Here is a 68,488-nt window from a genome sequence, read left to right as displayed (position 1 = left end):
CAGGGCCTTCCTCCTCGTCTTTACTTGGAAACTTCGTGGGGAGGCACCTGCCGCCTCAGGGCCTTTGCGCTTCTTCCCTTGTACGTCAGCCACTCTTCCCCTCAGCACAGTCCGGCTGCCCCCCTCTCCTGGATCAGGTCTCAGCATGGATGACACCTGCCACCAAAGGCCGTCTCCATCCTGGGCCACCTGGGAGCAGGAGCGGGGAGGGTCCTGCGTGGGGAGTGGGACGGCACGGGGGTCAGCGGGTGTGCCCGGGAGCCTTCCGGGGCGTGCAGTGCACCTCTGCTCACAGCCAGGTTAGAAACCGATGACGTCTCTGAGCCCTGCTTCCCCCCCACCCCGTCTGAAAGGTGGGTACTCACCCAGCGGGGCTGAGCCAGAGAATGTGGGCGGGGGGCTGGGCACAAGGCCAAGTCCATGCTGGCTGCGGAACGGAACGTGGAGGCTGGGGGGGGATTCACGGCCCAGGGTCCTGCGGCCGGGTGCACAGTACTCAGTCTGCAGGGGCCAGGAAGCCAGGGGTCGAGGAAAGGGCTCAGGCTTCTTCCCTGGAGGGGAAGATCAACAGTGCCAAAAAAATAAGGGGCGGCCTGACACCCAGAAGCCCCGGATGGATGGATCCCAAGGGCATATGCGTGAACAAAGCCACTCCCGGATTACAAACCGGATGTATATACCGTTTGTATATACATCAAAAAAATCCAACAAAAAAATCCATGGAGAGCTCATCATGGGGGCTCTCAACAAAAAAATCCATGGAGAGCTCATCAGTGGTTTCCAGGGATTGGAGTGGGGGGTGGGGGGTGACCCCCAAGGGGGTAGCACAAGGGAGTTTTTTGGAGTGGCAGAACAGTTCTGCACCTGGGGTGCTGGTTCCACAGAACTGGGTACGAAGAGAAAAAGTGAGTGCGTGGAAAGGCAGCAGAAATCCGAGTGAGGGCTGTAGCTCGGTTAGCGGGAGCGTGCCAATGTCCGTTTCCCGGGTTGGTCAGAGCAAGGTGGTTATGCAAGACGCTGTCGTTGCCGGGCGCTGGCTGAAGGGCACCCGTGAGCGGGCTGAACTATTTTTGCAACTTCTGTGCAAGTCTGAAACTACTCCAAAATAAAAAAGTTTTAAAAACAAAAAACACCGAGACGGCTTCGTCTAACGGAAGCAGAGCACACATCCTTCTCGAGCCCCCGTGGGACGTTTGCCGATAGTCCACATGTAAGACAGACCCTAAGATATACCGCATGTTTAAAAGAGTGGAAATCATACAATGTATACTCTCAGACCTCAATGGATTTCAGTTAAAATTCACGACGGCGAGACTTCTAAATTCTTGGAGCTCAAACAACGGGCTTCTGAAAAATTTTAAAACTGTTTATGTATTTATTTTTGAGAGAGACAGAGAGAGAGAGAGAGAGAGAGCGCACAAGCAGGGGAGGGGCAGAGAGAGAGGGAAACAGAGCTGTCAGCGGAGAGCCCAATGTGGGACTCGAACTAACGAACTGTGAGATCATGACCTGAGCCGAAATCAGACACTTAAACTCTGAGCCACCCAGGTGCCCCCAAACAACAGCCTTCTAAATAACATGTAGGTATGGGGCACCTGGGTGGCTCAGTCGGTTGAGCGTCTGACTTCGGCTCAGGTCACGATCTCATGGTTCGTAGGTTCAAGCCCAGCGTTGGGCTGTGTGCTAACAGCCTGGAGCCTGCTTCGGATTCTGTGTCTCCTTCTCTCTCTGCCCCTCCCTCACTCACACTCTGTCTCTGTCGTTCTCTCTTTCAAAAATAAATAAACATTAAAAAATTTTTTTTTTAAACAACACGAGTCAAAGTAGAAATCGCGACAGAAATTTTAAAACAGTTTGAACTCCATGAAACTGAAAACGCAGCTTATGTAAATTGTAGCAAAAGCAGTGTTTAGGGGAAGGTTGGTAACTGTGAACTCGTAGATTAGAAAAAGCAGAAAGAGGGGCGCCTAGGTGGCTCTGTTGGGCAAGCGTCCGACTTCAGCTCAGGTCACGATCTCGCAGTCCGTGAGTTCAAGCCCCGTGTCGGGCTCTGTGCTAACAGCTCAGAGCCTGGAGCCTGCTTCCGATTCTGTGTCTCCCTCTCTCTCTGCCCCTCCCCCGTTCATGCTCTGTCTCTCTCTCTCTCTCTCTCAAAAATAAATAAAAGTTAAAAAAAAATAAAAAAAAAAAAAGAAAAGAAAAAGCAGAAAGATCCACAATCGATCATCTAAACTTCTGCCTTAGAAACTAGGAAAAGAAAAGCAAATTCAATCCAAGGTCGGTAGAAGAAAACCCCACCAAAGCTAAGAAAGTCCTGCCCCAAGTCTCACTGGTCTCGCGAGAGGTGTTAAGAATTCCCGGTGGCGTGTCCCCCACGTGGCTGCATGTCTGGGCTCCTCAGGTGTGATGCCACACCTGCCTGCAGCCCCAGAGTGTTCCAGCAGCTGCCGGGCTTCTCTAGGGTCTCCCAAATCGCTGGTGTCTCTGAAGTCAGAGTCTGTGTGGGCGTTTGCCTCTCCCCGGCAGGATGGGTCTGCAGGCTGTGCCTCAACGGGCTCACCTGTGCACACTCTGGGGCAAGGGGCCGGCTGCCGCCCAGCAACAAGCAGTCCCCAAGGTCAGGGGTGGCCGGAGGGGGCAACATGTAGCTCGCCTTCCTGGGCTCTGAGCTTCAGGACTTGTGTCCTGGAATGGACGTGGGGCTGCCCCTGTGGGCAAGAGCTTCTCCTGGGGCCCTCCGCCCCCCATCAGGAGGGCCAGGGGTCCTGAGGACCCCAGAGCAGCCAACTGCAGGGACCACTGCCCACAGCCCACCGGGCTAAAGCCAACAGACAGACGAAAGCCGCCCAGGGGCAGCGGCTGTAATTCAGGAACTCCAGCACCGAGAGACGGGACCGGGGCGTCCGAGCTCGCACCCGGCACCCGCGTAGCTCGCTCCTCCTCCTGGGGGAACGAGGGGTGGACAGGAGGCCTGGTGGCGACACAAGAACACAGCGGGATGGGGCACGTGCTACGGCTGTCATCGCCGTTGGCTTGTCTCCGTCACCTCAGGTACCCTGAGAACCTCTCCCCTCACCGCCCGGCGCCCGTTAGGATGGCCAGTGTGAAATAACAATAATAACAAGCGTTGGCGACGATGTGGAGACATCGGAACCCTTGTCCAATGTTGGTGGGAACGTAAAACGGTACAGCCACTGTGGAAGGAGTAGGGACGCTCCTCAAAACATCGAAATTAGGGGCGCCTGGGTGGCTCAGTGGGATGGGTGTCCGACTTGATTTCCGCTCAGGTTGTGATCCCAGGGTCATGGGATTGAGCCCCGAGTCAGGCTCCACAATGAGTGTGGAGCCTGCTTGAAATTCTCTCTCTCTCCCTCTGCCCCACTGCCCCGCTCCTGCTAGCTCTCTCTCTCTCTCTCTCTAAAATAAAAAACAAGAACAAACAAACAAACAAAAAACGTAGGTTGGGGCACCTGGGTGGCACAGTCGGTGAAGTATCAGACTTTGGCTCAGGTCATGATCTCACGGTTCATGAGTTCAAGCCCCACATCGGGATCTGTGCTGACAGCTTGGAGCCTGGAGTCTGCTTCAGATTCTGGGTCTCCCTCTCTCTTTCGCTGCTCCTCCCCTGCAAGCTGTCTGTCCCTCTCTCAAAAATAAACATTAAAAAGATTTTTTTAAATCAACATGAAAAAACATTTTCGAATAAAAAAAAGTAATTAAGAAAATTGAGATTAGAACTACCCCATGATCCAACAATTCCACTCCTTGGTATTTACCCAGAAACACTGAAAGCAGGGTTTCAGAGAGATATTTATACCCCCAAGTTCATAGCAGCCCAAAGGCAGAAGCAACCCAACAGAGGAGGGCACAAACACAGTGTGGTCCATGCACACGGCGGAACAGTATTCAACTTTTTTTTTTTTTTTTTAATTTTTTTAATGTTTATTTATTTTCGAGACAGAGAGAGACAGAGTGTGAACAGGGGAGGGGCAGAGAGAGAGGGAGACACAGAATCTGAAACAGGCTCCAGGCTCTGAGCTGTCAGCACAGAGCCCGACGCGGGGCTCGAACTCATGGACCGTGAGATCATGACCTGAGCCGAAGTCGGACGCTTAACCGACGAAGCCACCCAGGCGCCCCCAGTATTCAACTTTTAAAAGGAAGGACACCCTGACCCCTGCTACCACGTGGTTGAACCTGGAGGACCTTGTGCTCAGTGGAAGAAGCCCATCACAAGGGACAGACGCTGTATGACTGCAGCCACAGGAGGTCCTGAGAGTCAGATTCACAGAGACAGAAGGCGGAGGGTGGGCGCCAGGGGCAGGGGAGGCCGGGTGGGGGTTAGTGTTTCATGGGGACAGAGGGTGAGTTCTGCCAGGAGAGAGTTCTGGGACGGATGGTGGCTGCACGACACGGTGCACGTGCTTAGTAGCACTGACCTGGACACTGAAAAATGGTTAAGCTGGTAAATTTGTGCTGAATGTATTTTACCACAAATTCTTTTAAAAAGAATAGAAACAAGGAACTAAAAAAAATCAGTTGAGAAAGAACACTGAAACAACTTGCAAAGTAGTGATGGGCAGCTGGCACTTGAACTCAGCTTGTCCCAATGACTCATAATGCCCACCTCCCCATGATGCCTACCTCCCGTGATGCCCACCTCCCATGATGCCCACCTCCCCATGATGGCCACCTTCCTGTGATGTCCACCTCCCATGATGCCCACCTCCCCATGATGCCCACTTCCCCATGATGGCCACCTTCCTGTGATGTCCACCTCCCATGATGCCCACCTCCCCATGATGCCCACCTCCCATGATGCCCACCTCCCCATGATGCCCACCTCCCATGATGCCCATCTCCCTGTGATGCCTACCTCTCGTTATGCCCACCTCCCCATGATGCCCACCTCCCATGATGCCCATCTCCCTGTGATGCCTACCTCTCGTTATGCCCACCTCCCCATGACGCCCACCTCCCCATGATGCCCACTTCCCGTGATGCCCACCTCCCATGATGCCCACCTCCCCATGATGGCCACCTTCCTGTGATGTCCACCTCCCATGATGCCCACCTCCCCATGATGCCCACCTCCCCATGATGGCCACCTCCCTGTGATGTCCACCTCCCATGATGCCCACCTCCCCATGATGGCCACCTTCCTGTGATGTCCACCTTCCATGATGCCCACCTCCCCATGATGCCCACCTCCCATGATGCCCACCTCCCCATGATGCCCACCTCCCATGATGCCCATCTCCCTGTGATGCCTACCTCTCGTTATGCCCACCTCCCCATGATGCCCACCTCCCCATGATGCCCACCTCCCCATGATGCCCACTTCCCGTGATGCCCACCTCCCCATGATGTCCACCTTCCTGTGATGTCCACCTGCCATGATGCCCACCTCCCCATGATGCCCACCTCCCATGATGCCCACCTCCCATGATGCCCACCTCCCATGATGCCCACCTCCCCATGATGCCCACCTGCCTGTGATGCCTAACTTCCATAATGCTCACCTCCCCTGATGTCCACCTCCCATAATGCCCACCTCTCCGTGACGCCCACCTCCCATGATGCCCCTCCCATGATGCCCACCTCCCTGTGATGCCCACTTCCCCGTGATGCCCACGTCCAGGCCCCAACCTCCAGCCCGACCCCCTGCAGAAAGTCTACCGGTAAGCATTTCCAGTCTAGAAAGTGACAGGTATTTTGTGTGTGTTGGGGGGAGGAGCCTGCCTCCACTCGCCCCTCCCCCCCCCCCCCCCCCCCCCCCCCCGAACACACCGAAACAGGTTTCCTGGATTTGCCAGAACGAGGAGCTGAATTACCACAAGGCAGCCCGTCAGACTCAGCCCTGCTCGGTCCTTCTTGTCCACACCTGCTCATCCTCGCGTTTCCTCCATTCATCCGTCAGATTTGGAGGCCCTGCCCTGGGCCAGACACAGGGCCAGGCACCCCGGGACTCAGGGGCGCACAAAATGGACCAAGGCCAAGTTCCGCGCCCTAGTGGGGGAGACAGACAGACAGGTGAATCAATAAACGAGCATGCTCGTTCTGGGTGCAGAGAAGACTGAGGACAACAAACAGAGTGAGGGACAGGATGTGGCCACTGTCTACTGTCCCGCCAGACCGGCTGCTACCATCCCACCTTCCTCCCCTCCCCCACCCCGAGCAAGAAGAGGGGCTTTGGGGGACAGCCGTGGGCCCCCCACTGCAAGCCCCTCGGGAGTGGACAGGACCTGCTGGCTCTGAATCTGCAGGAGCCAAGGCTGCCACTGCGGACGCCGGTGTGTTTTAGTTTCCGGAGCCCGGGGCCCGAGTGGCAGTTCGCAGACGGCCTTTCCTGCTGCGGCAGCGCCCCCTGCTGGGGCAGGAGCTGTTCCTGCAGCTTCGCGGCCCGCCCGGCCCCGCAGTCGCACACCCACTGGAGGGGGCCTGGGGCCGCTTTATTCTCATCCTCTGTCCCAGGCAGACCCCCTCCGGACAGGCAGGCCTCCCTTTGGTGATGAAGGTCATGAAGAAGAATCTCTCATTCTAAAAGAAATGGGTTCCCTTCTCTATGATTGGGGCTAACAGCGTAGGTCACTTTGGAAAATGATTTTTTTAATGTCTATTTATTTTGAAAGAGAGAGAGGAGATAATGAGGGGGGAGGGGCAGAAAGAGAGGAAGAGAGGGAATCGCAAGCAGGCTCCACACTGGCAGCACAGAGCCCGATGTGGGGCTCGAACCCATGAACCGTGAGATCATGACCTGAGCCTTTAAGAGTTAGACATTCAAGAGCCACTCAACCGACAGAGCCACCCAGGCGCCCCGGAAGATGATCTTTTAACCTTTTGGCAGGGAAAGGAGTCTCTTCAGAAAGGTAGCTCTGAAAATTCTAGATCAACATGTCCGGGGCACAATTAAGAGCGCTCGTACCAGATTTAACAAGTTCGATCCCTAACCTTGGGTTGGACTGAGCTGGCACCCGACCCGTGCAGCTCTTGAAGAAGAATCCAGTCTTACTTTCCTTGGTGTCCTCAGGCCTCCCATGGTGCTTGACTTCCTAGCAAACATGTGATCGGATCACTGTATTTGCCTTTCTGTCTCCCATTCCTGGCCCAGCGTCCACTGTATGTCTGGCCGTTCCTTTGCTCTGCCAGCCTGACAGTCATTCGCTCAACAGCTGAGTGTGACAGGTCACCTGCCGACAGCACAGCGGAGGCCCAGCGGGACTGACAGAGCCCATGCCTGCCCGGAGGTGGGGGAGGCAGACCCCAGAGTGACACAGACACAACTGTGATAAGCGCCTTGAAGGGCACACGGTGGGTATCTTTCAGGGTCAAGGTGAAGCTGGAGGGGGGTGAGCAAGGGAAGAGAGGCCCAAGACAAGGTCACTGATGGGGTGGGAGCCAGACCCTGTAGGGTAGGACAGGCCAGAGAACAGAATTCAGATTTTATTCCAAGGTCATGAGACGCTAATGACGGTTTTAGGCAAAGCCCAATATATCTGGCCCGTGGTTTTTAGAGACAGTTTTGGCTGCTGCGTACTCTGTGGAGAGGGGCTTGGAGAGGGGACGGGGGAAGCAGGAAACCACTTAAGAGACCACCGAGTGGCTGAGTTGGGGTAGCCTTGGGATGGACGGAGAGGGTGCATTTGGGACGTGTCGCGGGTGCTGCCTGCAGTCATACTGATGAATTAGATGTCAGCCCTCACTTCTGACAGCAGATCATCTTAAGCCAAATTCATTAGAAGACAGTGCCGTGAGTCTGCGAAGCTTCGTTCCTGGTAAAGAAAGTGGGTCTTGCAGCAGAGAAGACCCAAGCTGGGTTCCAGCCGTTTGGGACTGGGTCTCACATCCAAGGCCAGCTGGTGACCTGGCTTCCCTGTCTGTTGTCCTGAGCCCATTTTTCTTATTTGCTTTCACTGGCAGGGGAAACAAAAACCCTTATGAACTAATGCTTTTCATCTACCCATGCTGCCCCTTCTGAGGGCAGTTTAACCGAGATAGGTTTAAAATCTTAAAATCCCAGACCATTAGTAGTTTGCCCCTCTTAGGTCTTTTGTTTCAAGAAATACTTGTGTTTATATATATATAAAGTTTTATTTGCAGACCGCCTGCCCATGTGTCTACAATGTGGTCCGTGGTGTGCTCGCTTCAGCAGCACATATACAATGTGGTCCATGGCTGCTTCTGCTCAAGGGGAGAGCGAGTAGGTGAGGCCATGAGGCCTTGCGGTTCTTACTGTCTGGCCCTTTGGGGGCCTGTCCTAGATCATACAGTGAGCAGGTTCACACGGGGCTGCACTTTTATTTTTTAATTTTTTTTAATGTTTATTTATTTTTGAGAGGGACAAGAGCGCGAGTGGGGCAGATGCAGAGAGAGAGGGAGACACAGAATCCGAAGCGGGCTCCAGGCTCCTAGCTGTCAGCACAGAGCCCGACGTGGGGCCCAAACTCAACTGCGAGATCACGACCTGAGCCAAAGTCGGCTGTTTGACTGAGCCACCGGGGTGCCCTGGGGCTACGCTTTTATACCCATGACGGATCCCCCTCCTCGGTCCAAGGCTCGTATTCCTCAAGTTCTGGCTAGAGGAAAAGAAGCCACAAGCTGCTTACCAGCTCATTAGTACCCAATTTTATGTGTGTTCGTAAGCTGACTTCTGGACGCCTGAGGCTGCCCTTGGAACTAAGCGGATGTCATTTGGACTCCGGGACACTGAGCGCTCATTGTGTTCTGTAAGCAGGTGTGGAAGTGAAGAACATCTCGACTCCGGTGTGGTTGGCGGGGTGCCCCTCTCAAGCGTTCTTAAACCCCATCCCTGTTTATTCTGGAAAGCAGGAGAGCTCCAGACCCAGCAGCAGAGATGGGTCTGCAGAGGTCACCCACATGACAACTGGCCCCCTCCCCCAACTTTTATGGACTTCTGAGAGGGGGAAGGACCAGTTTTCCAAGATCCAGAAGGGTCCCCCTTAAATCTCCAGCTGGTTGGGGTGGGAGAGGAGGGGGCTGGAAGGTCTGAAGGCGGCAGTGCCTGGGCAGAGGTGGGCCTGCCTCCCGCAACCCCCATTCTTGAGACCAGGGACTTTCACCTAGTATCTGTCTTAAGCTATGCAAACCGGCTTCAAGTCCCCATTCCAAACAAGGCCACGCACTAATCTCTATTTAGGACCTCAGGGACAGCACCAAGTGACTAAGAGAATTTCAGAACCCAAGGTCACTTAGAGATAAGCTGTACATGTGATCATGTAAGTTATCATCTAAACCAGCGGGGTTTTTTTTGTTTTTTTTTTTTAAGTTTATCTATATTTGGGGTGCCCAGCTGGCTCAGTCGTAGAGCATGCAACTCTTTGATCTCAGGGTTGTGGGTTCAAGCCCCATGTTGGGTGTAAAGATTACTTAAAAATAAAATCTTAGGGGCACCTGGGTGGCTCAGTCGGTTAAGCGTCTGACTTCAGCTCAGATCATGATCTCCTAGTTCCTAGGTTCAAGCCCCATGTCGGGCTCTGTGCTGACAGCTCAGGGCCTGGAGCCTGCTTCAGATTCTGTGTCCCCCTCTATGCCCCTCCCCGACTTGTGCTCTAAGATAAATAAATACTAAAAAAAATTTTTTTAATCTTAAATAAAATATTTAAAGTTTATTTTGTTTTTTAAAGTAATTGTGTCCAGTATTTTTTTTTTTTTTTTAAGTAACGTAAAGTAAGTGATCTTTTACTGGTTATTCTTTTAATTTTCTCAACCCAATTTACTTTTTTGTAGGTAATGAAAGTAAATATCTAAGCATTATATATTCCTAATAAAGTTTTACTTTATAGCGCACTTGTTAACGTATGCTTTCCAGAGTTTGGGGATATTAAATCTCAGCCTAAAAATTATTCTAAGTTTTTTCATAATTTGCCCTAATCACTACCTACCTTTTAATATTAACAAGTTTAAAAAGCATTTTAGCAACACGGACGTTATGTAAGAAACATTTTCGGATTCAGTGACTATGTCATCGGAATATACTAACTACAGCAGTCCCCAGTAATTGCCCAATATTAAATGGAGCTCACGGGTGCTTTCGGCTTCTAAATTCAGGAGTTCCTTAATTTGTAATCAATGAACTACCTAAATAAAAAACTGTATTATGTGCGACATAGAAGAAAGCCAAGGTGGAGACTATGTTAGCGCCTTTTCATGATATCTGGCTAAGTGACAATATGCCTACTTTACCAGCCTCTGAGATCTATGAAAAATGACACAAAAGCTGCCTAAGCTGTATGTGTATCTGGGGTCCAGCGCCCTCTAGGACCATTAATAAAATAGATTCAAGTCAAGATCAAAGCCCTTAGGCCGGCAAAACATTTTTCAGATTCCATGCTGTCAGGGGGAAAGAACAAAATCCTAATACCACTCATTCACACAAGTGATTTAAGTGTTTACTTTGAGAGGAAAGAAACATACAATTCTGTGAAATACCAGGTAAGGTTTTTCACTTCAGCCTTTTTTTTTTTTCTTTGAAGTTTATTTATTTTGAGAGAGCGAGAGTGTGCTAGTGTGGGAGGGGCAGAGAGAGAGAGGGGGAGAGAGAATCCCAAGCAGGCTCTGCACTGACCGCACAGAGCCTGACTTGGGGCTGGAACTTCCCAACTGTGAGATCATGACCTGAGCCAAAATCAGGAACTGGTCGCTTAACCGACTGAGCCAGCCAGGCACTCCTCACATTAGCCTTCTAAAGGAGGTGCTCCCAAGCCACTTTTCCTTATCCCTAAAATCATGAGCAACAGGTCTATTTTCAATCACACAAAAAAGGAAATATGTGAAGTCCTTTTCAGAAGAAAAGCCTTTCCAATAAAATGTAAACTTTTTATTAATATTTAAATTATAAACCAAATGTTGGCAACCACATATAGACTTGTTTGCTGTGGACAAACCAAGACTGTGGGGGCATACTTTCAAACACAACTTCAGAATTAGATGCGATAAATCAATCCATCTCAGAAATTCTACCGTTTCCTTCGGCGTATAACCCATGATATGAAAAGTTTAATGTAACGTGAAACAACTTACCATCTACCCTCAAAGTAAGCTACAGAAAATGGAATCGCTACTAGGATCGAACAATGACAAGACCTGAACAGCTCAGCAGTTTTTCCTAAGAGTATAAAATATATACACTTTGAAAAAATAATACTGTGAGTTGAGCTGTAAAACCCAGAAACATAGCAGTCCTGCCACAGTGCACAGAAAAGCTCCTTCCTTTTCTTCTCCGAACCCGGTCCCATCCCGGACCAAGCAGCTCTCAGCTTAGCATTGGAAGACACACAAAACCAAACATCCTTACGTGAAATCACTAAGACGGGGAAATAAGAGTGTGCAAAATATAAACATGTCAGACTCCAACATCGTGTATGTCTATCAGCAGAATTTCCAACTGATTTAACACTCGAGATAATCTCAGGCAGGGTGCCCTTGCAGTGCTGCCCGGGGGACTCAGATCTGAGGTCTCTCGCTGCAACAGGGAAAGTGGTCCTCGGTCCGAAACAGGACGGGGGGTTCGTAGCCGCTCTGCTGGGGCCGGCCGGAGGGCGCCTTGCTGAAGAAGGAGGGCACGGTAATCGTGTGCAGCAGTTTCCTGAACGCGCTGGGGAAAGCGCCCAGCTCGGCCTCCGCCCTGGCGACCTGCTCCTCCATCCTGGCCACGCTGGCGCCGATCATCGCCACGAAGGCCTCGAGGCGGTCGATCTTGCTGTAGACCTGCCGCATCTCGGTGGCCTTCGCGTAGATGCGAGGCACGCCCTCGCTGACGACGTGGGAGGAGTCCCCGCGCAGCATGTCCAGCATACCCACGAACTCGTCCACTCTGGTGAGCAGGTCCTCCAGGCTGGCGTCCAGGGCCTCGACCTCGGGCCGCGCGCCGGCTCCGGGCAGCAGGCAGGCGGCGTAGCCCGCGGCGGCGCGGCGCAGCAGCGGCAGGTCGCGGCCCGGCGCGCCCGACTCTGGGCCCTCATCCTCCCACGGCCCCGAGGCGCTGCTGTGGCTCTGGGACACGTTGCCGCTGTCCCCGCTCCAGACAGCTCCCTGCAGCTCGGCCTCCTCTGCCGCCGGCCCCTCGGGCGGCAGCCCACGGTCGGCTGGAAGCCCCTCCATTGCCGGCTACGGCCGGGCTGCCGCCCAACTTCCGGCCTCCCAGCCTTGCTCCGCCCCCTCCGCGCGCGCGCGCGCGCACGCCCTTGCTTCCGGCTTCCGCGCGCACACGGGCGGTCACGCACGCGCACCAATCGGTTTCCAGCCCCTGAACGCTCGTGCTCGCGCACGTGCTCACACACTGAACCCTTTTTAACACGCGAAGGTGTAAGGGAACTATTTTGAGATGCGTGCATCCTCAGTCCACTTTTACACAATCGTGTAACCTCCATCCAGATCAGACATAGAACATGTCAAGGGCCCGTGAAGAGCTTCCTACCTTCCCTAGTTTCTTCTTGCTGCTTACAGTGAACCGAAAGAGAAGAGAAACTAAAGGAAGGTTCCTGAAAGCTTGATATTCTTGATGACTTTGAAAGTTCTCAGTTTCTTTACACATAGTCCCCAACACTTGGTATTGTCAATATTTTACTTTTCAGCCACGCTAGTGGATGTGTAGTGATTGCTAACTCTTTGTGGTTTTGACTTGCATTTCCCTGATGAATCATGAACTTTTGCACCTTTTTATATACTTTCTGGCCATGTGGATATTCCCTTTTGTGAAGTACCTGCTCAAGTCTTTTGCCGATTTTTAAATTGCGTTGTCTTTTCCTTATTGATCTATAGAAGTTCTCAGTACAATTTTAATAGGAGTCGTTTGTCATATAGCTACTGAAAAGATCTCTTCCCACTCTTTGGCTTGCATTTTTACTCTCTTAGTGGTGCTTTTGATGAACACTTCATAATTTTAATAAATTCCAGTTCATCAAACAAGGAAAGTTTTGAGAGTGAAAGGGGGCACTCAGGACACAAGATATAAAATCTTGGGTAAACCATATAATTATTATGTACTATAAGGATCATATGATCATTAGAGATCATATGTCCAATGCCCACCCTAGAGCAACAGGTGGAAATTGACACCCAGAAAGATGTGTTCAAGGTTAACCAACTTGTCCAAGGCCACAGAGCAAGTAATTGGAGGGACTGGGACCTAATGAAGGATGACTCCAAAACCTTTGGAATCAAACAACCTCCATTCACTATCATAATCGTTATAATATTATCACCACTAGTATCTGCTGGTGCTTTGGTATTTGCAAAACACTTTCATGCACATCATCTCACTTATGCATCTTCCCACTGACAGATACTCAGGCTGGGATCACTGGTCTTTATTTATGAGACCGAAATAGAAAGGAAATATGAGACCGAAAGGAAAACGAAAGCTCTGATCTGTGCCACTGTGCAAGCAGGATCCCTCCAAATTACTGCTAGGGTGGCACAGGTTGAACATGCCTGGAAATAGACTCCATCCATTCCACAATGGCCTTCTGTCAGTGCTCAAAAACTTTTTGTTAAATGACTATTAAAGCAGCATTTACGGGGCCCTGCTGTTTTGTAGGTCCTGTAGGTGGTGAGGACTGAGACCAGAACCTGCCCTCAAGGAACCTCCAGTATGGCAGAGACACTTATATTTTAGGGAAGGAGGCCTTCTCTCTAAGACATTCGCTAAGGTCCTTGAGTCCAGGTGGTGAGGAGGGGCTAAGCACAGAGCAGAATCAGAAGTGGCCCTTTGTCTTGGGTTGCTTACAGTCCGGTGAAGATGATGCAGGCAGCCTGGGTCCAAGGACCCAGAGATGGGCCCTGCAGGACCAGCTCTGTGAGCCAGAAAAAGTAAAAACAGAGTTTACTGAATAGCATGAGTGGGCATTTAGCAGATAGAATGTCTGGGAGACTCAGAAAGGAAAGGAGAATGAGTCTGTTCCTCACTTGGGGTTAGGGGTTTATATTGGAAAGGGGTGTAGCGTATGTGTTCCTTCAGGAATCCAGGGTAGGGTCTGACCGAAGGCGAGCGGCAGGTGAATAAAGGTGTTATTTATAGATCATCGAAGGTAGGGGAGTACTGATCCGCTGAGGTTTGTTCAAAGCTAATGTCGTGGAACATGTTTGGGATCCAGCTCTTTTTAAATGTTATCAGGTGTTTGGGGGGGTCTAAGACAAATCTATCTCCTTTTCCCCTGGAAGTGGGAACACAGCTTTTTTGGCTTATTCGGATGCAAAATATAGAACTTGAGTAAATGGAACTTAGCAGAAAAACAGCAGAGATAGAGCCTTTCCAAAATGGAGTCCCTTCAGCTCCCCTACCTCAAAGAGAGGCCAAAACACTCTGACCAGAACAACCCAACCCAGCGAGAGAGAAATCCCCCCAGGACAAAAAATTCTGGGAGCCAGTGGTGGAGAGTACAGAATTGAGATCCCCAGTTTTTGACTTAAGGGCCCTGTCCCAGAAGAGAGAGCAGGTACTGTAGTTAAGAGTAGCGACTGTAGTAGACCCAAAATGGCTCAGGTTCAAATTCTGACCAAAAGCACTGTTTTTAACCAGTTTTTCATCTGACAGGTTTATTGAATTAGGTTAAATGAATTAATCTGAGCACTTACAGCAGTGCGTCCCTGGATGGTAAGCGCTCTGAACGCCAGCCTGTCTTATTCAAATACGAGGGAGGGAGAATTGCTTTCACTTAAAAAAAAATTAAGTAAAAGAAAAAGTCCGGGACGTAAGAACCTCTGCGCTCCCAAAGGCCTATTAGAGAAGGGGGCGGGGCAGGGCGCGGGAAGCAGGTGGAGGCTGGCGTGCGCCCGCCCGCTACGGAGTCCCCTTTGCGTGCGCGCGCCCGCGCCTGGGCTCCGTCCGAGGCGTGGCCGTAAGGGGGCGGGGCCGAGTCCCGAAAGTGGCGCGAACACGCCCACCGCCGGTGACGGCTGCGCGGACTCCTCCGCCGCCCGGCCTCCGTGTGGGTCCCAGGCTTTGCTTCCCGGAGCGGTTTGCAAGCGGACGGCGTGAGAGGAGGAACTCGCAGAGGTAATTCGGCAGCACTGCTGACCCGTCGACGCCCGCGGCAACGGTTTGGCGGGACAGATGCGGCCCTTGGACGTCGTCGAGCTGGCAGAGCCGGAGGAGGTGGAGGTGCTGGAGCCCGAGGAGGATTTCGAGCAGTTCCTGCTGCCCGTCATCAACGAGATGCGGGAGGACATCGCGGCGCTGACCCGGGAGCACGGCCGGGCGTACATGCGGAACCGGAGCAAGCTGTGGGAGATGGACAATATGCTCATCCAAATCAAAACGCAGGTGGAGGCCTCGGAGGAGAGCGCCCTGAACCATCTTCAGAATCCCGACGATGGAGTCGAGGGCAGAGGGACCAAACGGTGCGAGAAGGCGGAGGAGAAGGCCAAGGAGATCGCGAAGATGGCAGAGATGTTGGTGGAGCTGGTCCGGCGGATAGAGAGGAGCGAATCGTCGTGAAGGCGGGCGGGCGGTAAGGCCGGGGGCCGGCGGGGCCCGATGCGGGTCCTGGTCGTTGCCGTCAGCGTGATTGAACAGTTTTCTGGGTGGTAGTAATATTCCAGGAGTGAAGGTACAGCCTCAGTCTCCCTGCGTCGGAAATTGGGGAGTGGGAGCAAAGTTGAGGTCAAGAGGAAAATGGGTGCGTGCTAGATTGGACAGGTGCTAGGACGTCCTGAGTTTTGTGGTTCCTCCCGCCCCCACTGGCAATTCAAGAAGAGTTAAAATAATTTCGAGTTTGTCTTTGTGAAACCCCAGAGTCAGTCCCAATAGGACAGTTGCCGCAGGGAGAGTTGCCTAGGCACTTGGCGGGGGCGGGAACCAAAGAAAACCTAGCCCTTAGAGCAAAATAGGGGAGGGTGAGAACACAGGGGGGAAAAAAATGGGAAAATGTGAAGCTGTAGGCGTTTACTAGAAATTTCCAGGTTCGTGTCAGAGGGTGGGTGGTTAATTGAATTTTTTTTTTTTTTTTTTGTTTAAACATCAGGTTGCAGAAATCTGGGACTCAGTGTCTTGATGGCAAATTTCTGCCAATTGTGCGTCGGGTTCACAGCTCATAGACTCTGGTCACCTGGTAAGGCTGGGCTGACAACTCGAGGAAACTGAAACAGCTTGTTGTTTATTCTGTTTTTTTTTTTTGTTGTTTTGTTTTTTTTTTTGGTTTTTATCCGTGTGGCACAGCCTCCCCTAGGGTCAATGGTTATGTATCCGCACCAGAGGAGAATGGGTCTCCTGGGTGCACAGCAAGCCAGTAAAAAACTGACATGGAGCTTTTGCAGTGAAGAAGGATGGGCTGTTTATAGGTATGACACCACCTAGGAGAATGGGGACCGCATGCTCCAAGTGCGAAGCTGCCCAGTGGCTTACAGGTGAGGGTTTTGGTTTTGGTTTTAAGTAGGCACAATGCCCAGTGTGGGGCTTGAACTTATGACCCTGAGATCAAGAGTCGTGGGTTCTACGGACTGAGCCAGCCAGGCACCACCCCCCCCCCCCACCCCCACCCAAGTGAGGGTTTTTAAGGGCGAAATTTGGGGCAGGAGGCCCCTGAGAGCTGTAGATTGGAGGTGAAGTCGTTAACACGTGTTACTTAGTTATTTCTGCTGCCCCTTCGTGTGGTCTCAAGGAACTGTGTTTTATGTTGAGAGACTTGGAATCTGGAAAATATCTCTATTTCTTATGTTAGAGATTTCATTAGGTACATCTGATGGTTATGTTGACCAGCTGCTTGTACCAGCCTAAACTAACTGCTTCTACGTGTACAAGTTGGGGGGGGGGGTCGCATTCCTTCACATTCCTTTGAATGATATGCGAGCACTCCTGTCTCTTGGGCCTGGGTCTGCATGTTTCCTGGCCGGTCCAGCCGTGCCTGGGGACAGTAAGATCTCCAGAATTCGTTCTCTCGTCTGAACTAACACGACGGATGCCGGCTTGAGTTGGGTTAGACTGTCCTGAAAAATAACTTTTGTCCGAGAAATACTCTTGCAGGGGAAATGGGGCTTAATGAAAAGTTGTTTCCGTTGTCACGTTAAATCACGTTACTTTACCGTGTCTGAAATGTTGGGGCATGGCCTTGCACCTTGCTGTTATCCATGTGACCTGATTGTTGTCTGGGACTTGTGTAGACGTGGGACCAGAATCTTCTACCTTTAGAGGTGCATGGACGACGCTCCTCGGGTGTACCTGGTGACCCGAGTAGGGGTGAGACTGCTGTGGGGAAGACGGAGAAGGAGTAGAAGGCAGTCGTAGATGGGAGATGGTTGTGTGTGTATTCTGGAACTTCACTTCCCGTGGGACCGAGGAGAGCTGTGTTCTGTGGCATATTGTCTGGGCTGTGTTGCGCCACCTGCCAGGTGACTTTATGTAGGTAACCTAGCCGACCCTGAATGACAAAGAAGTTTGGATAGGGAATGACCGAGTACCATCACTGTGGTAATGCGGGCGTTCCGGAGTATTGCGTCAAAGAGACCATCTACAAAGGGTCCGGGGACACTGGAGAAAGGAAAAGGCAGCATCAGGGCCCATCTAGTTGATCAGGGTAGACCTCACCAGGACTGGGAGTCAAAATCAGACATGCAATAAATGTTTGTTTGCCTTGAAAAACAAAGATCTCTAAACCCCCCCCCCCTTTTTTTTTTCAAATAAATACGTTGTTCAAATGGCCAAAGTCCCTGCATGTGTTAATACATTTCTTTTGAAACGAACGTGCTTCTTTGAGCGCAGCCTCGGCAAGCAGGACCGAGCTGCTTGAAGTTTGAGGTTCTCTGTGAGCCTGGAACCGTGAGGGAGAATCGCTTGTGGCCGGTGCTGTGGGGATAAGATGACAGGACAGTGAGCTCTTGACAGGGATGAACTTGAGGCCATCGTCTGGCCTGAGCCCCTGCTTTTCAGCAGCTGAGGTCTGTGTAGCCAGTGGGCGTGTAATGTGCTTCCCGTCTGCTCCAGGGCAGCAGGAATGTGAAGGGAAGGCCTGGACCTGGACGAGCTGGGGCAGGTAACTGCACCTCAGGGTGCCTGAGAGCCAATGACTGTCCTTGAATGCCGAGTACAACTTCTAAGAGTAGAAACCAGTGGGGGCATCAGAAGCTCAGGAAGGGACTTGAGCTGCAGCTCTGGGGAGTGACTGGGGGGCACTGCGGGGACCAGTAAAAGTGGGGAGCAGAGGAGAGAGGGCTTCATTAGAGAACTGATTCCTGTTCATGAGCCTGTGCTAATGGATGCTCAAAGCCACAGGACAGGCAGGGTGCAATTTCCAGAATCGCGCTAGAGGGGGTTCGATGAGAACACATACATGTTTATAATGACAAGCCGAGGTACAGGTCTGGGAATAACGTGTGAAACAGGCATTTTTATAGGAAAGTACCTGGGCACAAAGGCAAGTCTTTTAGAGAGGCTGTTTCGGTCTCTGGAATCCTGGTCTGTGCTCCTGCCCTTCTGAATTTCTCCGTGGGAACAGAGGTAGTGCCGGGAGCCATTGAGACCGAGGAGCAAGGGAGCCTCGGGGGTCACGTTTGTAGCGGGGGAAGCTTAGTGAGGTCTGTGGGTCGGGTCGGGGGGGGGGGGGGGGGGGGAGGAGGGGGGGAGGCGAAGCAAGAATGTGGGCACTGGTGCGGGTGGGAGTGGAGGGTCTGCGCTGGATCAGGGGCGTGGGAAGGACCGGCCAGCCTTTCCTGGGGTTGAGGCTCGGTGTCTCTCTGCATCCGTCAACCCCAAAGTCTTTGTGGCTACAGCCCCCAAGGTTTATTTCTCGTTCCTGTTCATATACACTGCAGGTTATTTCCTCCGTGTTTTCTTAATTCCAGGAGCTGGCTGAAGGAGCACCCCTGTGGGGATATTAGGGACCTTGATTCAGGAAACTTAGTTACAAGTTACTTACTGATTTAAAAACAGATGTTCTGGGGGTGCAAAACTCGTATGCACGTGTTTCCCCTTGATTAACTGATTAATTGACCATGGATTGTATTCCTCCGTTGGGGTTGCATTTTATCTACTCAGTCTTTTATTTATTTATTTTTTTTTTAAGTTTATTTATTTTTGAGAGAGAGACAGAGACAGAACGCAAGCGGAGGAGGGGCAGAGAGAGAGGGAGACACAGAATCCAAAGCAGGCTCCAGGCTCTGAGCTGTCAGCACAGAACCCAACGCGGGGCTCGAACTCGTGAACCGCGAGATCACGACCTGAGCGGAAGTCAGACACTCAGCCGAGACACCCAGGCCCCCCTTACGTGTTCAGTCTCGATGCCAAGCCTCCTTCACGGTCAGGGCCTTAAGAGTCTTCTGAAGCATTTTTGACCCTTGGCCCTTCTGCGGAGCACTGTGGTGACGAGCTAGTGGTCCAACTCCTGCCTGAGATGTGGTGGAATTTGGAGGCCAGGACTTTGTGTGTATTTCCTATTGTAACTCATAAATTCCCCCTCCCCCCCAGGTGGATTATGTATCTGTGGAATTGAAACGACTTCCAGGTCCCCTAGAAAATTTGAATTGCCTTCTGTCAGTTGCTCTGCAATCGGCCCATCGTGCCCAAACTCCCCTTGCTGTGAAGTCTGAAATTCTATGTTCTGTCCTCCTCTCCAGCCGTCGTTTGCCATCGGCTGGCTGGTGACGACTGAGTCTTCAATAGTGTTTTGTGGCCATACTTCTCGGGGTTTTGTTTCTTCCGAAAACATCCGAGTGTCCAGTATCCGTCCACATGGCTCACTGGGCCACTTTTCAAAGTCTCTCCTTAAGCGTTAGCTTACCAGCGAGGCCCTCTTCTTCTTCCTGTTTAAAGCAGCACTGCCAACCCCTGTCACTCTCTATCCTTCGTTTTTCTTCTCACTTGCCTGACATGTGATTACTAATTTGTGTCTTACCCACTTCTCCCCTTGGAATGTCAGCCCCTTGAGGGCAAGAGATTTTTGTTTTGTTTTTTAGAGAGCACAAGCTGGGGATTGTGCAGGGGAGAGGGGCAGAGAGAGAGAGAGAGAGAGAGAGAGAGAGAGAGAGAGACAGAGAGAGAGACAATCTTAATCAGGCTCCACGCTCAGCTTGGAGCCCGATGTGGGGCTTGATCCCACGACCCTGTGATCATGATCTGAGCTGAAATCAAGAGTCTGGATGTTCACCCGACTGAGCCACCCAGGCGCCCCAGGAATTTTTGTTTCCTGTTGAATTCCTAGCACAGAGACCAGTGCTTGGCTGCCACATGGTTGGTACATGATACTCCTTGAATGAATGAGTACCAACTCGGTATGTAAATGTAACCTAAATTTGTGTCTGCTTATCGATGCAGAGAACTCAAACCACAGAAACATCAGTGTTATTCTTGACTCCTCCCTCCTTCTCAGCAACGCCTTCCTTGCTCTATCACTGAAGCACATTGATTCAACGTCCAGAATGCACCTTTGATTTGCCCACCCCCCTCCACCTGCCCCAGGCCACTAGAGCGATGCTCTCCCAACTGGCCTCCCTCCTTACAGCTTAACACCAATCTTCCTCCTTCGCTGTCAGCTAACGTGAATTGGCTATGTTGATTCCCTGGCTTAGAACCATTTCAAAAATTCATTTTGCTACAGAAGTCTTTATTTACTTACCACTGTTACTTAGCTCCTGCTATGTATCAGGCACTGCTCTAGGCACTGGGGGATGCAGCCGTGAAGAGGCAGTCCCAGAGTCCTGCCCCTAGTCATTCTAGTGGTGGAGATAACGGTAAACAGGGGAAATCAAGTAGCTTGTTACCTAGAGATGAGTGCCAAGGACCTTCATTCATTCATTTGACTTGAGAAATGAAAGCCCAGGAAGGATTAGAAGTCCCCAAGCTGGTAGTCTGGGGGTCAGAGCCCAGTGGGGTAAGGAGAGCATCCACGCATGGGAACAATGCGGTGCAGCTTGTCACAGCCTGAGAAGGGCAAGGAGGGCATCCGTAGAGGAAGTCAGTCCTGTGAGGTGACTCAGCCCAAGGGGAGAGAAGGGTGTGCATTCAGGGGGCAGACTGGCACAGGGACTGGAGGTTGATCAGGGAAAAGGTTTCCATGCAGAAGAGGGAGTGCCAGCAGAGGGAGAGAAAGATGAAAAGAAAGAACACTAGAATGAGCTCCATGGTATTGGGTTGAAATTGGAGGTATCCGTGTAAACTTGTGGTTCTGTGTATACATTCTACGTTTATATAGAACCACAGGTGTGTGTGTATAATTTATGTACACACTTACAAATATTCCCTAGTTCTGCCTGTTGGAAGCAGCTGGAAGCAGTGACATCCCAATAATCTTGAGCACCCTGGCTCTCAGATCTTGGCTTCTAAATACCATTTTCCACTAAAAGGGACCAGAACTTCATGGAGAAACGGTCAGTTCCAGAACTGGAGCAGGGAAGGCCTGAGATGTGTGCAGACATCTGGCTGAGACGGAAAGCAAGGGGATGTCCAAACAAGGTTGGGGATGAGTTAGAAGGACACAGAGGCCAGCTTGAATGGAAGGGCCCCACTGGCAGATTGGATACAGTGGGATCATCACAACAAACCATGGTGGCTAACGTTCACGGTGCAATGACGAATATGGGAAACCACGTATTCACTTAAATATGAACACATGAGTGAATTACATGCTTGACGAGGAACAGAACATTTATGTAGCTTCAAAGTACCTCACTACAAAATGCTAACAAGTTACAAAGGTGGCAGGAATAGCTATAGTGGAGAAGGCTTTGATTTGGGCAGTGGGAGCCCATGCAAGGCTGCTTCTGCGTCCTTTTGACGTATCCTGGTCATTCTTTGAACACATCCTTGCTTTCTGTTCTAGATACATCCTGTGCTTTTCTTTCCCCAACGCTGGGCCTGTGGCTGGCTGTTTCTTCAATCACCATCTTAATCCAGTGATCAAAGTGGACATGACCAGAAATGGGACAGATTAACACCTCGTGCCATCTGATAAGATGCCGTGAGAAGAGCATCGCATCACTTCTGGGACATTCTTGCCAAAGGTACACAACCCAGGCCCAGTCACGAGCAAACCTCAGACAACCTCAACTCGAAGGAAATTCTGCAAAATTATTAGCTCGTAATCCTCAAAAGTGTCAAGGTCATGCAAGTCTGGGAAAGGCGGCGTAAATGTGATCCCTTTGCTCTATAAAAGACCTTATTAGGAACAATTGGCTGGGCGGGGTGCCTGGGTGGCTCAGTCAGAGGAGCCTCCGACTTGGGCTCAGGTCATGATCTCACGGTTCGTGGGTTCGAGCCCCGCGTGGGGCTCTGTGCCGACCGCTCGGAGTTTGGAGCCTGCTTTGGATTCTGTGTCTTCCTCTCTCTCTCTGCCCCTCCCCCCTCCACTTGCGCTGTGTCTCTCTCTCTCAAAAAGAAATAAACATGAAAACAAAAAAAAAGAACAGTTGGCAAAACTTGAACCGGGTCTTGAGATGAGATGGCGGTGATGGGTTGGGGTGCGTTTTCTGACGGCGGCGGCTGCCCCGTGATCACGTAGGGGGGTGCAGCTTGGAGGACATTCACTGAAGTCTTCAGGGTGGGAGATCAGCAGATCAGCGGCTTATTCTCAGATCCTGCGGAAAAATAAAATTCTTTATACTCTGCTTCTGAGTCTTCTGTAAGTTTGTGATTTCCGTGAGCTTCCAAATTTAAAGTGCCTCTAAAATGGTTGATAAAGGAAAGCTAAAGACCTTTTTGAAAGTTGAGTGTCATCTCTGGAATGTTGCCGTCGGTCTCCACCTCTTACTGGGCATTTATCGTGAACAACAGCACATAACCTCGAGTCTGTAAGCCAGCAGCGTTTTTGAATTTCTTGGTCAGGAAGTTCTTTCCAGATTCATCCTTTCAAAAGGCTGCCTCTTTGGGGCACTTGGGTGGCTCAGTCGGATACGTGTCTGACTTCGGCTCAGGTCATGATCTCATGGTTTGTGGGTTCGAGCCCCGCGTCGGGCTCTGTGCTGACAGCTCAGAGCCTGGAGCCTGTTTCAGATTCTGTGTCTCCCGCTCTCTCTGCCCCTCCCCCGCTCATGCTCTGTCTCTCATAAATAAATGTTAAAAAATATATATAGATAGATAGATAAAGTCTGCCTCTTTTCCTTTTGACCAAGAGTTATTAATAAAATCACTAAGCATTGTTATTATTTATATGTGTGATGTTACTGCTCCTACAATTCATAACTATTATTGTAACTATTGCTATTACACATTGCTTTGCCTTAAAATGACAAATGCGAGAGGTTTATGGCCGAAATCTGTCAGGGTTCCTAGTTGCCGGCACAGAAGCTGGCCCTAGCCAGTTAGGCAGTTTCCAGAAGCTCAGGGAGGGCTTGAGAAGAGACCCAGGGTGACGATTCCAGGAGCAGTCCACACCGCAGAAGCGGCCCGGGAGGAAGCTGGCCCTGCTCTGAGCACAGGATGCTGCTTCGGTTTACTGTGCCCTCGTCTGCCCCAGCGCCCGGACTCGTGCCGTCTGCACAGCCAGCCAGAGACAGCCCCCTAGCTCTCCCAACCCTTCACTGGCTTCACTAGCTCCTAGTTGCATTGGGCGTGGATGAATCCGATTGGTGGATGCTAGGTCACATGACAGTGCTCTGGCAAGAGAGTCTAGTATTTTCAACTTAAACGGGGGTAGATAGACTTGGCACCTATCAAGGTGCATAAGTGATGAATTCCCCAAACATAAAAAGGGGTACAGATGTTGAATGGCCAAAATGAGTCACAAGGATCCGCTATGCAGTGCTTACGAGGCACATGCTGACTAAATGTGGCTTAAGCAATATGGCTTTGTATCTCCCGTAAGTCCAGAGGTACGTGGCTCTGAGTCCCTTTGGCAGCCAGGACCTCCCAGCACCATTCACAGACCGTGATGTAAGCAGCACCCACTGGGGCTGTGCAGTGGAGTGACCCTGCTGGCCACTCAAGCTCTTCTTTGACCCTCTTAACTCTGTCCTCATTGCCCAGTGGCTGCAGCAGCAAGCATCACGCCGTCACACAGCAACGTCTAAGACCTGACAAAGTGAGAGGGTGCGTTTTCATAGCTATGTGCTTTGTTTCTTTTTTAATCAGGGAGGAAAATCTCTGCCAGCTAAGGGCGGCATATACGGTCGTGCAGGTCGTGCACTGCACAGCTCTAGGGGATTCCATTCATGTTACAGTCTTTGCACCTTTGATCAAGTTCTTGTGACAGTTTTCCTGCACCTGCCACTACTGGGTCTTGAGGAAGGGGGCCTTTCCCTAATTTGTAGGAACACACCTTGAAGGCTGGCTTTGGCCGTGTTCCTCAAAGCCACCGGCAGCTCTCAAATTTCCCAGCGGCCAGCGGGCAGGGATTGGCTGAGGAGCCCATATTCCTGGAGTACGTTTCTGCCACACGCCTGAACAAAACTGGGCCTCTGTGACCAAGGAGGGAAGAGGGATGGCGGCCAGTTGGGTGCATTGGTGCCTGCCCCAGTGACAAGGCGCATGCTCAAAGAGTAGGGGCTTGAGTGAGTGATTCAGAGATGGAAGAACGTGGGCCATAAAAAGGAAGGAAATTTTGCCACATGCTACAACAGGGATGGACCTTGAAGACATTCTGCCAAGTGAAACAAGCCGTGAAGACAAACAGTGTACGACTCTGTTCACAGAAGTTCCCCAGAGGAGACAAATTCATGGAGGAAATAGAATAATGGGTCCAGGGCCCGGGGGGACTTGCTGTCTGATGCTGTCCGATACAGAGTTTCACTTTTGCAAGAAGAGAAAGTCGGGAGCTTGGTTGCACAACACTGTCAATCTACTTAATGCTGTATGTACACTTAGAAATGTTACGTGTTGTCACCGCAATTAAAAAAAACCCCAAACCTCCTTTAAGCTAGTAATCCCGGGTTACAGAGTAATGGAGTCCATTTTGGGGAAATGATCTGAGCTGGAGACGAAGTTTTAGGCGTGAACATATTAATTGAAAAGCCTACTTTTCAAAAACAAAAATAGGAGCCTGGGTGGCTCAGTTAGTTGAGTGTCTGACTCTTGGTTTCCGCTCAGGTCATGATCTCATGACTCGTGAGTTCGAGCCCCCGGTGGGGCTCTGCACCCCCCTCCCCCTGCCTCCCCAGCCTGCTTGGGATCCTCTCTATGCCTCTCTGCCCCTCCCCTGCTCTCTCGTGTGCGCTCTCTCTCAAAATAAGTAAGCAAACTTAAACAAAACTACGAAGAACCGTATCTTTAATAATGGGCGAATGTGGGTCCACGCATGCCGGCAAGTTCCTTGTGGCCATCAAGAAACGCAGGTTGGACATGGCTTTTGCCTTGGAGGACCTGGCTGCCGGGAGCCCCCCAGCCACCCGGAAGTTGTGAAGCCCGCGGAGGTGACCGTGGACTTCACCCAGGAGGAAGGGGTGCTCCGCAGCCTGCCCAGGGGGCTGACAGAGCACCACAGGAGGCTGGTTTCTGGGAGCCGCGAGTGTTCGCATTCCAGAGGGAATCTCCCAGTTGTGAGGGAGGAGAGGGAACAGCCAGATGGGGTGAAGGAAATTCCAGGGCAAGCGGGCAGCTATGGGAACTGCAGAAGCTGCTTTGGGAACTGCAGAAGCTTCTTCCAAAGCAGGACGCTTTGATACAGCCTGTCCTGAGGGGTGAAAACAGACCGGCCCTGCCTGGGGATGAGGAGGGCCAGGGACCGTGCGGGCCGGCAGAGGAGCCCCAGGTGCCCTGGAAGGAAGCGGCCAGCTGCTGTTTCCATCCCCCAGCAGTGGGGTTTTCAGCTGGAACGCGTGGGAACCACCGGGGTGAGGACTCAGAGAAGACCCCTCCCTCCAGGCTTTCAGGGTGTCAGGACGGGGGAGGCCCGGAGGGCCAGGCTCAGGCTGCGAGGCTGGAAACCTCTCCTACGACCTTGCCGCACAGGGGGGTGTTCTCCCTGTGCGTCTGGGGTGGGGGCAGAGTCTGGGGGACCCGGGTCAGGGGCCTGCACCCCAGCTATCCGCGAGGGCGGGGATCGAGGGCTCTGGTATCTGCAGCTTCGGGGGGGGGGGGCTGCCCCCGCCGCGGGTGACAATTTGTGACTCACTTGTGAAGCAGCAGGAAGAAATCCGATTCCAGCCCCGCCTCCCCGATCGTCCCATTAGCTTGACTTTCCGTGCTTTCAATGGTGTATCCGCCCCCATCTAACCTGCCGGGGCTCCCCTCTTACAAAACCTGTGCCCTGCTCGCCCCAGCGAGGGGTAAACCACGCCTCCTGCCGGTGTGTCCCCGGCCAGGCTCCGGAAGTCTCCAAACCAGGGCAAACGACTGACCTAACACCCCTGCCCTCACCTGAGTCACGCGGGTTGCGTTGCTTCATGAAGACAGTTTCATAAAACTGGAAACGCTGGCACGGGGGCCCTTGTTCTCTGGCCCTTGGTCCCCGCCCGTCATCCGTTTCTTTTCTAAGTGTGTTTTCCTGTCTGTGTGGCGCAAGCACGTACATTAAAAAGACGGGGCTTGGAAACGCGTTTGGAGACACGGAGGGGCCAGGGTTTGGTGAGCGACCGACTGGACGGATGGATGTGTGTCCCGTGGGTCTCCTTGGATCCAGGACAGGGGGACGCTCACTTTGGGCCCAGGAAGCCACAGAAGCAGGCACGGTGCCTCGGCCAGCCTCAGCCGGGGAAAGTGGCCCCTGAACCAACCCTTACCCTGTCGCAGGCCAGGAGCACTAAGTGACCCATTAGAAAACTTGTGTTGGGGGTGGGGGCGCTGAGGGCGGAAGGAAATCATCCATTTGAGGGAGACAGGCGCGTGTCACAAGCATTTTACTGATCAGAGGGTCGGGGGCAGGCCGGGCCCAGGGAAGCAATCACCCCCAGGGTTCTGGAAGCTGGGGGCGGGTCCGGAGCACCCCCCCCCCCCCAGGGATCTGGGTCTGCAGGGCATCAGTGGAGTCCCGCCTGCTCAAAGTACTTGTGGCAGGCGGCTGTGAGGGCGGCCACGAACACCATGAACTCGTTGAAATCCACCTCGGCGTCTCCGTTGGCGTCCAGGTCCTTGAGCAGTTTGTCCACGGCGTTCCTGTCCCTTTTATTCTGGAGACAGAGGCCCGGGGTCAGCGCGGTGGGCCCTCGGCCAAGCGCTGGGGCTGGGCGTTACGGGCGGTGGGGGGAGGGGGGTGGACATCGGAGTCACCGAGTCGCCGGGCTCTAGGAAGCTCTGAACTGCCCGAAGGTGTGTGCCGGCTCGAACTAAGGCACTAACTCACGTTTTCTTTGTTTTAGGCCGAATTTGAATTGCACTATGCTGTGCAGGCGCGCGCGTTCGTGAAGTTTTGCAGGGGGTCGTCTCTGGATTGGTTAAGATGCCCTAGGGTGGTGACTATTCCCAGGAAACGCAGCCACTCGCGCGCCACCCCTGCACGCCGCCTGCTTTGCAAGGTCACCTCACTGAACCGCGTCTGGTCCACGCACCCAGCACCCGTCTGGTGCCGCGCGAGCCTCGGATCCTCACGCCCAGCGGCGGGCGGCGGCACCAGCCCGGGCTCCAGGCGGGGAGGAGGAGGAGGAGGGCCCAGGGCACCCGGGGGAAGGGACACACCCAGGCTGCGTCCCGCCCCCCCCCCCCCAGGGGTCTGGAAGTGTCCGCCCACCTGACGGCGGAGGCCCGGCCGCACCCTGTGCAGGGCTGAGACCCAGCGGCAGGAGGCGCTGCAGCCGCCGAGTTCCCGGGGGAACTGCGTCCCCGCGGCCCATTGCCCCCAGCCGCCCACGCTGAGCTCCCCAAGTTTGCGGCCGACAGCCCAGGATTGCAGCTCCGGGGGGCTTCGGCATCAGCTGGAGGCCTGCAGTACCGAGGGCCCTGAGCCCCTGCTTTGGCCAAGTGCCTAGGCAGGAGGTTGAGAATCCCGGGCTGGGCCACTGGTTCTCAAGTTGTGTTCCCCGGACCACCTGCGTCCGCCCCTCCCGCAACCCCCAGGCTTTGTTTGGTCTCAAAATCCGCATGGGTTAGACTCTTAAACTTGGTTGGTTATCAGAACATCTGCACCCACGCCCAGTGCCCCGTGGGCGGGGCGTTCCGTGAGCCTCGGGGTTTGAGGCTGTGTGCTGTAATATTAAATTCGAAAAGAAATTAAATTGCGTATGTTAGACTTTCATTCACATCAACTTTCCACGGGGAAAAGGCTGATGGAAGAGGAGAGAGGGGTGTGTTGGGGGCTTCCTTGCCTCCACAATTCTGTATTCTTACATTTTCGACCACAAACACATATTTATAATAGACAAAAACAGATGAACTTCATTTAAAAAAATATATATCCTCACTGCATTTGCCTACTGAAACGCTCAGTGTGTTTGAAGACTGAAAATTTCAGGCTTCCATTTTCAGGAATCAGCTCAGTGTTAGAGCCCTTAGAAGGCGGGTAGGGGGGAGTTTAGTGGGGTGACAGGGGGAGGAGGGGAGAAGAAGGGGAGCTGGAGCGGAGCAGAGAGGGCGAGGATCCCTGTGGAAAGGGAAAGGAAGAGGAGGGGAGGGAGAGGGGGAGAGAGGGAGGGGAAGGAGGAAGAGGAAGGGAGGGGAGGAAGAGGAAGGGAGGGCGAATTAGGAGAAAGAAGTAGGAGGAGGGGAAGGAGAGGGAGGAAGGAGGATGGTGGGAGAGTGGGGAAGGGGAGGGAGAGGCTGGGAAGGGGGGTAGGGAAGGGGGAATAAGGAGGGAGACAGGAGAGAGTGTGAGGAGAGGAGGGGAGGGAGGAGGAGGGGAGGAGGGAAGAGAAGGCAGCGGGAGGGTACAGAGCAGGGAGGAGGAGTGGAGAGGGGGAAGGAGGAGGGGGAGGGGAGCCGGAAGCCGGGAGGCAGAGGAGGGCAGGCCCCGGGTTTACAGGTCCCTGGGGAGGCCCCCTGGGCAGACATAGCCCACAGCAGAGTGAGACCAGCTGCCATCTGCACCCTGTCAGCCCCACTAACACCAGGCAGCATGTGGCCCAGCAGGCAGTGCAGCAGGGGTGTTTGTGGCCCGCAGCCTTGGAGGGGTGCAGCCGTGAGGGACCAGCAAACGCAGCCTCACAGATGGCCCTGGATTCCCCCACCCCACCCGCACCGCTCAGGTTCAGGTTTGCATCCCTCGCTCTCCCACTTGCCCCCCCTCCCCTGCTGAGAAAGAATCCTGGTGCTGAGTGAATTGTGACTCTAACTGCTAACTCTGGTTTTAAGGATTGACCTGGCTGCACTGGCTCCCGGCTCCCGTTCCCACAGCTCTGGAGGCCTCAGCCCCTAGGGCAGCTGATCCTTTCCTGGACGGGTGGCCTCCCCCTGCCCCCCTGCCGGCTGCTCCGGGCACCCCCTCGGCCCTCCCCGCCCTCCCTGCGTGCCCCCACCGCCCGCGCCCCTGGGCGCTCACCTGCAGGAAGCCAGGGAGCTCCTTCTCCATGAGCGTCTTCAGCTCCCCCTTGGTCAGGCTCTGCTTGTTGCCCTCGGCCCCCGCGTACCGGGCAAAGACGTCAATAATCATGCCCATGGCCGTCTCCAGTTCCGTCATGGTGCTGGATGTGGACCCACCGTCCTGCCGGGAGCTGGCTCGGCCGAGGAAATGTCCCACCGGAGGCTTGTTGGCGCCTTATAAGGCCCAGCCTCATATTGACACAGAGGGTGGGCCAAACAGGGCTGGACGGTCTGCAGGCCCTGCCCCTCCCCCCTCTGCGTTGCTCAGTGCCTGAAATGCACTGTCGACACTTCCTGAAACCTCGCCCAGCCCACACCTGTGGTGCACCCACATTTTCCCCGTGCTTCCCTTGTCTTGGGGTCATTCATCACTGATTCACCGACACCATGGTTGGGGGACAGTAAGCGGGGGCCTGGTGGGCGTTTGTTGAGTAAGGGATGTGTGGACCGGTCCTGTCCGGTCCTCTGGCCCCTGTGCACATGGACTTGAGGGGGACCTGCACGCCGTGGGCCAGCGTCAGGGAGGCTGTCTGAGTGAACGTGGGACACAGCACGGTTTTGCTCCCGTAGAGCTTAGCAGAACTCCAGCCAGGACCAGCTTACCCCTCGGTCCCGCTCCCCAAAGCTGCAGCTGGACGAGTGAGGCAGGCAGAGGCATCCAGGCCACACCGCTAGATGAAGGGCCCACCCTGCCCGGCCCCTCAGCCCCCCTGTCTGCTCCTGCTTTCTCCTGCCACCTGGCTAGGGGGCCCCAGGGGCACCGTGTGCTTTCCAGACCTGAAATGCTAAGCCCGTGTCTCCCGATGGCCTGTGCGGAGGACTCACAGTCTATCAGAACCTCAAGGGCCTGTGGCAGATGCAACAGAGCCCCACAGAGCCGAGCCAGAGCTCCATGAGCACCAGCCGCCTTTCCCTCGGTCCCCAGGGGGTGGCACTTTGGGGGCCCGGCTGCCTGGCCTGGATGCCAGATACCGAGGGAACCCCAGGGTGGTGGGAGGTGAAGCCGGCTCCACACTCAGCCCCAGCCTGGCACCCTCCAGGAGCAGCAGCGGGTCGTAGGACAGTCCCTCCTCCTTTCCCAAGACCCTGCAGGGGAGGCTTAGCAAGGCCCCCGCAGGTGGACTCATGCTGTGCTGGCCAAGTCCCTCTTAGGGTGAGACTCCAGGTCCCTGTCTCCTGGGGCTTCACCAGCATGACAAAAGGGTGTCAGAGGTCCCCTCATGACACTTGTTGAAAGGGAAGGAAGAGTGTTCAGGGATGTCACAACAGGGCTTGGGACTATCGCAAGGAGAGGCGACTGGCTCAACTTCCAACACAGCAGACCAGGCTGGGGAGCAGAGGGCGGGCATCAGAGGGTGGGAAATTACTAAGAGGAGGCAGACAGGGTTGGGGGATTCTGACTGAAAGCAGGCCAAGGGCTTACCCTCCAAAGCGGGGGTGGGGGGGGGTGGTGAGGGGTGGAGAATTTGGTCAGACATCAAGGGTGGGGAGGTGACTTCCAGATTCTTGCTGCAGCTGGGCTGGGCGGGCAGAAGACAGACAGGCCCAAGGAGGGGGCAGGTGCAGAGGAGACTGAAGGCGGGTCAAGGGGAGTCTGCCAGACCCCGGGGGGGTGAAGACCCGGCTGGGGGCCAGCAGGGGCTGGCCAGCATTATCTAGGACACGGCAGAGGATGCTTCTCCTCCCCCACCCCGATAATTTAGTGAGGAGTGTGTGGGTTTTTTCCAATGTTTTGTTTTCAAACTTGTCACAAAAGTCAAAGCAAGCCCAAAGACCTCTCCTGATGGAGATCTTTGTAAAAAGATTTTTTTAAGGTTTATTTATTTTTGAGAGAGACACACACACACACACAGAGTGTGTGAGGGGGAGGGGCAGAGACAGAGGGAGACACAGGCTCCGAAGCAGGCTCCAGGCTCTGAGCTGTCAGCACAGAGCCCGACGCGGGGCTTGAACTCACACACAATGAGACGGTGACCTGAGCTGAAGTCAGACACTTAACCGACTGAGCCACCCAGGCACCCCATCTTTGTGGGGATTTTTTTTTAAAGCAGTTAGATGATCACCGTCAGAGTAAACGCAGAAAAGAAGGCCCAGCGGAAGTCACTGACCGCCTCTGACAGCTGACCATGCAGGAGGTAACATGGGGGCATGTGACTTTTTTTTTTTTTTTTTACATTTATTCATTTTTGAGAGACAGAGAGAGACAGAGCACAAGCGGAAGAGGGGCAGAGAGAGAGAAAGGGAGACACAGAATCCAAAGCAGGCTCCAGGCTCCGAGCTAGAGCCCGACGCGGGGCTCGAACCCCCAAACCTCGAGATCATGACCTGAGCCGAAGTCGGACGCTCAACTGCCTGAGCCACCCAGGCGTCCCTTGTGACTAACTTTCCAGATAGGTCTCCACTCTTAACATTTTAACAGCAACTGCTGTTACAGAGAAAACCACAGGTCCGAGTGGTGTCACTTGGGCCGAGTCCCCAAACTGGGCCTCCAGACCTGATCTAGCTGCAGGTCTGGCCTCCCCCAGGAATGCAACCTGACCAACGGGTCAGAATTATCTGATCAGCCCAGTGAAGTAGCTGGCCTCAGCCCCTTCCCCCCAAAGACAGATGGTCTGCAGGCGATTCCCTGATTCCCTACCTCCCTACCCAGGGAAAGTGTGCTGGCCCGCACGGTCCTTTTGCTGATAACCTCTCACAGCCCCCTTTCCTGTAAAAACCTTCCATTTTGTACACCTCCTGGGAGCTCCCCTCTACTTGCTATCTGGGGTGCTGTCCAGTTCCTGAATCCCTTAACAAAGCCGACGAGCCCTTCAAGTGTACTAGGTTGAATTTTGTTTTTTAACACTACATTTGTCTGCAAAGCTGGTTTCTTCCCGAAAGGAGATGGCAAATTGCATCACGCAGAAAAACCTTTCTGTCCCCGAGCAGGTCCGGGGTGATCTTTCGTCCCACCCTCCAGACCTGGGCGCCCCGCGGTCGCTGGTGCCCCTTTACAGCATGGAGATTCTGTGGGGTCCCCGGGTAACAGGAGCGTCAGGGGTCACAGGATCTGGGAGACTGTGGTCTTCGCGGGCCAGCCTGTCGGGAAGGGACCAGCGTGGCTCTTCGGAGGAGGCTGAGCTGGGAGAGAAAAGTGCTCCCGTCTCAGCACAAATGCCTCCTCGAATTATGCTCCCCGGAATCGTCTACCAGGCTGAGCCAGCCCTCTGCGTGTGGGCCCTCCCCCACATCCAGCACAGCATGCAGGGCAAACAGGAACCACAGACAGACAAAGACCTGGGAGGCCCTGCCCAAGAGACAAAAGGCTGCCTGCCCACTAGGAGCCCAGAGTGTCGCCCACTTCTGGGGGGGACGGGCTGCCAGGAAATGTCTCCTGTGGGTCCGGGCCCTGGGTGGGGTCAGGGGCTTTCGGGGAAAGGCACGTGGGCAGTGGGGCAGGTGAGGCGTGGCCTGCCATGGGAACAGCTCGGCAGGCTCTGGGGTCCGGGTCACTGGGAGGAGGACATCTATGCTCAGCAAACATGACCCAAGGCCCCTCGCGTGTGGCCCAGGTCGGCACAGACCCATCAGGCACAGGCCCCAAGCCATGTTGGTGTGGCCAGTTCTGAGTCACCCAGGCCCCTGCACGGGGTTGGGGGTGCAGGCCCTGACCTCTGGGGTGCCCGGCCAGAGACAGGCCCGCGAGGGCAAGGAGGGAGAGCAGAGGGGCACGGAGGCCCTGGGCCAGGGCAGCACCTGCAGGGTGAAGGGAGGTCTGCGGTGGGGGGTGGGCGTGGAGAGCCAGACCCTTGGAACAGGGGGCAAAGGGGCACAGCGAAGGTACAGAGGCACAAAGAATGCCGCTTTGGAGGGGGGAAATTGGAGTGGGCTGAAGAGGAGAACGGGCCCAGAGCAGGAAAGGCCCTGCAGGCCGGCCTCACTGGGACCTGGTCCCAGAAACCGGGTCCTCATAGCCCTGATGGCACAGTAGAGCTCCTGGGGGACTTTAAACGCCAGCTGTCAGGGTCCCGCCACCCCCCCCCCCCCAGATCTGCAATTTCATTGGGCTGCACTGCCCCAAAGCTTCCCAGGTGACCCTGCTGTACGGCCAGGTGGAGACCAGATGGGCTGGAGGGTTTGCAGCCGGAAAGAGGTCAGATTTTCCTTTTAGGTGAACTCAGCAGCTGGTAGGAGCTTCAGGTAAGGAGGGTGAGAATGGAGGCAGGGAGGCCAGGGCGAAGGCTGCGGGGTAAGGAGCCCTCCGGCCCTGAAAGTTCAGGGGTCCTGTAGTCACTGCCCAAAGGACATCTGGGAACTGGGGGAGGCCTCAACAGGGGGAAGAAAAGAGAAGGAAGAGGAGGGGGCCGCAGCATCTGATGCACGCTTTGCAGAAGGGGAAACTGAGGCTCAGAGCGAGGACGTGGGTGAGAAGCCCAGGCTCCTCTCCACTCTCACTGCACAAACCGGTTTGATCCTCAGTAATGTAGCAGACAAATATTTGCTGAGGGAGGAGGCTGAGAGAGTTGAGGAAATGAGCTTCTCAGGAATAAGCTGAATGTCAGGGGTCATGCATGTACCATGTAGCTGTGAGGGCAGAGGCCCTGTCTTCGCCCCGGGCACAGGACTCCTGGGAAGGTGGCAGTGAGCCCTGGGCCCCCGAGCAGCCACCTGCAAACCTTTCTCCAGTCTCCCCTGGTCTTCCCTCTGAAAGCTGGAAGTGACATCCGGAGAAGCAGCAGCCACGTTGCCACCATGTGGATGAGGCCATGATGGATTCTTGTGGCTCGTGACTGGAAGCATTCCCAACTGGCTGTGCTAGCTTTCTGGGGCTGCTGTAATCCATGACCACAAACTAGGTGCTGAGAATACCGGAAATGGGTCTTCCCACAGTTCTGCAAGTCCAAACTCACGCTGTCAGCAGGGCTGGTTTCTTCCTGGGGCCTCAGAGGGAGACTGTTCCCTGCCTCTCTCTTAGCTTCCGGTGACTGCCTGAAGTCCTTGGGATCCCTGGGCTTGCAGGCCGCTTACCTCCAATTTCTGCCTATGTGGACGCTGCCGAAGGGCCTCGACGGAGAGAAAAAAGCCCACCCTCACTGCCATCTCTGATGCCCTACAGCCCCCGACGCAGGGGCTCAGGGCCTCCTCCAGAGCCACACCTTAGGAAACTTTGCGGAGTTTTCTTCTGCGAGTCAAGACTTGCAGGTGATAGGGATCAGAAAAGCCGTGACCGTTTGGGCTGCTCAGAGTAAAATCCAGGCTGGCTGACGTAAAGGGGGCTCAAGACACCTTTCTACATATTTAACCCCCTGCCTGGCTGACTCTCACATGTTCACGTCCTTCCAGTGTCTGTCTCATGGGATCCCCGACACTAGCCTCAATTCTGCCCCATGATCTGCCTTTTAAGCAGAAGCACAGGGGATGCTGGGAAGAGTGGTGGCAGGAACCCATCTCCTGTCCCTGGGCGCCTGGGGCCTACCTGGCCTTAGCCCCGCTGGGCAGCTGACACGCTGAGTGACTGGCGCGTCCCTTTGCCCCTGCAGGACGACTTTCCTCACCTGTAAAATGAACGGTTCAGATTAGACCCGCTCCAGGACTCTGAACTCCTGAGTCCCACCTTTTCAAGGTACCCGTTATCCTTGGGGTGCACAGGGTGTGCTGGGTGTTCTGGAACAACCAGGGTCTTAAAAATATTCCTATTTAGGTCGAGAAGCTCACAGAAAATCTCGAGCTAAAGCAGGAGCCTCTCAGTGACCTGTGGTTTTCCATCTCCCGGGCCCTTTTGTCCAGTTCCTGCAAGATGGTCCCTGCCGCCCCGCTAGCCGGCCGTGGGACCCGGCATCCTGACCTGTGTGAGCGGGGCTCGTCCCCTCCCCTAGGTGGGTCTTGTGTGAGCACAGGGCAGGGCTGATCTCGAGAACACAGAGGAAGAGGAGCTGAGAGGCTGTGGCCTCACTGAAGCCACTGTGATGCTTGAAGTCAGCTCGTCCCACACTTGCAGGCTGCCTGTCCCCCAAACTCCGCTTCCCAGCCCCGCCAGGGCCGAGCGTCAGGCTCTGGGCCGAATTCTCTGATGGGGGGCGGGGGAGCCGGTGCCCGGGTCGACAGGGTTGGGTTTGAGTCTGACTCTGCCGCGTACTGGTGGGGGACCTCCGGGAGCTCAGTTTTCCCCTTGAGATGAAGCGTAACCCGAGGGTTGTGATGGGGAGGGACAGTTTGCCCGCTGACGGCTGCAACGGGCGATGTTAGGTGCCAGCCTGGCTGGACCACGGGGTCCAGCGCCAGTCTGGGTGTTGCTGCAAAGATACTGCTCAGCGGACTTGCAGGGAGGCAGGTGACCCGCCATGTGGGTGGGCCTCATCCAAACAGCGGACGTCCTCAAGAGAAAAGACCGAGGTTTCCAGGACAGCAAGGGACAGGAAGGAATTCTACTCCAGACCGCAGAGCAGAAGCGCTGCCCGTTTCCAGCCTGCAGAAAGTGGGCTCAAGACGGACATCGACGCTGCTCTCAATCTCCAGCCCGCGGGCCGGCCCCGCGATTTTACACTTGCCGAGTGCCCACAATTGTGTGAGCCAATTCCCTACGGCCGTGCTCTGTTCCTAACTCGGAAACCCCACCGGGCACACATTCCTGCGAGAGCTGGGCAGCCAAGCTCCCCTTCCTTGCCCGACACTCGGACTTTTGCGCACTCCGGCGACGTGAGTTTTCCCGGGCGCTGGCCCGCTCCGGGTTCGGCTTAGCAAACACGCGGAGAGGAGAACCCTTTGCTGGCACTGGGCTCGCGGCTGTCAGCGCGGAGCCCGCTTCAGATCCCCTCCTCTCCCTGCCCCTCTCCCACTCGCTCCCTCTCTCTCTCAAAAATAGACCTTAAAACTTTTTTTTTGTATTTACGATTTTAGTATTATTTTGCTTTTTAAATCTAGGGAAGTATAAAAGAACCAAAACAACGGACCCTGCCCTTCCCACTCGGATAACTTCTGTTGACACAACAGGGGGCTCCTGAGCGGTCTGGGGGCCCAGCAGGACTAGAAGGCACGGGCCAGGACCGAGAACACTTGCGCTGCCCAGCACCCCCGCTCCAAGGGAAGTACTGCCAGGTGCTCGTGATTCCTTCCAGAAGCGTCCGCGTGTGCCCCAGCTTCCAGGAATCCGCCCGCGCGGCAGTCTATCTGTGTCCTTCCTTTCAGGCTCACGAGCGCCATCGTCCACCCTGATCCGCAGGTGCTTTCCCACCCAACCCCTCCCGGCAAGGGCTCAGCGCGGCCTCATCCTTCTCTCCCGGCCCCTTTGGGGACAGCCTCCTTAGCCTCTACCCATCCTTCCAGCCTCCCTCCCATGGCACCGCTCCCACAGGGCTGCCCCACCGGTGGCTTGGGAGCTCCGCAAAGGCTGGGGTAGGGGGCCCAACCCTCCTCTGAGTGTCCAGAGACCAACCCAGGGCCCTTTCCTGGAGCTGCGGGGGGTGTCAGGACAGGGATGGAGGTAGGCGGCCAGGAGGCTCCGGGCGGGTATCAGAAGCCAGGGCCGAAGGGGTCAGGGTCAAGGCGAGGGCCGGCATCCTGTCACATCGTGCCACCCGTGACAGGCTCGTGACCCCCCCACAGCTGTGTGAGGAAAGCTGGCCGGTGTCTCCACCGTTAAAAGCGTTCTCCCAGGCGCACGGTCGTCAAGATTTAAACAAACTGTCCTTCTCCCCGCACTTCCCACCCTCCACCCTTGTGCTCCAGCAGCAAACACCTTGGCCATCTTTCACATCCAAGGACACCACCTTGTGGTCTAGCTTAGATCAGCGCTGCGGTGGAAGGCGTGCTTTGCCCGGGTCTAACCCTGCGCTTTCCCTCCGCTAACCTGCCAGCAGGGGGCCTGCATTAATGGACTGAGGCTGAGCGGCTGTGACCAAGACCAGGGTCCACCAAGCACAGCGGTCACCAGGGGCTGTCCGTTTGTGGGAAGGGACAGAATGGATCTGACACATACTACGCGGATGACGGGAGGGCCTCCGCGTCGGTGAGGGGCTGACCCGCACGCCCACCTCGCCGCCACAAGGTACCTGCTGGGTGACGTCTGGGGCAGGCACAGCCCGAGTCTGCCGAATGGTGCCGAGGCCTCTGAGCTGTGGGCAGAGGGCCGCTCGGGGTCCGGGGGGAAGCGGAGGGGCGGTGAGCTCCCCGGCATCACCAGGGAAGCCAGGTGAGTGGCTGTTCCACCAGAAAGCCACAACACTGCCATCTTGTGTGGGCTTTTCAGGTCACCGCCCCAGGAGACGTTGGGGGACGGGGGCGGGAGGGGGGCGACTCTGGTTCATGGTTCATAAATCCATTACCATCCAACACGGAACCCCAGAATCAAGTGGGACTGCTCCAGGAGGGAGAGGGACCCAAGAGGCCATGGAGGGGAGGGTGGGGCAGGGCAGGGTGAGCTGTGGGACCAATCGCGACGGGAGTGCCTCAGCAGGGCTGCAGGTCCCCAAGCACGTGGAGTTCAGGCCTCTCAGGGGAAGCAGGAAGGTGCTGGGTAAGGGGCATGTGGACCGTGGCTGGAATGTTCCCAAAGGAAATGTTCTAGAAATGGAACGCCAGTGCTGAGGCGCCTCTGGCTGCTGGTTTCAGACAGAACTGCAGGGAAGCCTATGTTAACTCAACCAGAGGCTGGCGGGGAAGAGAGGCGCGGACTCGTCGTGGGGAGCCAGAGGGGCAAGCTGCTGCCAGGGCCATGCTCGGCCTGCGTCATCTGTCACGCAGGTCGGTCCCACCAACAGGCGCCTCTCTCCATGTAACACATCGTCAAAGAAGGAAGAAACCCTCCCTTGAGCCACTGCCCGGTCACATTTCTCTGCCCCACTCCACAGCAGAATTCCTTCAGAGTGCTCTGTGTTCTCTCTCCATTCTTACTCCCTTTTAGATACGGTGGAATGTGGTGGAGTGTTCGCAGTGTTCCAGAGGCAACAACCCGTGCACAGGCCCTGGGGCCATCACATGATCGTCAAGGCTAGGGAACAGCCAAACAAGCAGCACTAAGGAGCTGGGGTTGGAGACTGCGGAAGCCCGCCCACCCTGTGGTCCTTTCCACTCTATGGTCCTGACCGCGGAGTTGGTTCCAAGAGATACCTGAATTCTCATTACACACCCAGCAAAACCATTATTCCAAGAATAAGGACACACAGGGGCGCCTGGGTGGCTCAGTTGGTTAAACGCCCTACTCTGGATTTCAGCTCGGGTCATGATCTCATGGCCTCTGAGTTCAAGCCCGGCATCGGGCTCTGCGCTGACAGTGTGGAGCCTGCGTGGGATTCTCCCTCTCTCAAAACACAAATGAACAAAAGATCGCATATCCTAGTGTTTAGATCCTTACGTATTTTAGGACGACAGAGATACTATATACACTTTAAATTCTGGTAAGCTAATTATGCACGTACACATTTTGAAGGGGATAATTAAAGGAACAGGAAAAGAGTATATGAGTTTTAAACCAGTGAAGTGGGGAGGAAAGAATTTAAAAAAACTTACTCCATAGTAAGGCCAGAAAGGAAATGGGAATGTGGAACGGGTCAAAATAAGATGGTAAACATAAATCCGCATATGTTGCAATTACAATAGACGTGCAAGGATGTCATTCTCAAGCCAAAACGCAAGAGACTGTCGACCTGGATAAAAAATCCAAAACATACAAAATCAAGACACGCTTATGAAATGTCGAGGCACAGAAGGACTGAAGCGAAAATGATCAAAAATTACAAAGCAAACGCGAGCTGGGGCGGCTGACCGCAGACCAAAACTAGTGCCGGACGGAGGGTCACCACACGATCCAAGTTCCAACAGGAAGGGAGGACCTTTCTAATCAGTGCCCACTGACACAGTTTCAAAGGGCCTGAACAAAGAGCGCACAGAAGTACAGGGACAAACCGACAATCCGCCGTCGGAGGGAGTTCAACAGGCCGGAAAGAGGACTGCTGGGTCAGGCAGGGATGTTTCAAGGGACTGAAACAAACACTGAGGCACTCTCCGTCCGTCCCTGAGCGGCGGAGCGGAGGGAACGAAGCTGTGCCCGAGGGAGCTGAGGAATGTGGGTGAACACGTGTGACTCTAGGTGACGCTGAATCAATGACCCGACTGTACAGCCCAGCCCGAGTTCAGGGCGCCTCGGGCTATCCAAGAACTGCATCATGGGTGTCCCCAGATGACCCAGGAGTGGGGGTGGAGGAAGATCAAAGATCATTTGTTCAGTGCCCTTTTCCGGAGAACGTCTCAGGCCTGCGAGGAACCCAGCCGCCCTCTGTCCAATCGGACTCGGTCCAGATACAGGACCCGTGTGCAAGTCCCAGGGGAGCCGGACCTCCCCGTGAGCTCCCAAAGCCCAGGAGAAGGCCTCCTGACACACACAGGCCTTCAAAGCTCTGCCTCAAGGGCCAGGGCTGAGACTGTCCAAGAGCTGGCTGGTTCCTTACGTGAACTGGAGACAAGGTGGATGTCAAGGCCCCAAGGAAGCCCAAAGACAAGACAGTGCCAAACCATCATCTTACGGTGGCCCAGAGTTGCCCGCCCAGGGTCACAGAGCCAGTTCCTGAGGGTTCCTGCAGCCCCAGTTTCCTCACCTGAACTACAAGGACAGTAAAATGATCGCTCGAGTTTGTGAAAATCAGATAACGTATGTTAAGTGTCAAATGCCAAGGAGATTCTTCTAATACAGACTTTTGTCTTATCATTCCACACATCCAGGGTCCTCACTCCAGACGGGAGTTGTAGGACCCTGGCTGTGGGCTGACAGCGAGAACAGGATCAACGCAGTTTTCACTTTTGAGCTCCTTGAGTTTAGCATTTGACCTATTCCATCCCATTCACGTCTTAGAAACACTTTATTCATGAGTACAAAAGTAATAATACCAATCACCAGCGTTTAGAAAAGGAAACGGACTCCCAAAGAATCCCCATTTCCGCCCCCCACCCTCCATGTGACCCTGCCGCACCATCACCCACTGTCTGGCCTTAGGGGACAGCGAGGTGAGGGACCTCAGAGGCTGGTGCTTCCAGAGAGGGGGGTGCAGACCCTCAGTCCTCAACCCTGGCAACGCCAGCCCTGCTTGGCTGTGTTCACAGTCCTCCCGGGATCACTCACTGGCCAAGAGCCACGGCACAGCGCACGACTGCCCTTCTAATAAAAGGACCGCAGGCTCAGGGGCCGGTTGGATAGGAAATGGCTAGAACTCCGGGAGTGACAGCGCAAGCAGGCAAAGGAAGTTAAAGGCAGGGAGGTGGGTTCAGTCCTCATTTCCCCTCTGTGCAGTCACAACGGTGACATCCCCGACCTCACTCCACACCCCTGCCTTGTCCATTTTCCACAACCATGTGCACGTTTCTTGAACCACAAGCGTGAAAGTGTTGTTGACCTGCTCAAATCTTTCCACGTCCCGCCGTCACTCTACTTCTCGATTGTTTTCAGCCAACCATCCTTAACTCGACGGCCCTGGGACTCAGAACGCGGTACCTTGACCGGCGGCAGAGGCATCACTGGGGAGCTTATTAGAAACTCACACCCCCCAGGTCCTTAACTACAGGTTAGAACCTGCATTTTGAGGAGACCCCAAGGGTTCAGCTGCTCGTTAAGTTTGAATAGCCCTGCTGCAGGGGCTCGGCCCACAGCCAGAAGCAGCCCCAACTGTGAGACTTCTTTAGCGAGTGGTAGGTCATTTGAAAATTAGTCACGCGTTCAAAAATGCTGAGTATTCAGAATCTACCAACATAACCCCTGCTATGGAGTACTGGACGGCACGTCCAGGTGCGGCCCGGAGCACAGACTCCCCGGGGGGAGAAGCATGGACACACACGGTCAAGTTTAAACTCTACAACAGTCGTACGTGAACCGCTACAACCATGCCCTCTAGCTCCCTCACCGCCTCCCCGTTCCCCGCAAACACCCTCAAACCCTCTCCCATCACGTCACATTTCTACCTACTGACAGACTTTCGGGGTCGGTTCCAGGACGCCGGTTCCTTGTGCCCGGAGTGCTGCTCAGGCATCTGAACTCACGCTTCTGGGCCCAAACCAAGACTCGCTTCGTCTGAAAAGTTTTCTCAAGCTCCCGATGCTCAGTGGACTCCCTCTTCAGTGCTCCCACCATACTAAAAACACAGGGTACCTACCTACACCTCCTGGTCTGCCAGACCCAGTTTACACCTGTGGTCCCAAACCACGTTATTACTAGGGCCACCTCTCACTTTCGAGACTGCCCCACTTTGGCAAGTGATACGGCTACATACGGCTACCCTCTGAGCCCCGAACCCCAGAACCACTGCTGGACCCTCGCGCACCCCCAGTCCCCTGGTGACATCCTCAGAGCGCGGTCCACACGCTCACCGGCGCCTGCAGCGACCACTCTGCCCCGGGCACCCCCAGCAGTTTGTGGGCTGCCTGCCCACTCTCATCCTTGCTCGCCCAACTGGCAGTTCTCAACCCAGCGGCCAGTGAGTCTCCTCAGACCCGCTCAGATGCTGCTGCTACTCCACGCAGACCTTCAAACCATTTCCACGCCATTTGCACTCAGGGCGATGGCTCCTTCTGACCTCGCCGGCCTGCCATGGTCTCCCGTGCCACCTGGGCCGCACGCTGGTCCTCACCTCTTTGCCCTGCTCGCTCCACCTACCTACAGGACACTCCTTCCCTAGGTGCCCTCGCATATGTTCCACACGACCTGTCTTTGCTCAAACGTCTTCGTATGTGTCGTCTGACCATCCTCTATAAAGAGCAACGCCTCCCCCGCACCTGATCCCCACTTGTGTTTTCTACAGAAATTACCACTACCCAACACACACGTTTTTTTCCTGCCTTACAACGATGAGGCACTGTTCTAAGCTTACAAATATCAGACCCAAGTGGACAAGCACTCTGTTCATGGATGTACCCACAGCATCTGCGGACACTCAACTTACGTGGTTAACCAAAGACCAGCACAGGGGGCACTGGACTGCGATTGTATGTTTACAGAGCTGTCTCAAACTGAGATCATCTCTCCTGGAAATTGTGAGTGTCCAGCAGAGTCTAACGTGACACATGGTCACAGCGAAAGTTAAGTGACTGAATGAACTTCAGCTCCTTGAAGGCAGAGGCCAGACCAAATGCTTTCACGAGGCCCCTTCCTGCTCTGGCTTCTCTCCCTGCAGATCAAACCTCCCTCTGGCCCACAGGCTTTGAGGCACACTCCCAGACCAGAAGCACTGGACCTCCATCTGAAAATGATGACAATCAAGGAGAAACTTTCATTGTGAAAAAAATTTATTTATCTCACCTTTTCCCAGCCAAGTCAATGGCTTTGGTAGTTTGCACAAAGATTCCAAAAACTGGCTTTCAATGCTTGTGTTCCAGGCAAACGAACTTTATCACAAGCTAGAGCCCTGCTCTCCGTTCCTGTGAGCTCTGCTCTGAGGACCTCGGCCAGAGGTCCTCTAAGCCTGGAAGATGCTCCCTGCTATCAGTTTGGGGCCCACCCCGGTCCGCGCCAGGCTGTCCTCCCCAAATCCTCCAAGCCATGCAAATATCACGTGCAGTTGTGGCAGAGAAGCTCCTGAAATGCCTGACTAGATCAAAAAAGTTTATCTCAGAGTCAGCCAAGACTCACAGTACCTAGATCTCATCCTTTAGTCTAGGTTGCTCACCAGACACGTTACACGATGTGCACCAGTTTACAGGCCACAGAAAAATTACATTTCTGGAAAAAAAAAAAAAAAAGAAACAAGCAAACAAAGAAAATGAAAAGAACGCAGCTCTCCTCCTCCGAGCTGACGGACTGCAGAATCCCAAAACGCGGACATCGCCGCTCTCTGTGCCCAACAGCCCCGATCTCACCGGGGGCCCTCTCAATCTGATCCAAAGCGGTGGCGTCCACATCCCTGAAGGGGGTCTGGCTTCCTGCTTCAGCAACTGCAGCCAAGTAGCGTCTTCTCTCTTGCAGAACTCCGACCTCAAGTTTCTTTCATGGGTTCCCCAAATTCCAGGAAGCATTAAAAAAAAAAAAAAAAAAAAAAAAAAAGGCAAAAAAATGTTATTTTGGAACTTTCAAAACACAGTAACATCACAGTAACAAATATGACCACACAGCAGCTTACAATCTAGACCCTATTCCTTTACGTTAAGAGTACTTACCTATAAGCTGTCTTTTTGAAACGGAATTCACCTAATAATCATAATCATACCCGCATCTGTAATACCGAAACCATTTCCCCAGAATGACGCTGGAGATTTAGTGTTTAACATAGTGAAAGTATAGAAAAATAAGAGAGAGAAAACCAAACATTTTCGATTACAGCGTCTCCAAGCAGTCAGTCTAGAGTACGAGTGGGGAAATTAACCCTCACAACTGAAATTCTAAGACTCGCATATCCGGAGTCAAACGAACTCAATCAACCACCCGTGCAAAATGCTGTCAGGTCTGGGGGCCTGGATGGCTCAGTCGGTTAAATTACCGGCTCAGACCAGTATCTCACCGCTTATGAGTTCCAGCCCCGCGTCCCGCTCGGCACTCACAGCACAGAACCTGCTTAGGATTCTCTCTCTGGCTCCCCATCACATGCCTTCTCTCTCTCAAAATAAACAAATACAAATTTTAAAAATGCTGTAAGGTCATCGGAAGCGCTCCAATATCACAGCACGTGCAAGTTTCCGTCCTGTACTTGGTTTCACGCTTCTCTAACTGGCCCCCTCGTCCTTCGTTCGCCCGACGGCCTACGCTTTCACCCCAGGCCCCGCCTGCCCGCAACTGCTTTACTACAAATGATCGTCACGTTTCACAACAACGTACTAACTGCTTTCTTCTGATTGCCAACGTAAAAGCGCGACCCTGTGTCCGCCCCCCACCCCGTTCCCCCTCCCCGGCGCGCAGCCCCCGCCCCCCCCCCCCTCCCCGCCGACACCTACCCGCGCCCGCGTCCTTCAGGAGAAGCCGCAGCTGTCTATCTGGCCGTGGAGCTCCACGATCCTCCGCCCCATCCGCGCCACCTCGGCGGCCTTCCTCTCCGCCTTCTCGTACAGCTTCAGCACCCGCTCCTCCGCCTCGCCGCTCCCGCAGCGGCCCTGACCCACGGCGCCCTCCACCGAGTCCACCTCGCTCTGCAGCCGGTCCAGCAGGATCCCCACCTCCAGCAGCTTCAGGCGGGCCCGCAGGTGCGCGCGCACGTGCTCGCGCTCGAGGGCGGCGCGCGCGGGGCTCCGGGGGCGGTCGCGGGGCTGCTCGGGCCCCCGCCGCTCGTCCGCGCCCTCGGGCCACATCGCGCCGCCGCCGCCTCCCGGCCGCCCCCGCGGGCCGCTCACCGAAGCCAGGACGCCGGCCGACCGGCCGCGGGCGCCAGGTGCGGGGCCGAGCTCGGCGGGGGCGCCTCCGTGACGAGCAACAGGTTCCCCCAACTTGGCGCAGCAGAGACGGCGTCCAAAATGGAGCCCCAGCCGTCTGCCAGAGCTGTGCTCACGTGCGGCCCTTTTACGACACGAGGGAGCTCCTTTGCGGCCGCGCGGCCCCGGCGCCGCGCTCCGCCCGCGGTCCGTAGGTCCCGGCGCGCCGAGGGCGCAGGGCTGGGGCCTGAGGCTCGGCCGTGTAGACGTCGGCCTCTTTGCGCCCGTGTGGCGCGCAGCGCGGTCCGGGGAGGGCGCTGACTGCGTTGTACGCTTAGCTGCTTAACGTTCTCAGTCGTGAGTCGCCGAATTGGGTCGGCACTGCTAGAATCCTTCAGTGCAGCGGGCTACGGGGTGGCGTGCTGAGCGTCAGGGGTTTGGGTCTGGGCCGTCCCGCCCCGGCCGCCACCCGTCCTGGCCTCCCGGGAGGTGGCCGTCCCCGACGCTCCCTGCCTGGCCCTGCTCTCCATGCCGCCCAGCCCAGCCTAGCCTCCGCCCGGATTTTTGCTCGAAGCGTAGGTTTCATTCTGCCTTGCGTTTTGCTTCCAAGTCTGCGCCTCGCTTTACCCGGACTGTAGTGTAGGTCTGGGTGCACACTGTTTACTCTGCCCCGCCTGGCGCGCAGCGTGTCCTTGGGCGGTAATTCTGCAGAACTGATTCTTCATCAGATCATACAAGCTCCTCCTTAAGGCAATAGACCCTGGGGGCAGGTTCTTGGTTCAGCTTCCCCACAGCCCTCACCTGCCGTGGCACACAGCAAGAGCTCAATAAATGTTGCTTTAACGTTATTTCCCAACATTTTTTACACTGTTTTTTTAAAAAATTGAAGCGTAGTTGACACACGATGTTTCAGGTGTATAAAGCGATTTGGCAGCTCTATACATTATGGAATGTTAACTACAAGTGTGGTTAACGTATTGACAGATATTTTAATTTTTTCTTTTTTAAAGTTTATTTTTATTTTGAGAGAACGAGACAAGAGCGGGGGAGGGGCAGAGAGAGGGAGAGCTTGATGTGGGGCTCAAACTCACAAACTGTGAGATCATGACCTGAGCTGAAATCTATGGTCAGTTAGTTATTTCATTAAATTTTTTTTTTAACGTTTATTTTTTTTGAGACAGAGAGAGACAGAGCATGAATAGGCGGAGGGTCAGAGAGAGAGGGAGACACAGAATCAGAAGCAGGCTCCAGGTTCTGAGCTGTCAGCACAGAGCCTGATGCGGGGCTTGAACTCACCGACTACGAGATCACGACCTGAGCCGAAGTCGGATGCTTAACCGACTGAGCCACCCAGGCGCCCCTATAGTTAGTTGTTTTAACTCACCTAGCCACACAGGTGCCTCTTAACATTTTAATCATTGAGATCACCTCCTAGCCAGAGAAAATTCTACTTTATAACTTAAAGGGTTTATGGGGGGACGTGATTAGATGAGGTGTGCCCGAATAATCCCCCTTTTGCCATATAATGTAACGTAATCACAGGAGTAATACCAGGTATCACAGCTCATGAGGACCTGTATTAAAATTCTGCCTACCACAGGCTTCTAGGGATCCGAAGGGCATGATCTCACAGCAGCCAGATATGACCAAAGTAGCAGCAATTAGGCCTAGAGAGCTAAACATAAGAATTGCTTGCCTTTTGGTACGTGAATGGAACGGAATAAAATACAGAGAAAACCCACTAAGTTTTGGAGGCAGCCATGTTAGCAAAAATGCTGCCAGCTTGGATGAAGAAAGACTAAGACTCTCCAAAATGTAGAAAGGTTTCCTGGCTCCCAATTTTTCTCCTAGCAGAAAGCAGGCTCAGTAGCCAAAACTGACGTATTTTTCAATTCCCTCCTCAGAAGTGGCCAAGGAGTGTGATGGAAAAGGAAGAACCCGACCCACTCGGAGAGCCCAGACAAGCGTGCAGAACAATGAAGAAGGGTGGGGTTAGCAAACTACAGCCCTTGAACAAAGAATGCTTTTCACATATCTAAAGAGTTGTTAAAAACACACGCACGCACACACACACACACACACAAAACTGACCCACAAAGCCTAAAAAAATGAATAATCTGGCCGTTTACCAAAAAACGTGTGCCAGTACCTGCACCAGTGAACCGTTTTTAGGTTCCAGGACCAAGGCCTAATCAAGGAATATTCCTTATCCTTACAGTGAGAGACCAGACAGTATTTGCCTACGGCACATCAACATTGCTGTAAGTCATCAGCTGCTGTAATTCGTCCTCACATAGGGACGCCATCCTGTCTCGTCACCACTGCGTTTGTCTCTGCGCGGGTGTTATAGATTACATGTTTGTGTTCGCCCCAAATTCGTAAGGCAAAATCCAGGTCCCCATTTAAATGGCATGTGGGGGCGGGGCCTTCGGGAGGTAATTAGGCCTTGAGGGCGGAGCCCCCGTGACGGGATGAGTGCCCTTCAAAGCGGAGACCCCAGAGAACTAGCCTCTCTCTCCTCCGTGTGAGGCTACAGTGGGAGGGCAGCTGGTCCACCAGCCAGGAGGAGGGCTCTCACTAGATGCCAAATCCTTCAGTACCTTGATTGCGGATTTCCGGCCTCCAGAACTGTGAGAAACGGTTTGTTGTTTTCAGCCACGCGGTCTATGGTATTCGTTATGGTAGTCTGAACTGAGAGTGTGGGCAAGAACGAGTCTTTTAAAAAGTTCATAAGCCTCTGCGCCACGGAAAAGCTGATGTGGGTCACAGGATCCCAGACTTCTAGCTGGATGGCATGACTGGAAGAAATCTGGGAGGATCCTTAGAGGAGGATGAGGAAATTTGACGAGTAATTGGCAAGGAGACAGATTGTGGCAGATGGTACAGAAGATCCCAGTTCTCCACCCCTTCCTGCTTCCTCGTCCTTTGCCTTGTGTCTTGCTTTGGCCAATGAAATGTTAGCAGATGTGACACAAGCACATGCTCGAAGTGTCCTAACGTGTCTCTGCTACGAGAACAGGCCGGCTTCTCTTATTGGTCTCGGGAGGAAGAGGGGAGGAACACTTGACCAAGGCGCCCTAGACAGGCCCAGCTTAGGTCAGCTGGCACCGCAGACACATTACTTAGCCAGTCTGGATCACCCAAGTCCCAGCCAAGGTGCAGGCCCTTGAGAAATGTTTATTGTCACCGGGACCTAGGGTGGTTTATGCAGCAGAAGCTAATGGGTCCGTTCGATGTGAAGCCTGTCTAGGTTAGATTATGGTCCCAGAAAAATTAAAATGCCCAACTCTTTTCCTCCATATTTTTACTCCATCCAGTCTTGATTGGAGGAATCTCACTCAGATGCCCAGATGTTGTTTTTTTTCTTTAGAAACTTGGGCCTGGGGTGCCTCGCGGGCTCAGTCAGCAGAGTGTCGACTCTTGATCTTGGGGTCCTGAGTTTAAGTCCCACATTATGCATAGAATCTACTAAAAAAAAAAAAAAACAACACTTTAGAAACTTGGGCCTGGAGTATCTTCTTCAGGAAGTGGTATTCAGCCCCTTTGCACCTCCGAAGCTTCTTCCATATCCCATGTTCACCCTGAACCCGTCTCTTCCGTGTCTTGTTTTTCGGGATATCACGGCACCAGACTTACAAATTCTAGAAAATATAAATCGGTCGTCACTACAGCCGCTTTTAGTATCCCTCCCATATGTAAAAATGATGTTTCCAAAACCTGGACGTTTTACAAGCAAGATCACGCTGCTGCTGCCATCTGCAGACTGCATTACGCTACATCAGAGAGAGGGATAGAATCGACAGAAGAGAAAGGAAAAAGTCCTGGGTTCTGTCTTTTCCCAGTGCGATCCGTTCCCAGACTGATCCACAATCTGTGAACCCAAAACCCACTGGGGAAAGGTCTTCCATCAAGTGATGATTATTGCACGGTGAGTCTGTTTCACATAGCCAGCAACAGAACGACTTGTAAAGAGAACTTATTTCTATCAGAGTGAATGTAGAAGATTTGGTAAGTTCCAATCACCATTGAACACTTCTCGTCCACGACAACTGGCCAAAGCACAGATGTGCGAGTGGACAGAACCTTCCAGATGACCCCAGTCGCCACCTGACTGCAGCTTCATGAGACACCCTGAGCTTGAACTGCCTGGCTGGGTTGCTCCCAAATTCCTGACCCACAGGAAGAGGAAGAAATAAATGGCTGTTGTTTTAAGCCACTAAGTTTTGAAGAGATTGTGTACATAACAGCAGATCACTTGAGGAGGTGCTGGTCTCTGGAAACGGTTACTCCTGAGACACAGTGTCAAACGTGGGCATGAGTGTGGCACTGGGCAGTGGGCAGGGGCTGGGAAGATGTTGAGACAGAGAAATCTGAGGCTCTAGTGAAGGTTTTCAGTGAAGGCTGAAAACACAGGATTCTGGAGGAAAGGGGATCTTTGTTACACAGCAGCAGAGAACCTGACAATCTACAGAAAATGTGTACCTAATGAACTGAATGGCCAAACTAAGGACATGTGAGGGCAGTGTTCATAGTAGAATGTAAGAGGAAGAAACAGCCGTTAAATACAAAAGAGCCAGCAGTTGGTTGAGCGTCCAACTCTTGATTTTGGCTCAGGTCATGGCCCCAGGGTCATGGGATCGAGCCCTGCATTGGGCTCTGTGCTGAGCATGGAACCTGCTTGAGATTCTCTCTCCCTCTGCCCCCTCCCCCACTCATATGCACGTGCTCTCTCTCTAAAAATAAAAGATAAGAGAGCCAGGACTTGCTGGGTTTGCTGGGTTCTCATTCCCAGCCTCTCTGGATGGCAAACAGTGCTACCATTTAGGAAGGTCTCTGAACAGAGCTCAAATCCACGCTGCTGTCAGGAGAATATGGTTTAAAGATGAGACCCAAAAGCATGACTAGAAATCCTCTGTTAAAACCTCAGGAAGATTTATGGTGTTACCTCATAGAGCCTTTCGGACAACAAAAGGCCTTCTGAGGATCTTGAAGGCACGCCTCATGCATCTTCTCTTGCAAACGACAGGATCTCTAAGAATCTGAAGGACACTGTCCCTGCAAATACCACTGGAAGCCCAACGTAGAGTGAGGTAGAGTGAGTTTTGTGGATGTGGCTTTCATGGGTATGTTAATCAATCACGAAAGAAGAAGCACCGTTTCAAAAGGAAGCACATCAGTTTGAGTTAAAGGGAGACCTACCATAGAAAACGAAAAGGGGATCTTGGAACCCCAAGTTTCTGCAGGCAAGAAGCAACTGGAAGAAACTACTCGGATTCAGTCCTGAGCTACATCTGAAAAAAGGAAAGATGGTTCAGAGGTTGGGACCGAGGGCCCAGAGGCTGGAGCCAGATTCCCAGAGAATTGTTCCCAGAGAGTAAGACTGGGCCCTGGTGGAGGAACTGGGAACAGAGCCCTGCTGCATCTCAGAACTGCTGCAGACTGGTGATTGGCACTTGCTGTTTCCCCTCTTTTGGGTCATGTCTGTAGCAGCTGGGCGATGCTGGTCCCACCACGGTGGGTGTATGGGGCAGACAGGGCATCTCACCAGTGTGCAGCCTGCATATGGAGAAGCAGTTCTCAGGGGCTGTCCCTGGGGAGCCTCTCCCATCCTTGGGTCTGATCTCGATGACCAGACCCTGGACCTTGGGCCTCAGTGTGCTGACATAATGCAGTAAGACTTGGAGGCTTTTAGGGAAAAGTGTGAGTGTGGGTTTCCATAGGGAGGAGTGTCACTGTTGTGGCCAGAGGGACGGGCTGCATTCTCCAAAGATGGCCACCATGGCATTTCTGGTCCCACGTGCTCTTCTAGAACCTTGCCACGTCCCTATCAAAGGGAGGAATCTACGTCCCCTGTCTTGGAATCTGGATGGGCCTTTGTGGCCACCTAAGAGAGTATGGCCCAAGTGATGCTATGACTCCCGGGACCAGCTGAAAAAAAGACACTGCAGCTTCTGCGTGGCTCTCCTGGTACGGCAGTTTTGGAGTCCTAAGGTCTCAAGAAATCCAACTACCCAAAGCCACCACAACTGGAGAGACCACTGGAAGAGAGCCAAGGAGATGCCCCAGGAGCCCAGCATTTAGGTTTTCTGAGTCCAGGCACCAGACATTGAAGAGAAGAAGCATTTGAGAAGAATCCAGCCCCAGCCTCCACCTGACAGCCCAAAATGCTGAGCTGAGTCCTCCAAATTCTTGACCTACTCAATTTTAATATATGTGTTTTTTTTATTTGAGAGAGAGCGAGAGAGAGCGTGCACACATGCAGGGAGGGGCAGAAGGAGAGGGAGAGAGAGAATCCCAAGCAGGCTCCAAACTCAGTGTGGAGCCCAATGCAGGGCTCTATCTCACAACCCTGGATTATGACCCGATCCGAAACCAGGAGTTGGATGCTCAGCCGACTAAGACACTCAGGGGCCCAGACCTATTCGATTTTTGATCTGTTATGTAGCGAGAGATCACCACGACAGAGTGCAAGAGGCTGCGGTTTGGTGAAGGCTTGAAGTACCTTCTGCCACAAAGCTGAGTCCGTTTTCTCTGGCTGTGGAGCTCATTGCCAACTTGGCGGCTTGAAAAAACACGCACCGATTATCTCACGCTTTTGAAGGCAGAAGTCCAGCATGGCGCGAGCCTCTGCTGGTGTCAGCTGGGCTACATTCCTTGCTGGAGGCCCCGGGGAAGAAGCCATGCTGAAGCTCCTTCAGGTTGTTGGCAGAATCCAGTTGCTTGGGTTTGGAGGACTGGGTTCCTGTTTCCCTGGCACGCGGCTGCCTCCATCTTTAGGCCAGCGACGTGCACGGAATCCATCTTGTGCTTTAAATTGCCTGGATTTCCTCTTAAGCTCCAGCTCTCTGCTTTGAAGGGTCCACAGGCTTACACGGGACCCACGTGGCGAATTACGTCTGCAAAGTCCCTTTGGCCTTGTACTATAGCGCGTTGTGGAAGCGGCACCGTGTGCGGAGATCGCGAGAGCCAAAATTCTGATAACAGAAGTTGAACTTGAAGAACCCCAGGCAATCGGGCGTTGGTTTTGCTCTGCCTAACCTGCTAGTGACCCGCCACCCACGTAACTCAATAGTCAAACACCGCGGTGTGTGACCTGGAACAGAGGGAGGAGCAACACGGGCACGAAGCGCCACGTGATCGAGGAAGCCCGTTCTTCCAGCTCCTTGGGACATAGGAGGCCCCTCTGTGTGGCCCACCTCCCCTCTTAACGCTCCTGACTTCGTTGAAAGCAAATCTCGAGTGGCAGCATCTCCATCCCGCACGTCTTAGGGAGTCCCCGTTTCCCTCTTCGTGTTCATCCGCTGTATGAAAAGGTTTTGTTACAGAGGATTTTCTTACCCCCTCAGCTTCCCATTACCCCCCAGGCTGGGTGGAGGAGGGCAGCTCTGTTAGGGTGGAGGGGGCAGCTTTGTCAAGGGACGGTGAAGGAGCTCAGGTTTCCCAGGGGTCCAGGAGAGCGGGGCCGGCACTGAAGGAGGAGTCAAGGGGCAGAAGGGGCAGGGAAGCAAGATGACGGGCAGAGTCGGCCAGCAGAGCACGGAATCCAGATGTCCATCTGGGACAGACTCAGTGAAGACAACACGTGCCAGCCACCCAGGGTCTCTGAATGGTCAACGCACGGCGGGGCTGTTACTTGTAGATGGACTGTACCTGCCCACCCACGGCTTAACTCAGGCGGGTAACCAAGTGCTTTCAGGGCGGGGGTGCGGTGGGGAATGGCAGGGGGCTAACCCAAGTGCACGAGGAATTCTGACCTGTGAGTAAAAGCAGTGTGGATGTGGGACCAGGCTCACCAAAGCTACCACTGGCGCAGAGAGCAGAAAAATGGTACGCGGCTGTCGCAACCAGAAAGCTGGGACTCCGTTCTTATCTGTGTTTCCGGTCATCACCCCCGGAAGTACTTGGAAGGGGTTCATAGGAACATTGGTGCATGAACCTGTATCGTTCCGTCAGGTATTTCATAGAAAAGTTGGGTTGATCCATGGGTTGACTCGTAATGGGCTGCCGAGAAGACACAGGCAGCCTAGAAGGCGGCAGAGCCCAGCGTGGGGGGCACAGCATCCTAAGACAGGCCACAGCGAGAGCCCCTCAGCTGGGCTGGAGGTGGCCTGGCACAGAGCTCAGGACTCTGGCTGGGGAGGGAAGGCGAGGAGGGGATCTGGGCAGGGGCAGGGGGGCGTGCACTGGGCTGCAGATGGCAGGCGCTCCCCAGGGAAATGATGGCAGTGCTGTACCTCCTTGCTCCCTGGCTTGAGAAACCTCAGGAGGGAAGAATTCTTGGGGTGTCTCATGCTTCTGGTCGGTTACCAGAGGCCACAGAGCCTCTCGGTTCTGCGAAGGATGGAAAGAGGCTTTGCAGCAGTGAGCGCAGAGAGGGCGGGGGGGGGGGGGGGGGGGGGGTGGTCTGGCCATGTTTCCCACAGCTGGAGAGGGCACCGCCTCCCCGGGTGCGGCCACCAGCACAGGACACGCCTTCCCGTCAGCCGGCTTAAGAAGGGAAGACCCAGCCTTGAACCTGCGCCTGTCCATCCACGTTTCTCAGGAGTTCTGTGTACACACAGTTTCCACTTCTTACCTGCTTCGGGCTGGACTCTGTCCCACCTCTCAGCTGCAGTGGGGCTATTCGGGCAAGGACAGGAGCCCTCAACAGGCAGCACAAGGCCGGTGCGGCTGGGAAACTCCAGCGGCGGCAGGAGGCGGCCAGACAGCGCAGGGGCCAGGTCATGCGGGTCTACCGCCTCGGAAAGCCTTGCTAGGTCAAGGGCAGGACGCGACTCTCCTCCGGAGCATCTCCCCTCCCCTTCTCGGGAACCTGTGCCTCCACCCAGTGGGGCCGACCAGCTGACTGATCCCTTTGCCGGCTGCCCACAAGCAGTCCGACAGCACCCTCTCCTGGCTCCACTTGCCACCGACCCTCCAATCCGCTTGGAGCCCGCGTCAGGGACTCGGTTCTCACTGCAACACGCTCCTGATCTCCGGCTCCCCCAGCCACCGTCTCCAGCCAGAAGACGGCAGGCAGGACCCGGGGAAAGCACAAATCTCCCGTCCTCCTCCCGGGTGCCTGCTCTGCTCCATCCTTCGGTCCTCCATTCAGTTCGCTGCTCAAATGCTGCCTCCTTGGGAGGCCGGACTTCCCTGGCCTAAAACAGCTCACACCTCTGACCCTGCTTGGACTTTTCTTCCGAACACGGGGCACAGCTGGACAACAGGGCACAGGTTTGCTTGCTTGTTGTCCGCCTCATCCACCAGAAGGAGGTTAAGGGCAAGACACTGTCCCCCTTTCCTGTTCTGTTTCAGAATACCTGGCATGAAACTGAGCACGCCGTATCTGCAGTGTTTTGTCGTAGGTCTTCTCTGCCACGTCTCATCTCTGTGTTCCTAGTTCAGGCCGTGGAGCACATGATGCAAGGATGTCGAACAGATGCGCTTCCAGGCCAGAGCCTGGACAAGCAGATTCCATGAGGAACCTTTCCTGCTGTAAGAACTGTGCTTGCTGACCTGCCCTTCCCAACGGTGGGTTTATGGAGCGCCTTCTGAGCCACAAGGAGTTTACTGCATTTGATGACGAGGATAGCACGGCACACAAGATAACCCTGAGAAACGTTTTTTATTATCTGTTTCCTGGCAAAGTTGCAGGGCTTTGGTTTATTTGGGCAAACTTACAAATGCTTATTACATATGTTGTTTTAACCTCAAATGGACGGGGGGTGGGGGGTGTGTGCTACTCAAATGAGCGTAACCAGACAATTAACAGCCCATGAAATGGTGCTGGCCCTGTTCAGTTTAAGTCCACAGCTCCTCCCTGGGACCATTAAGGCACATCCCTCTTTCCGGGCCTCAGAGAGCCGGAAATGCACTACCGAGAGCTGTCCGTGACGCTGAACCTTAAGCCAGACCACAAACAAAACGTAAGAACACAACCACAAATCAGACTCTGCTGGGTTGTCCAACCTCTCCCAAGAGTTCACGTTACATGCGCCCAATACTGCGACTTAATTTCAGAGGGAAGCCTTGTTGGGGTCACAGAGAAATGACAAGTTCTGAACTTGTCACCACCACTTCCCATCCCTTTTCTGGTGGCACTTTCCAGCGAAGCAGGCGCAACTCCTTCAGCAACTCCGCTCTTTGACAACCGACACGGTGTCTTCCTCGGCCCAGACTTTCCAGCAGTGATTAGGTCACAGAAGAGATAGTCAAATGCCCAGGAACAGAAAAATGTAAAACACTGAGAAATTCCAAGCATAAAAACATGACCACCTCATCAGTTTACAATCGAGACTCAAACTGCTTTGAGAACCTTTCCCCAGTAAAAGTTCTTCGCAGAACTAAATACATTTGGCAATCTGTAACCACACAGTGGTCACCACACAGACTAACATGCAGAGTTAACAGTATACGTAGAAACGACGTCTACAGAAAAACAGAGAAGTGAGAACAACAGGTTCTCGGGTCTCAGCTTTTCCAGGGCGTCAGCGGACAGGTCAACCAGAGTCTGACGGTGAACCTATTGGACAATTGGGAGAAATTTATTATCAAGACGTTGCCTGTGAGAATCGTAGAGCTCTCGATCGATAACCACTCTGTTCAAGGTCTGGCACTCAGAGATCTGGCCAAACTCTAGCATGGCTTCCCCATCTTAAGGCTGTGACCCCAGCCCTCCCTCAAGTGCCTTCGAGGGGTGGGGGGAAGCTCAAAGTTGCTGGGAAAATTTACTGTTTGTTCCAGCCAAAACCTACCGATAGGCAGAGAAGCACCAAGACCCCCTCTTAGAGTAGCTACCTTATGGAAGGTTTGCACTTACAAAGGCTCTCTGCGTGCTCTGAAATGTAAATCTACTACCCAAAACTGTCTCCTCGAGGACGGAAAAGCCATCTCTTTGGCCTCCCATTCTCCGCAGGGGTATAGGGAGATAGGGTGCCCGAAAGGTTCAGCTGGCACCTGTGCGCCCGTCACAAAGATGAGACTTTGCTTCTCTGAATACGCTCCAATTAGCAAATCCAGATGGCCTCGTCACACGGACCAAAGCCCTCTTTTTACCCTTCAGTGCCTTTCCCCCGGCACAATCCAATCTTTAAAAAGTCCAGTGCCGGGAAGCTGACTTTAGTTCATTGAAGCTGGATTATCTCCCCTGCTGCAATAGTTACCACTCAATAAGATGCGTCCTTACCGCTTCGACGAGCGTCCAGCTTTCTCTCTGTCACCAACCTACAAGCCCGACCCTCGGGGCCTGCCCCCCACCCCGTTCCCCCTCCCCGGCGCGCAGCCCCCACCCCCCCCCCCCCTCCCCGCCGACACCTACCCGCGCCCGCGTCCTTCAGGAGAAGCCGCAGCTGTCTATCTGGCCGTGGAGCTCCACGATCCTCCGCCCCATCCGCGCCACCTCGGCGGCCTTCCTCTCCGCCTTCTCGTACAGCTTCAGCACCCGCTCCTCCGCCTCGCCGCTCCCGCAGCGGCCCTGACCCAAGGCGCCCTCCACCGAGTCCACCTCGCTCTGCAGCCGGTCCAGCAGGATCCCCACCTCCAGCAGCTTCAGGCGGGCCCGCAGGTGCGCGCGCACGTGCTCGCGCTCGAGGGCGGCGCGCGCGGGGCTCCGGGGGCGGTCGCGGGGCTGCTCGGGCCCCCGCCGCTCGTCCGCGCCCTCGGGCCACATCGCGCCGCCGCCGCCGCCGCCGCCCGGCCGCCCCCGCGGGCCGCTCCGCCGGGTCTGGAGGCCGGCCGGCCGCGAGCGCCAGGTGCGGGGCGGAGCTCGGCGGGAGCGCCGCCGGGGCGAGCGGCGGGCTCGGAGTTTTGTCTCCTCTCAAACAAAACTTTCCCCCAACTTCTCCCCTTAAAGAGCGGAAGCCACGTCCCACTTGGCCTCCCCGCCGCCCACCAGCGCCCGGCGCCCTCGCGGCCCCTTTCGCGACACAGCCAGAAGCCCTTTACGGCCACGCCCCCTGGGCTCCCCGGCCGCGTGCTTGGGGGGTCGCGCGCGCGCGCGCGCACGCGCGCAGTTGTGTACCTTCGCCTCCCCCGGTCGTGGCTCTTCTCTGTCGAGGACCTGGGGTCAGGGCTTCAGGAGGTAGGGGTTTGGCGGCATAGGTTTTAACCCTGAGTTGCAAAAATGAGTTTTCGGCCCCGGAGATGCACTTTCCCGGAACACCGGGCTGCAGTCGGTCCCCCCTGCCCCACCGCCCTCACTTTGTCCCCACACTGCTCTCAAGGCCTGCCACCCAGCAGGGCTTCGATCATTTTTTTTTTCCCTTACATTATCTGGGGGGGGGGGGGGGCGGGATGGGGGAGGCGATAAGTGGGTGACTTTATGTTCTAAGCCTGTGGCCCCCGGGACGGGCTAAAAGGAAAGACTGGGGGATCCTGCCTGCCTGAGTGCTGCCTGTTTGGGACTGAGCTTTCCAGTGGATCAGATGGAGCGAGTAGGTCCACTTCTGAAAGCTGTCAGGGTTATTCAAAGGATTAGGGGGGAAATGGCGTCAAGGCCCATTGCAGACTTGATGAAACCATCGGACAGTGGCAAATGGTATTGTTAGTAGACCGTGTGTCTCTGGTGGTTGTGGGCAAAGCGCTGGAATTAGATCCGGGATTTGGACCCCAGCTTCCTGATATGCTGGCTGGGAGACTTTGGGCAAATCTCGAGCCTGAAAAGGACTGCTGGTGCTGAGTTGCAAGTGGCCGGGTGCAAGGACAAGAGAGAGGCACGGAGGAACTAAGGGTGGCCCCCAGCTGGCAGCCAGCAGGGAAGCAGGGACCTCAGTCCTACAACACGAAAGAACTGTATTCTGCCAACACCGTGAATGAGCTTGGAAGTAGTTCCTTCCTAGGGCCTCCTGGTAAGTCACCCGACCCCTTGATTTTGTTCTTGCCAGACCCAGAGCAGAGAAACCTGCTAAGGTCTGACATTCAGAACGCTGATAATAAATTGTATTGATTTGAGCCGCTAGACTTGTGGTAGCTTCTTATAGCATCAGTAGAAAACTAGTGTCGGAGAGGTCTGGTTGTGAGTGGGGCTTGGAACTTAGTCCACAGGACGTTTACATGAAGTTAGGAAAAAGTCAGTCGTGAGCCTAAGGATGGGGGAAAGTGGATAAAGATCCTTCAGGACTTGTCACAACCTTATTATCCTTTGAGTTCTGTTCATACAATTTAGAGTCTCTCCCTCCCACCCCCCGCCCGCCAGGATAAGCGTTGAAAGTATCTTCTCCCAGCTGAGGGTTGACTATTTTTTTGAAAATAGACTTTATGTTTGAGAACAGTTTTAGGTATATAGAAAAATAGAGAAGATAGCAACAGAGAGTGCGGGCTTAACTTCCCACTCTGATTAAGGTTCCTTTGATAAACATAAGATTTTAGTTTAAAAAATATTTTAACAGGCACTGGGGCGCCTGAATGGCTCAGTCAGTTAAACGTCCGACTTCGGCTCAGGTCATGATCTCGCGGTTCGTGAGTTCGAACCCTGCATCGGGGCTCTGTGCTGACAGCTCAGAGCCTGGAGCCCGCTTTGGATTCTGTGTCTGCCTCTCTGTCTGCCCCTCCCCTGCTAGTGCTCTGTGTCTCTCTCTGAAAAATAACACTAAAAAAAATTTTAGAATAAAATACAAAATCTTTTAAACGTGGGGTGCCTGCGTGCCTCCGTCATTTGAGTATCTGCTCCTGATTTTGGCTCAGGTCATGATCCCAGGATTGTAGGATCAGCCTTGTGTCTGTGCTGGTAGCATGGAGCCTGCTTGGGATTCTCTCCTCTCTCTCTCTCTCTCTCTCTCTCTCTCTCTCTCTCTGCTCCTATGCTTTCTCTCTCAAAATAAACATTAAAAGAAGAAAATTATTTTTAATGTTTATTCACTTTTGAGAGACAGAGAGAGACAGAGCATGAGCAGGGAAGGGGCAGAGGGAGGGAGACACAGAATCCGAAACAGGTTCCAGGCTCCGAGCTGTCAGCACAGAGCCTGACGCGAGGCTCGAACTCACAAACCGGGAGATCATGACCTGAGCCGAAGTCAGACGTTTAACCGACTGAGCCCCCCAGGCTGAATGCTCTAGTGTTTAAAACAAATTTGAGGCGAAATTCGTGTAATATATAACTAAATCTCCATAAACTGTACGATTCAGTGATATTTCGTGTATTCACAGTGTTATACTACCGCCAGCTTTCTCTAGTTTTAAAATTTTTTCAGTGCTCCCCCAGTGCCACTCAGTGATCGCCCCGCAGCCTCCCTCCCCTCACCCCCTGGCCACCATCAATCTCCCTTCTGTCTCCACGGATTTGCCTGTTCTTGGTATATCATACGCACTCCTCTGCTGAGGCTTCCACGATATACCACAGAATGGGTGAGTTTAAACAACAGAGATGTATTTTCTCACAGTTCGGGAGGCTGGAAGTCCACGATCAAGGTGTTGGCAGATTTGGGTTCTTCTAGGCCTCTATCCCTGGCTCGCACGCAAATGGCCACCTCGCCACTGTGTCCTAGCATGTGTTCTGTGCTCACTGAGCATCCCTGGTGTCTCTTCCTCTTTTTATAAGGACACCAGTCCTGTTGGCTTAGTATTCTACCCCTGTGACCTCATTTCACCTTTATAACTTCTTTAAAGGCTACTATGATCTGAATGTTGTGTCCGCCCCACCCACCCCTGCCAAATTCGTATGTTGAAATCCTAAGGCCCGATGTGATGGTGTTAGAAGGGGGGCCTTTGGGAGGGCTTGGGTCATGACGGTGGAGCCCCCCCTGACTGGGATTAATGCTCTTATAAAAGAGACCCCCACGGTACTCCCCAAAGCCTTGGCCTTCTCCTTGTGCCCTGTGAGGGCTCAGCAAGAAGTCCCCGGCTGCTATCAACCAGGAAGAGAGCCCTCACCAGAGTTCAGCCATGTGGGTGTCTTGATCTTGGATTTACAGCCATTTTTGTTTCTAGAAACCTTGCTAAACTCTACTACGAGTGCTGATGATTTATCGTTGGATTATTTCAAATCTACGAATGGTGAGAAATAAATTTCTGTTGCTTATAAGCACCCCCCAGTCTGTGGTATTGTGTCACGACAGCTATAATGGACTAAAACAAAGGCCCTGTCTCCAAACACAGTCACGATGGGGATTAGGACGTCAGCATATAAATTTGGGGGAACACAGTTTGGTCCATAACATCATATACAAGGAATAGCGGCGCCTGGGTGGCTCAGCTGGTTAAGCCTCTGACTTCGGCTGAGGTCATGATCTCACAGTTTGTGAGTTTGAGCCCCACGTCGGGCTCTGTGCTGACGGCTCAGAGCCCGGAGCCTGCTTCTGATTCTGTGTCTCCCTCTCTCTCTCTGCCCCTCCCCCACTTGTGCTCTGTCTCTCCCTCTCAAAAATAAACAAACATTAAAATAAATAAATACATAAAAGGGATCATACAGAGACACTGGCTGGCTCGGTGGGAAGAGCATGCGATTCTTAATCTCGGGGTGATGAGTTAGGGCTCCACGTTGGTGTAGAGATTTACTAAAAAAAAATAAATAAACTTAAAAAAATTTCTTAAAAAAAGAATGCTACACTTGTGTGGCCTTTTGTGTCTGGGTTTTTTCACTTTGCATAATATTTTCGAGCTTCATCCAGGTTGTAGCATGTATCAGCACTTGATTCCTTGTTCGGGCCAAAAAGTATTTCACGAACATGCCACAATTCGTTTATCTGTTCATCCATTGGTGGCCACTGGCGGGGTCTCTACCCTTTGGCTAGTATGAGTGATGCTGCTCCAAACATCCTTGTACAAGTTAGTATTTTAATTTTGATGAAGACAAAATATCAAGGTTTCCTTTTATGCTTCCCCCCCCCCCCCCCGGTTTTATTTTAAGAAATGCTTGGGGCGCCTGGGTGGCCCAGTCGGTTGAGCATCCGACTTCGGCTCAGGTCACGATCTCACGGTCCGTGAGTTCGAGCCCCGCGTCGGGCTCTGTGCTGACAGCTCAGAGCCCGGAGCCTGCTTCGGATTCTGTGTCTCCCTCTCTCTCTGCCCCTCCTCCGCTCCTACTCAGTCTCTCTCTCTCTCTCTCTCTCTCTCAAAAATAAATAAACATTAAAACAAATTTAAGAAAAGAAGAAATCCTTGACCACCCTGAGGTCATATACTCTCTTCTAAAAGCCTTGATGTTGGTTTTCTCATGGTTGTGGGCAATCCACCTAGAAACGCAGTTCGAGGCAGGGATCTACTGGCAGTTTTCCCGCCGTGTGTGCCCGGTTATCCCGGCCCTGCTTACTGAATATTTTATCCATTTCGTCTGATCTGCAACGTAACAGCTGTCAGGTGTCGACTCTGTCAGCTCGTCGCATGTCTGCATTCTGTTCCATTAGTCTCCATCTTTGGGCTGTTACTCTAGTGACTTAATTACTTTATACTAGGTAGGCTTTGTAGTAAGTACCGATATCTGGTTAAGCAGGATAAGCCTCCCCCCACCCCCCCCCGCTTCTGCTTCTTCGGGAATGTCCTGGCTTTTCTGCTTGTTCTGACTTTGAATTCCTTGTTTAAGTTTCACCAGGACAACCAGACCCACCTGATGAGACTTCTTCGATGCACTGGGCCAGTCTGGAAAAGAATCAGAATGCCTTCTGTTGAGCTGATCAAAGGAACACCAAGGATGGCCAACAGTCACCAGAAGCCGGATGGGACAAGGAAAGATTCTCTCCTTGAGACTTCAGAGGGAGCATGGCCCTGCCGACACCTTCGTTTCTGATTTCTATCCTCTTGAACTGTGACAATGGATTTAAGCCACTTTAAGCCACTCTTTTTTTTTTTTTTAATTTTTTTTTTTTAATGTTTATTTATTTTTGAGACAGAGAGAGACAGAGCATGAACGGGGGAGGGTCAGAGAGAGAGAGAGAGGGAGACACAGAATCTGAAACAGGCTCCAGGCTCTGAGCTGTCAGCACAGAGCCCGACGCGGGGCTCGAACTCACAGACCGTGAGATCGTGACCTGAGCCGAAGTCGGACGCTTAACCGACTGAGCCACCCAGGCGCCCCAACTTTAAGCCACTCTTAAGCCACCGCTTTAAGCCACTCGGTTTGTGGCAATTACAGTATTCTTAGGAAAATAATACACCAAGCAGCGCCTGGGGGGCTCAGTGGGTTGAGCGTCCAACTTCGGCTCAGGTCGTGATCTTGTGGTTTGTGAGTTCGAGCCCCGCGTCGGGCTCTGGGCTGACAGCTCGGAGCCTGGGGTCGGCTTCGGATTCTGTGTCTCCCTCTCTCTGCCCCTTCCCCACTCATGCTCTGTCTCTCAAAAATGAATAAACTTTAAAAAAAGTTAAGAAAAAATAACACACCATTAAAAAACTGTTTTGATCCTATTACAAATGACATATTTTATTATTATTATTTTTTGAGAGGTAGGTTTTTTTTAAGTTTATTTATTTATTTTGTGAGGGTCGAGGGAGGGGCAGAGAGAGAGAGAGAGAGAGAGAACTCCCGCATGGGGCTGGGTCTCATGAACTGTGACATCATGATCTGAACCCAAATCAAGAGTTGGAGGCTGAACCAGCCAGGCACTCCAGAGGTAGTTGGGTTTAATTTTTATTTACTTATTTTTAAAATTGCGGTATAAATAACACAGTGTTCTATTAGTTTCAGGTGTACAAAATAGTGATTCAACAATTGTGTGCATTACTCAGGTGGCCATCACGGTAAGTGCGCTCATTAATCCCCTTCATGTAACCCTCCCATCCCCCCCACCCACCTGCCCTCTGGCAACCGCCAGTGTGTTCTCTGTAGTGGAGAGTCTGTTTTTTGTCTTTTTCCTTTGTTCGTTTGTTTTGTTTTGTTTTGTTTCTTCAATTCCACATATGAATGAAATCAACTGGTATCTGTCTTTCTCTGGCTGACTGACTTCGCTTAGCATAATACACTCACGTTCCATCCCCGTTGTTGCAAATGGCAAGACTTCATTCTTTTTTATGGCTGAGTAATATTCCATGTGTATGCCTGCCACATCCTCTTTATCCATTTATCTATGCACGGACTAGAGGACACCTTTTAGAAAATGCATTTTCTCTTCCTGGTGCATAGAAGCCCTGCTGACTTTCATGTTTCGGTTTCGTTTCTAGACACCTTCCTAAGCTCTCCTACTAATACTAACAATTGAGATTCTTTCAAACCGATGATGTTTAAAAAACCATTAGAGGGGCACCTGGGTGGCTCAGTTGGTTAGGCATCCGACTCTTGATTTTGACTCAGGTCATGATCTCACGGTTCGTAAGTTTGAGCCCTGTGTCCGCTCCGTGCTGACAGCTTGGGGTCTGCTTGGGATTCTCTCTCTCTCTCAAAATAAGTAAATAAACTTAAAGGGGCGCCTGGGTGGCGCAGTCGGTTAAGCGTCCGACTTCAGCCAGGTCACGATCTCGCGGTCCGTGAGTTCGAGCCCCGCGTCGGGCTCTGGGCTGATGGCTCGGAGCCTGGAGCCTGTTTCCGATTCTGTGTCTCCCTCTCTCTCTGCCCCTCCCCCGTTCATGCTCTGTCTCTCTCTGTCCCAAAAATAAATAAAAAATGTTGGAAAAAAAAAAAAAATTTAAAAAAAAAAAATAAACTTAAAAAAAAACACAACTATTATTAGGGGCGCCTGGGTGGCTCAGTCGGTTGGGCGGCTGACTTCGGCTCAGGTCATGATCTCGCAGCTCGTGGGATCGAGCCCCGCATTGGGCTCTGTGCTGACAGCTCAGAGCCTGGAGCCTGCTTCGAGTTCTGTGTCTCCCTCTCTCTCTGCACTTCCCCCGCTCTCACTCTGTGTTGTGTCTCTTTCTCTCTCAAAAATAAATAAACGTTAGGGGCGCCTGGGTGGCTTGGTCGATTAAGCGTCCGACTTCGGCTCAGGTCATGATCTCGCGGTCCGTGAGTTCGAGCCCCGCGTCGGGCTCTGTGCTGACAGCTCAGAGCCTGGAGCCTGTTTCAGATTCTGTGTCTCCCTCTCTCTCTGTCCCTCCCCTGTTCATGCTCTGTCTCTCTTTGTCTCAAAAATAAATAAACATTAAAAAAAACTATCATGAGAATATAATGGTTAATAGCTGTGGTAGTTTAAAAAACATGCCCACAAGTTTTTTGCTACTTTTCTCCTCATGGTTCTGCCCCTTGGTCAGTTATGAGTTATAGACAGAGACTATACTGGGGGAGTTGTCTCACAAGGTCATCTTTATTTGTACAAATAAGATTGCGAAGAATAATTTCCAGAGCCTGACTCCCTATTAGGGTTTGGGATGAATATGCGGAGGGGAGTTTTAACATTATAATGAAATGGAGGTAACTGTCGGGCACTTCTGGCACTTTCTGATCCTCTGAGCAGTTGTCTTTTTTAAATGTTTCTTTCTCTGTTCCATCAGTCAGTTAGTTTGTTTCTAAAGGGTAAGATTGACTGTTGGGCAGAAGCTTCTGCTAGAAGTGTCCTGAGTTTGGGGGAGGGGGTCAGACCTGTGACAGAACTCGATTACCCTCCGGGACTGTGGACGGGGTTGCTGCTAACAAACAAAACAGCAGAAGTGATGGCATAGCGCCAGTGACCGTGAGCTGTAAAAGGACCGTGCCTTTCATCTGTGGTCCTCTGGCTGGGAGAACTCCCTTGGGGGATGCCAGCTGCCCCGTCTTGAGCCTCCCCAAGGGCAGCACACAGCGTGTCTGTGTCGAGGCCACGGGCAGGAGTGCACAGCGCCCGGCTGAGCCCATTTAGCCCCTCCTGGTCTCCGTCTCCAGGAGGAGCTCCTTAGGGAGGCTCTTGACTCCTACCCTCCCAGGTCACAGATGAAATATGTCCCCTTCCAGGGGAGGTCAGCTTCCGAAGCCTGTTTCCTGCTGCCGCAGGGTGCAGGGCTCAGGAATTCTGACAGAGGTTGAGCAGCCATGGGATTCAGCACACCCTGCTTGGAATTTCTTTGCCAGCATAATTTCTTCAAAACCCCAGGATGTTTCCTGTCCGTTTACTTTCAGTCAGTTCCACTGTGCGTGTAATTACAGCCACCAGTCTGGTGAAGACTCTTTTTTTTTTTTTTTGTAAACGGGTCTCTGCGCTATGTCCTTCCCCTAGCCTCTCAACTCAGTGGTGCCCAAGTGGAGCCAGTGGCTTTGATAGGAAGGTGACAGTCATAATTTGGTCTTCACCGCTTGGCCGGCACCTGCTACCTGGGGAAGAACCTTTAGAGAAAGAACATGCTTGAGAGAGACTTTAGGGCCTCAGCCTTGTCTCATCTGTAAGATGGCTTCTTCTGGAGACAACGCTTGTCTTTTTAAGAAAATTTAATTTATACATGTATATGTAATTTTTAAGTTTTTATTTATTTTGAGAGAGAGAGAGAGCACGAGCGGGGGAGGGGCAGAAAGAGAGTAAGAGAGAGAGAACTCCACGCAGACTCCGCACCATCAGCACAGAGCCCGACGCAGGGCTTGAACTCACAAACTTTGAGATCATGACCCGAGCCTAAACCAAGAGTCAGACACTCAATGACTGAGCCTCACGCCCAATGTGGGGCTTGAACTTAGGACCCCAAGATCAAGAGTCTCATGCTCTACTGACTGAGCCAGCCAGGCACCCCTGGAGCCATCTCTTAAAACTTGTTTCAGTTTGGGATGCAGAAACCCCTGCCATTTTTTTTTTGTTTGTTTGGTTGAATATTTTCTTTTTTTTTCCCCCTATATAAAATTTATTGTCAAATTGGTTTCCATACAACACCCAGTGCTCATCCCAAAAGGTGCCCTCCTCAATACCCATCACCCACCCTCCCCTCCCTCCCACCCCCCATCCACCCTCAGTTTGTTCTCAGTTTTTAAGAGTCTCTTAGGGGCACCTGGGTGGCTCAGTCGGTTAAGCGTCCAACTTCAGCTCAGGTCACGATCTCGCGGTCCGTGAGTTCGAGCCCCGCGTCGGGCTCTGGGCTGATGGCTCAGAGCCTGGAGCCTGCTTCCGATTCTGTGTCTCCCTCTCTCTCTGCCCCTCCCCCATTCATGCTCTGTCTCTCTCCGTCTCAAAAAATAAATAAACGTTAAAAAAATAAATAAATAAGATAAAATGTTTAAAAAAAAAAAAAGAGTCTCTTATGCTTTGGCTCTCTTCCACTCTAACCTCTTTTTTTTTTTTTCCTTCCCCTCCTCAATGGGTTTCTGTTAAGTTTCTCAGGATCCACATAAGAGTGAAAACATATGGTATCTGTCTTTCTCTGTATGGCTTATTTCACTTAGCATCACACTCTCCAGTTCCATCCACGTTGCTACAAAGGGCCACATTTCGTTCTTTCTCATTGCCACGTAGTACTCCATTGTGTATATAAACCACAATTTCTTTATCCATTCATCAGTTAACCCCTGCCATTTTCAACCCCAAATGACCAGTAGTGGTGGCCTCTCAGGTCTCCTTCAAAGAAGCTACTGTAGGAAGCACACTTCACAACCTCCAGCTGCCACTTCTTTGGTTCTGCCATGGTGGTCATGCCAAGGCCATGCCCATCTGCCCTCAGCCTACACTCAGGACTAAATTTACCATGCTGGGGGCGCCTGGCTGGCTCCGACCCTAAAGTGTGCAACTCTTAATCTCGGGGTTGTAAATTTCAGCCCCACGTTGGGTGGAGAGATTACTTAAAAAAAAATCTTTGAATTTACTATGCTCATCACCCCATCTGTCCCACTGATGAACCTAGTAGAAATCAGCCTAGGGCGTTATTCTTAGGACAAGTTTCCCATAATGCTCTCCAGCTCAGACACTCTTCTGGTCCTGTAGGAACTGGTGAGCCATTGCCTGGCTCCCTTCCCTCCGCCCCACCCTTACCCATTGCCAGCCTGTCCCCAGAGAACTCTGCCACGTGGTCCTCAGGCCCGTGAAGGGAAAGCTGCTCGTTCCTCTCGTGCCTCGGTCAGGATTTGGGGCCGGCCTTCTCCCCCGGCCATTGTCACGGCACTCCTCGTCCTTCCTCTTGTCTAAAGCGGCGTTCCTTTAGAGGGCTTGCTGCTCATCGACCGCCCTCTCCGCCTCCCCACCGTTGCCACCCTCCAACTGCTCTCCATCGAATCCCCCTCGTTCATCGTACACTTCGGCACCCAGCTCCTGGCTCCTTTCCACCCCGTGTCCTGCCATCATCCTGGGGAAGGTCCGTGGCCATCCCACACCGGGGCCCCCACGCCCTCCTCACATCTGATGGGCTCCTTGATGTTCCTTGGCTGCTCATTCCCGGGGTGACTTGGGGTTTGTTATTGCCCCAAACCGGCCCCAAATCCTTGCTCAGCCCTCCTCCTTTCTGACCATGTCCCCATTCTCCTGGGTGACATGTGTACTATAGTTTCCAACACCTTTTTTTTTTTTAAACTCACCGACCCGTCAATTCACATTAACAGCGGCTTTCTCCTGCTCTGCATTTCTGCACTTATCCCTTCAGTGTTTACCATTCACTGCTGTAACAATGTTCTCGTCAAAACCCTAATCTTTTATTCCTTGTTTCCTTCCCCCAGCTTTACCCCAGTATGGAAACCGCAGCCCTTGATCAGCTGAGTGCCGCTAGGAACCATCGCCAAGCGGCTGCAGGAAAGCCCAGGGCTTGGGGGAGTCTAGTCGCAGCTGGTGGTAAAGAAATGTCTTCCAAGGGGCAAAGAATAATATGGGTGAGTTTGGGAATAATGGATAACAATGGAACGGAGGGTTCTGTGAATCATGGGGTTTGAGGAAGGAGGGATGGGGTATAAACAGGAGAAAGGAACCACAGAGAATTATGGGGATCAGGAAAGGAGAAAACAGAACTGACCAGGGGAAGCCCTAGCTTATTCAGAGCAGCACTAAAGCAAGCTCTGGATGGATTTATCTGGCCAGTGTCAACCAGGTAACAGCTCTCCATTTATCTTTGGAAGATGGTGGAAACTCAGACCACTCCATAGTTATCTGCTCCCTGCAAGGGGGAGGGTTCCAGGACCAGGGACTTGGATTTGGGGCTTTTTCACCTTGGACTTGTTTGAGGGCAGGGCAAAGTGAACAGCTACAAATGAATGAGTGAGAAAGAAGATTGTTGTTTGGACAACGAATGCCCTGAGCAAGTGGGAGGGATGTGATGACAAACGAGGATATAAGCCTAGAAAGAAGGAAGGACGACCCTTCCATCAAAACACGGGAGAGGAAGAGCTGTCGGTTAGCGTAGGTCACGTCATCTTGACAACCCCCGAACCTCAGCGCTTGGAACAATACGGGTCTCCTCCTTTGTGCTACATGTTCATCATCGGTTGGCAGGGGAACTACTCTTGTTGAAGGAACATAGGCTGATGATCCGCCACCATCTTGGATGCTGCTCGTCCCTGTGCCACAGACAGAACCCTGGGGGGGTCTCTTGTTGGAGGTTCAGGCTTGGATTAGAGATGTGCCGCTTTCCTCACAGCTCATTGACCAGGGTTAGTCTCTCACACTGTCCCTCTTCCTCCTTCCCCTACTCTCCTCCCCCCCCCCCCCCCCCGCCCCCCACCCCCACCCCAAGCACAAGAGGGCTGGGAAGTCCAGTTCCACTGCGTGCCTGGAAGGCGGATACTTGGAATGTACTTGGTGAATAGCACGAATGATCCCTACAGCATTTTGTCCCAGATGAGCTTTAGTTCTAGAGGTCACACAGAATGCCCGTGCTGGAAATCACCCCAGACAAGCCAGTACGTGCCCAAGATCACACAGAGAGCAGTAGCAGGATGGCTGGGAGCCAGATCTCCTGTTTCCCAGCCCCTCTGTTCCGTGGTAGCTTGGACTCCAGGGTTTTATCTTCAGCAAGTTTAAGAACTCTTTGGAGTGTCTTCCCTTCACTTGGAGTCATTAAAAAAAAAAAGAAATAAAGCTTTCCATTTTATTTTTAAAATCAGTTCTACACCCAACGTGGGGTCTGAACTCACGACCCCGAGATGAAGAGTCACAGGCT

General features: G+C 53.3%; 5 protein-coding genes across 11 annotated transcripts; 1 reads left to right on the top strand and 4 right to left on the bottom strand.

Annotated features, from left to right (window-relative positions):
• Window positions 1-10,822: 10,822 nt before the first annotated feature.
• Window positions 10,823-12,165, bottom strand: BLOC1S4 (biogenesis of lysosomal organelles complex 1 subunit 4). The gene has a single exon (XM_042934066.1). It carries the CDS (start codon window positions 12,118-12,120, stop codon window positions 11,464-11,466), a length of 657 nt encoding a protein of 218 aa, XP_042790000.1. The 5' UTR covers window positions 12,121-12,165; the 3' UTR covers window positions 10,823-11,463.
• Window positions 12,166-14,950: 2,785 nt separating this feature from the next.
• LOC122218642 (MORF4 family-associated protein 1) lies at window positions 14,951-61,135 on the top strand. Of its 5 annotated transcripts, none has more exons than XM_042936945.1 (2): window positions 14,951-15,470; window positions 61,113-61,135. In XM_042936945.1, the coding sequence occupies exon 1, from the start codon at window positions 15,074-15,076 to the stop codon at window positions 15,455-15,457; it is 384 nt and encodes a 127-aa protein (XP_042792879.1). In that variant the 5' UTR covers window positions 14,951-15,073; the 3' UTR covers window positions 15,458-15,470; window positions 61,113-61,135. The 5 variants fall into 5 exon arrangements, 4 of the variants coding, with proteins under 4 accessions (XP_042792879.1, XP_042792881.1, XP_042792880.1 ...); XM_042936947.1 differs by lacking the exon at window positions 61,113-61,135 and adding an exon at window positions 27,175-27,453; XM_042936946.1 differs by lacking the exon at window positions 61,113-61,135 and adding an exon at window positions 15,984-16,004.
• LOC122218645 (S100 calcium binding protein P) lies at window positions 26,700-29,565 on the bottom strand. Its single transcript, XM_042936953.1, has 2 exons — window positions 29,286-29,565; window positions 26,700-26,985 (listed from the first exon to the last, which is right to left on the bottom strand). The coding sequence occupies exons 1-2, from the start codon at window positions 29,421-29,423 to the stop codon at window positions 26,836-26,838; spliced, it is 288 nt and encodes a 95-aa protein (XP_042792887.1). The 5' UTR covers window positions 29,424-29,565; the 3' UTR covers window positions 26,700-26,835.
• On the bottom strand, window positions 42,551-44,572 carry LOC122218643 (putative MORF4 family-associated protein 1-like protein UPP). The gene is made up of 2 exons (XM_042936948.1): window positions 44,208-44,572; window positions 42,551-43,262 (listed from the first exon to the last, which is right to left on the bottom strand). The coding sequence occupies exon 1, from the start codon at window positions 44,555-44,557 to the stop codon at window positions 44,222-44,224; it is 336 nt and encodes a 111-aa protein (XP_042792882.1). The 5' UTR covers window positions 44,558-44,572; the 3' UTR covers window positions 42,551-43,262; window positions 44,208-44,221.
• LOC122218644 (putative MORF4 family-associated protein 1-like protein UPP) lies at window positions 45,989-56,267 on the bottom strand. 3 transcript variants are annotated; one of them, XM_042936950.1, is made up of 2 exons: window positions 55,917-56,267; window positions 45,989-48,085 (listed from the first exon to the last, which is right to left on the bottom strand). In XM_042936950.1, the coding sequence occupies exon 1, from the start codon at window positions 56,265-56,267 to the stop codon at window positions 55,932-55,934; it is 336 nt and encodes a 111-aa protein (XP_042792884.1). In that variant the 3' UTR covers window positions 45,989-48,085; window positions 55,917-55,931. The 3 variants fall into 3 exon arrangements, with proteins under 3 accessions (XP_042792884.1, XP_042792885.1, XP_042792883.1); XM_042936951.1 differs by lacking the exon at window positions 45,989-48,085 and adding an exon at window positions 48,231-48,258; XM_042936949.1 differs by lacking the exon at window positions 45,989-48,085 and adding an exon at window positions 54,208-55,121.
• Window positions 61,136-68,488: the final 7,353 nt, after the last annotated feature.

The sequence above is a fragment of the Panthera leo genome, chromosome B1 (assembly GCF_018350215.1).
Source record: "Panthera leo isolate Ple1 chromosome B1, P.leo_Ple1_pat1.1, whole genome shotgun sequence".
In the NCBI taxonomy this organism is placed as follows: domain Eukaryota; kingdom Metazoa; phylum Chordata; class Mammalia; order Carnivora; family Felidae; genus Panthera; species Panthera leo.
This window is presented reverse-complemented; position numbering and strand designations above follow the sequence as displayed.

Coding starts and splice junctions, on each gene's coding strand:
- BLOC1S4 (XM_042934066.1), bottom strand. CDS start 12,120: ATGGAGGGGCTTCCAGCCGACCGTGGGCTGCCGCCCGAGGGGCCGGCG.
- LOC122218642 (XM_042936945.1), top strand. CDS start 15,074: ATGCGGCCCTTGGACGTCGTCGAGCTGGCAGAGCCGGAGGAGGTGGAG.
- LOC122218645 (XM_042936953.1), bottom strand. CDS start 29,423: ATGACGGAACTGGAGACGGCCATGGGCATGATTATTGACGTCTTTGCC. Junction 26,986..29,285: donor AGCTCCCTGGCTTCCTGCAG/GTGAGCGCCCAG, acceptor CTCTGTCTCCAG/AATAAAAGGGACAGGAACGC.
- LOC122218643 (XM_042936948.1), bottom strand. CDS start 44,557: ATGTGGCCCGAGGGCGCGGACGAGCGGCGGGGGCCCGAGCAGCCCCGC.
- LOC122218644 (XM_042936950.1), bottom strand. CDS start 56,267: ATGTGGCCCGAGGGCGCGGACGAGCGGCGGGGGCCCGAGCAGCCCCGC.